This window comes from Juglans microcarpa x Juglans regia, chromosome 5S (assembly GCF_004785595.1).
Source record: "Juglans microcarpa x Juglans regia isolate MS1-56 chromosome 5S, Jm3101_v1.0, whole genome shotgun sequence".
In the NCBI taxonomy this organism is placed as follows: Eukaryota; Viridiplantae; Streptophyta; class Magnoliopsida; order Fagales; family Juglandaceae; genus Juglans; species Juglans microcarpa x Juglans regia.
The window spans coordinates 5,663,027-5,733,201 of NC_054603.1; the positions used below are offsets into that span (position 1 = coordinate 5,663,027).

At 36.0% G+C, this 70,175-nt stretch overlaps 4 protein-coding genes and 1 non-coding gene across 6 annotated transcripts; 2 read left to right on the forward strand and 3 right to left on the reverse strand.

Annotated features, from left to right (window-relative positions):
• Window positions 1-11,670: 11,670 nt before the first annotated feature.
• Window positions 11,671-13,270, forward strand: LOC121268045 (probable WRKY transcription factor 65). 2 transcript variants are annotated; one of them, XM_041172153.1, is made up of 3 exons: window positions 11,671-12,072; window positions 12,291-12,440; window positions 12,605-13,270. In XM_041172153.1, exons 1-3 carry the CDS (start codon window positions 11,915-11,917, stop codon window positions 13,065-13,067), a joined length of 771 nt encoding a protein of 256 aa, XP_041028087.1. In that variant the 5' UTR covers window positions 11,671-11,914; the 3' UTR covers window positions 13,068-13,270. The 2 variants fall into 2 exon arrangements, with proteins under 2 accessions (XP_041028087.1, XP_041028088.1); XM_041172154.1 differs by having other exon boundaries at window positions 12,294-12,440.
• Window positions 13,271-16,622: 3,352 nt separating this feature from the next.
• Window positions 16,623-20,415, reverse strand: LOC121268021 (ras-related protein RABA1d-like). Its single transcript, XM_041172121.1, has 2 exons — window positions 19,945-20,415; window positions 16,623-17,274 (listed from the first exon to the last, which is right to left on the reverse strand). Exons 1-2 carry the CDS (start codon window positions 20,163-20,165, stop codon window positions 16,839-16,841), a joined length of 657 nt encoding a protein of 218 aa, XP_041028055.1. The 5' UTR covers window positions 20,166-20,415; the 3' UTR covers window positions 16,623-16,838.
• Window positions 20,416-29,790: 9,375 nt separating this feature from the next.
• Window positions 29,791-31,959, forward strand: LOC121268625 (protein GRAVITROPIC IN THE LIGHT 1). Its single transcript, XM_041172956.1, has one exon. It carries the CDS (start codon window positions 30,292-30,294, stop codon window positions 31,717-31,719), a length of 1,428 nt encoding a protein of 475 aa, XP_041028890.1. The 5' UTR covers window positions 29,791-30,291; the 3' UTR covers window positions 31,720-31,959.
• Window positions 31,960-34,753: 2,794 nt separating this feature from the next.
• Window positions 34,754-39,334, reverse strand: LOC121267686 (probable alpha,alpha-trehalose-phosphate synthase [UDP-forming] 7). The gene is made up of 4 exons (XM_041171681.1): window positions 39,165-39,334; window positions 36,758-38,857; window positions 36,411-36,684; window positions 34,754-35,720 (listed from the first exon to the last, which is right to left on the reverse strand). Exons 2-4 carry the CDS (start codon window positions 38,737-38,739, stop codon window positions 35,397-35,399), a joined length of 2,580 nt encoding a protein of 859 aa, XP_041027615.1. The 5' UTR covers window positions 38,740-38,857; window positions 39,165-39,334; the 3' UTR covers window positions 34,754-35,396.
• Window positions 39,335-44,136: 4,802 nt separating this feature from the next.
• On the reverse strand, window positions 44,137-44,210 carry TRNAI-AAU. The gene has a single exon. It is a non-coding gene; the product is annotated as a tRNA-Ile (tRNA).
• Window positions 44,211-70,175: the final 25,965 nt, after the last annotated feature.

Consider the following 70,175-nt stretch of genomic DNA (forward strand, 5'->3'; position numbering starts at 1 on the left):
CATTGTGCTAATGTATCCTACTTTCTGTCTTCTCCAGGACATTCTAACGAAGGAGATCATTGGGCGTGGTACTAAGAGAGGGGGACTCTACTATATGGATGACTTGAGCTTGGGCCGAGCACATCATACACAACATATTCTTGGTGTCAAAGAGAAGGAACTCTAGCTTTGGCATCGTCGATTAGGACATCCGTCCTTTACCTATATGAAACATTTGTTTCAGGATTTATTTTCTCAATTGAAAACTTATGATTTTCAATGTGAAACTTGCATCTTGGCAAAAAGTCATAGAGCTTCTTTTCCATTACGTTTGTATAAAAAAGATACTCCATTTACTTTGATCCACTCAGATGTGTGGGGACCTTCCCCAATTACTACTGTCTCCGGCTTCAAATGGTTTGTGTTGTTTGTTGATGATTGTACTCGCATGACTTGGCTTTATTTGCTCAAACATAAAGACGAAGTACTAAGCGTATTTAAATCATTTCATGCAATGGTGCAAACACAATTTTTCGCTAAGGTTCAGGTCCTTCGATCGGATAATGGTGGTGAATATGTAAATCACCAATTTTGTGAGTATTTTCAACAACATGGCATTATTCATGAAACTTCAGGCTCCCAAACGCCTCAACAAAATGGCATCATTGAGTGAAAAAACCGAAATGTTCTTGAAACCGCTCGCGCTCTCTTAGTTGGTGCCCATGCTCCTAATCGTTTTTGGGCTGACGCCGTTACCACTGCAGTTCATCTGCTCAACATAATGCCTTCTAAGGTGTTGGACTTCCGAACTCCATTACAAGCCCTCTCGGGCTATTCTCATGTGCCTGCAGGTTTTGATGCTTCCCCCACGTGTATTTGGGTGTGTCGCGTATGTCCATCTCCATAAAAACCAGCGCACTAAGCTAGACCCCTGTGCTCGTCGGTGCTTATTTCTGGGCTATGCTATTCATCAAAAAGGATATAGATGCTATGATCCCACTTCTGGTCACACCTATATCACTATGGATGTCACCTTCATGGAAACCGAAACATATTTCCCACCCACTTCTCCTCCTCAGGGGGAGACTAGACAGGAAGAGCAGAAGTGGATGGAATTAAATTGGCCGAATGTATCTGAAACACATGTGGAACCGAGGCAACCAGAAAATGTCTCTCTAGCAACTGAACACCATGAAGATGCGTATGAAAACAGGCACGCAGAACATGTCTCTCTGTCAACTGAACTCTAGGAAAATGAACAGGAAGCGCAGGTTACGTCCCCCTCTGCAGTACCCGAAGACCCAACTCCTGAGAATGCTCTTGAGGTAAGCTCCTTTAACACAAATATCTTAGCACCTCGAGTTGGTTATGTGCTACCTAACAAGCACAATCGTGGCAAGCCTCCGAGCTGCTACTCACCAGACATTGAGGAAAGAAGATCAAGATATCCTATTGCTAATTATGTGTCTACAAAGGAGCTGAATGAACCTCTCAAGACATTCGTGCATAACATTTCCGTGTGTCATGTTCCAATAAGGGTGGAGGAAGCCTTGGAAGACCCGAAGTGGACTCAGGCAATCAAAGATGAAATGGAGGCATTAATGAAGAACAAGATATGGAATCTAGTGTTATTACCGGAAGGAAAAAAAACAGTGGGGTGCAAATGGGTGTTTTCCATTAAACACAAAGTTGATGGATCTATAGAAAGATACAAGGCGAGACTAGTGGCAAAAGGGTATACTCAAACATATGGTATAGACTATCAAGATACTTTCTCACCAGTAGCTAAATTAAATAATGTTAGAGTGTTGATATCTCTTGTAGCAAATTTAAATTGGCCACTACATCAGTTTGACGTGAAAAACACATTTCTTCATAGCGAGCTTGAAGAAGAAGTTTATATGGACATTCCTCAAGGCTACTCAGTGACCACGGGAACTAATGAGGTGTGTAAGTTGCAACGAGCCTTGTATGGGTTAAAACAATCGCCGCAGGTATGGTTCGGACGATTCAGCTTGGCAATGAAGAAGTATGGCTTCCAACAGAGCAATGCAGACCACACTTTGTTTCTAAAAAAATAGCAAGGAAAAGTCACGGCTCTAATTGTCTATATCGATGATATGATCATTACAGGAGATGATGTTGAAGAGATCTCACGGCTCCAAGGGCAGTTGGCTAGCGAATTTGAAATGAAGAATCTAGATGGGCTCAAGTATTTCCTTGGGATAGAGGTCACCAGATCAACCCAAGGCATATTTTTATCTCAAAGAAAATATGTCCTAGATTTTCTATCTGAAGTTGGATTGTTGGAGTGCAAACCACTGGATACCCCAATTGTCCAAAATCACAAACTTGGGGTATATCCGAACCAGAAACCAATTAACAAAGGCAGATATCAACAGTTAGTTGGAAAACTGATTTATCTCTCTCATACTCGTCCAGATATTGCGTATGTTGTGAGTGTAGTGAGTCAATTTATGCATTGTCCAAGTGAAAAACACATGGACTCTGTAATTCGGATACTTAAGTACTTGAAGTCTTCTCCAGGAAAAGGGCTCATGTTTTCTAAAAATGATCATGTAAGGGTCGATAGCTATACAGACGCAGACTGGGCTGGGAACATCTCTGATTGGAAGTCGACGTCAGGGTATTTCACATTTGTAGGTGGAAACCTTGTGACATGAAGAAGTAAGAAACAAAAAGTGGTAGCACTCTCTAGTGCAGAGGCAGAATTTCGTGGAATGGCCAAGGGGTTGTGTGAGCTTCTTTGGCTGAAATGACTACTAGCTGAGATCGGTTTTGCTCCTGAGTCTGAAATGAACCTCTTCTATGACAATAAAGCAGCTATAGATATTTCACACAATCCGGTTCAACATGATCGAACCAAGCACGTAGAGGTTGATCGACACTTCATCAAGCATAATCTAGAGACTAATACAATCTGGTTCCCATTTGTCAAATTTGAGGACCAGCTTGCAGATATACTTGCCAAAGCCGTGTCAAACAAAGACTTCCACAACTCACTGATCAAGTTGCGCATGAAGGATCCGTATGCATCAACTTGAGGGGGAGTGTTGGCGTGAGTTATATATTAAAACGGAAAATGGAGTAATTTTAGAGAGTGGGATGGAAAGAAATTCTTTCCTTCACACATTAGCTTAATTATTAGAGAAAAATCTGTACAGCTTAGAATAGAAAATATATTCTGATATGTACTCGTATAGGAGAGAGTAACAGAGGAAGTATCGTTGAATATCCAGAAAGAATTTTTTGACATGTAAACCAACCCAACTGATTGACTGTATTGGGGTACTTAGTGGTTCGAATTAACCATGGTTTGTGATGTGGGTTGTCTTGTCAATGTGCTAGCTAGAATAGCAGCATCATACTAACATCAATATGGACGTCTTTTCGAACAAAATCCTAACAGATAAGTATTCTAAGCATATCGACTTTCTTTAGTCAATCCATGATTAGAAAACTCTCGGTTCCTTGTATATAACTATTGTGTCCCAACCTCAACTTCAAAGGTCACACAAAAGTACTGTAATTTTCAGAAGCAGCATCGACTTGAAGATATGGTTTCACATTATAAACATGTCTCATGATCAACATGATCAGGACGCGATGGCCCAGTGCTTAATTCCATGGAAGATCCAAGCGCATGTTCTTGATTTCTTTATCTTATACATGTGAATTTCCTTTCTTTATTGCTGTCAAGCACCATTAAATGGGCCCAAAATATATTTTGTAAGCAGATCGAAACTCGAGACAGCATTTATGTACAGGGTTCTATGCTTGTTTTTTTATTCTTGTGGTATATATATGACAGTATTCTTGAAATGTAACACTACAAAATATATATATATATATATATATATATAAGTTTAAGGATTGCAAATCTTTTGTAGTTCTTTTAGGAAAAGAAAAAAATAGAATCTACTATAAAAATATAGAATTTTCAAATGAATCTTGCCTTTTTTTCTTTAGAAAAAAGATATATATATATATATATATCGCGTAAATTTCTATCATTGCTCTCGTCCATTGCTTCATGGTCAGTACGGCCTTTGTCCATATTATAATATCGAATTCCACTTAGAATAATAATTAAAAAAATCTCTATTCTTCAGTGTGTTGGGTGTATAATTTGTTTCCTAAGCTAATCTTGCAAGTGCAAGCACTAGCTCAAAGGCATGTATATGAATCTAGCTGAACGTGATTCGAGCAAGTGGAACTCTTCGAGGGGCAAGTTCCTTTTAATAGCTCAATATAATGTCCAATTTTTTTTCTCAAAAAGGAAAAAATGTCCAATTTGAGTGGCTGCATGGTGTGTGTATATTATATATATATATATATATATATATATATATATATAAAGATAGCAATATTACTTTTGAGACAAAAAAAAAGCCAAAGGAAAGACTAAGTGTTGTAATTAAGCAGATTGATTTTTTTAAATTAGTAATCTAATTTCATTATGTAAATTTTTAAGGATTGCTCTTCGAACTCGAGAATGTCTGTCTTTTTTTTTTTTTTTTAAACAAGTCAAAGAATAACTTGCATTTTGTAAAAAAATTACGTAGACGCAATAGTTCTCTATTCAAAGAGGGTCCTTTCTTCAAAGTTCCTTTCAGTAGTATTGGCTATTTGTCCCACATTTTTTTTTTAATTTCAATGAAACCAGGACGCAGGACCTCCTTTTTTATTACACGATCGAAACTTTGTTAACAAAGGACTCCGTGGAAAGAAAAAACAACATCAAGAAAACAAAATTCGACTCCAGCTCAACAATCCCAAGCAATAAACAACAAACTAATGATCATTCCTTATATAAGGAAGTCCCAACTTATCTGTCCGAATCAAGCCCCGAAGAATGAGTGGGACAGAAGCCACTGAATACCACAAAGCATCGATCACACTCCTCTGATCCCAATCTCGCTCGCAAGATAATCTGCAGTAGAGTTTCCTTGTCTATACACATGCATGCCGAATATATAGTAAAAGTCATATCCCTTCGCATATGTATAAGTTCATCCCAGTAGTCTTCAAGATACCATATAGGACATGAGGACCTTTTAATCCAATTAACAACGGTGCTTGAATCCATGCCATTTCCATTTCCACTTTTGAGTATCCCAAATTACATAGATGTCTCACACCATGAACAAGTGCCATGAACTCAGCAGAGTTGCTTGAGCCGTGGCCAATGGAAGCTGAAAACGCAACACCGCGCAATCTGTGTCGGCCTGCATGACCTTCTAACCTTGCTGGTCAAATTCAAAGCAGCCAAAATTTGTTCATCATGCCAGGCCAATGTCTTCTTGGCAGTGATTTTCTCACTTAGCTTAATAATCCAGAATTTGACACACTGCCACACCTCCTCTGTCGTCTCATACCTGTCCTCCATCCGAGCTTTGCACCACCGGATCCAAAGCCTCCAAGTTACATTCGAGAATGTCTGGCTGATCTGCCTCGACTCTCCCATCCTTCTTTCCTAGGAAGTTGCTACTTTTGTACACTAACTTAAATTAATTATAATTATTGTTCTAAGTATCAGATAGATTGTTTAGGAGTATCGTATACTCAGTATTCGCGGTACCCATCCAGCTTCTTTCTTCTGCACCTATGAGATTAAGATTTTTTTTTAATTTTTAATTTAAATATTTTTAAAATTCGAAGAGAGAAATAGAGAACATAAATCTTACTTTATTTAATATGGATCTACGTTATTCACAAACAGAATTTAATATAATAGGGTACACAATACTATGTTGGTGTCAAACAATTAATTTGTACGATATCTATAGCCTCTATAAAATGGGTCGGGCACAGTAGCATTTTCTGGTTAATTTGATGATCAAGCTGTAATGAGTCATGACCAGCCAATTCGTCCATTTTTTATTCGCAACTGCAGCAAATTAAGCAAAATATTCAATTCCTCGTGAAGATTGAATATCATGCATGGTATTAATCATGACATATATGCAACATATATAATAAGCTTTTTCAATTTTGGTGCTTTAAATGGAATTAACTATAATCGAAAGCCATGCATGCATGCACAATCTTAAAACATACAGAAAACATGCACATTAATCTTTCTTCGTGAATATATAATTAGAAATAGCACATGCATACCTTGCGTTGAAACTGATGAGATCACAGGAATTTGCTTGAAAGTGCTTACCCTAATATTCGTGGCAGCATGAGGAACTCATCACTCTTAATCTACGGTACTTCCAATAATCTGAAACAAAAAATGCATTAAATTTCAACTTTTTTGAATGTGTGCCTTGACAATTGCCATATATATATGCATACATCTCTTTGGCCAGAGACAACAATGGAGCTGAAAAAAGGCAATAGAATTGCTGGGCAATTCTCCTTTGGCAGAGAGCGCACGACAAGAATGCAAAGGGCTAGCTAGCTGAGCCACATGATGTCTTGGTAGCTATCTGCCAATGGTGAATCTGCCCTGTAATGCAATTGCACTGGTACTTGCATGCTATGCTTGGAGACTTATGTCCTAGAGATCCATTATTTATAACAATCTTGAAGAAGCATATCCTGTGGCACAATGCCTCATGAGTTGTGCAAATGAAAACCATATATCACTTTATTCTATGGAGCATATGTCCACTTTAAGGTGCACAATCAGATGTGAAGGGTCAAAAAAAAGGAAAAAATATATATACATACATATTCAATTGTGAAGAGCTACTGTTAGAGTATTAATTTGATTCTTGTAAGCACCATTAATGTTCTAAAATCAAAACTTTTCAGCATGGGAGATATCATGTTACCTAGAATTAGTATAAATTTAAAAGAAGCTGGGATGGAGAATCCAGGAATTACCCATAAAAATCCATACAATATTTTAGAAGAAGATTACTGGGGTTATGAATTAGGAAATCAATATTCTCTGTTTTTTATTAGAAATGTTCTAATGGAAATTACCACTTCATCATCAATATAATGAGGATATATACATGATTTTTTAAAATGCTGTGCTAGTTTCACTATAAGATCAAATTAAGAAAATCATATTCGTCATAAAAGAAAAAAAGATAAAGAAAATAATGTAAAAATAAAATGTGCAGAAATATAATATGATCAGATAAAAAAAATAAAATATATAGTATAGCTTCATTGAAGATAGAAGATCCAAAAGCATGTTCTTACTGGAGGTATATATAGTAAGCTTTGTTTCTGTGGCAGTCAGGACCAGCTAGCCAAATGGGCCTAAGAGGTTTTGAACGCAAAAACTCGAGGCTGCAATGTCTTTTCTAGTGGTCCAATATGCTTCTATTATCCAGTTGAGGCATATTATATCATGATTTAATTCCATTTTTTCAATTTCACTTAGAGGAAAGTACAGATGAGTTGAGAAAAGCTTAAGGGAGAATAAAGGAAATGAATAAAAAAAAAATGATATTATTGGATGGGTTAAAGATGGAATATCCATGAGCATGTTCCCAAAATGTCTTCTTTTTTTCACTTTCATGGCTGTCGGCACCAGCTCAAAAGTTTATAATGCATGCCAGAACTCGGGGCTGCATTTTCTTAATGGTCCAATATATACGTCCATCCGATGTATAATATTCCTTATTCTATGTTTTTTCTTCGAACACGACACCTCTAAATTTGACACGATCAAATTCATCATATATATATATATATATATATATATATATATATACACACACACACACACACACCACAATATATATTGTTGTATGTCAACATAGCATGCATCATCAGATCATACGTACCAATTAACTGTGACGAATTAGCAAGCTGGGGTACTGCATGATGATCTGCTAACATGGAAACTGCACTAATTAAACAACCATGCATGAATTGTTCATCTGACAAAAAATATAGTACTTGTACTAATGGTTTGAAATCCACTTTATATATATGTCTATTTCTCTTCCACATTAATTAGATCTTAGACTAGTTCATTTGAATTATTAGTATTGTTTGAATATCCTTTCTCAACATCAAGTCATGACAATTCATAATTACATATTTCCGTCTCTTCCACACCATTATTCTTTGTTGCATTAACTAGTAAGCTGTAGTACACAATCTATCCATTTTTTGGAACATTGGGCTTGTCCTAAGACATTGACATCAAACACGTACAAAATATGGGTCTAGGGAAGACAATTTGGCAAGGCCGGGGTTTTAATATGCCGCCATGACTGAAGTACTTGCTCATAATTTGATTCTTCATTCTTCGATCTAAATATGGCCTTTAATTCTTTTGCACTCCAAAATATTAAAGAAAAAAAAATATCAAACATGAAGTACTGTGCAAAGATTATGTGCCAGCGGATAACCGGCCGGAGCACATGATGTGAATCACACTTCATTGGTTACCGGTGGATCGAGGTTGAGATCAGACGAGATCAGCTCTTTAATGCTAGTCAGTATGTCTATATATATATATATATATATATATATATACACACATACCAAACATGATATAATAAAGCTGGGAGTACTGTATGTGAAATAATATATATTAATATAATTCATCAAGCATGCAGGCCAGCGTAGAGAAAAAGTAAATGTGGGTACTAAGGAAAGAGTTCCAAGAGATAATAGAAATGTGAAGAGGAAGCCATGATGAGGAAGTTTCTGTTCCTTGGAAAAGTTGAGAGAGTTTGAAGGTGATTTGACAAAAGAGTAAACAAAAAAGAAAAACAATTACAGACAGGACGCAAGAACGTACATTAACAAAACCGAAACAGAGGAATACTAATGGAGTGTTAGGTACTTAGGACATTAAAAGATGCCGCGGGTTAAGGAAGTAAGAGATGGTCAACAATAAATAATCTAACAGCAAATCAAGCTATTCATAAAAAGATAACTCCAAATTATAGAAAATTAAAATTAAAGTATTTCAATTTCGAGGACTATCATCTAATTGCAAATTATTGAGACACCAATGCAAGCATGCTAGCTAGCGCTGCATATAGCTGGTCATGAGGAAGCATGCATGGCATATTTAAGTTAATATAAAATATTATTTATATTTTAATATTTTTATAAATATAATGAATCCGGCCCACGTAAAAAATAGTATATATGTTTAAGTACTGACTATTATAAATAAATTAAAAATAATAAAATCATGTTAATGTACTGGAACACCACATCATGCATGACCAAGCCGGCGCCCATTCTGATCAAGATTAACGCCTAGATCATTTCACCAATATTATTATATGTATAGTCATTAGCTAGAGTAGACACTCGATCTAGATATTGATCATAGCTAGGAGTTAATTAATGTTCCCATTTTGCTGATCGAGGATCCTTTAATTTACCTTTTAATTTGGTCCTATATATATTTTCCTCCCAATTTACTGACCTGATCTTCTAAGGGAAGACATGATATACCATACCGATCGAATTCTGTTTTGAAAAACTTCGCCTGAGTTGTGAATGCAAATATACATGAGTTCGAGATCCAAAAAAAAAAAAAGATTTTCCAGAATTTCTGGCAAAATTTTCATAATAATGAAATGAGATCATAGATAAATTGAACAGATAATACTAAATCTTTAAAAATATTATAAATATATTTATCGTGTGATCTGTCTCTCATTCAACTTAGGTTATACATTAGACAATAATATTTTTCAAACATCTTCGTGAAATAATAATAATAACTTACACGATAAGTATACTAATTAGAGAAGATTCGTTTGACTTTTCTTAATAATAAAGAAAAGATAGGGTAAGTTGGGAGGTTAAGTGCAATTGGACGAAGTAAACAATAGAGACGAAGTTGATGGCAATATCATCAGGTAATATAAAAATGCCATTAAAAAATAGCGCCATCATGTGAACCCGCGATCAAAGTGGCTGTTCATGCACCCGGCCCGCAGCTTATTGAAGTGAGAGAGAACAGCTTCAATTTATTATTATTATTATTATTAGTTTATTCATTTCTTTTATTAGATAATATTTATTAAGGGGTTTTGAATTTGGTTTTGGTTTGGGAACAGATTATTTGGGCCGCTTCCATTTTATCTAAGGCATATGGCCCTATATATAATAGGCTGAAATACTAAATAAATAAAGAAAAGTACTACTAGCTAGCTACTCGTTGTTTAACCAAATTTTATGCAGTAATCTCATGAATTAATTCATAATCTGCTTATTTAACAAGAAAAAGCTTTTTTTTTCTTTTTTCCTTTTTTTGTAAGGGCTAGCGTATAACGTACGTATTTTCCCTTTGTTTCCTACATACATCTTTGTTCTATATATCTAACGGAGGCTAGCTGCTAGGGCTTTATATTTTAGGTTTAGTACTTTTGGAAGGATATATATAACTAATTAACTTCTATTTGTCTGAGTGTATATATAGATAGTGTAATTCGATTTATTAGAGATGACATATAGATAGATATATATATATATATATATATATAATTACTTCTGGTAAAAATCTGGCTTATGTTTTTTAAAAAATTGTGTCGGTGATACAAGCTAGCTAGAGATGAGGAGATCAAGTGGATATATAAACGTGTATTTTGCAGTTTAAAAATTTTATATATAATTTAGCATAACCCAAAAAAAAGATTGTCAACTAATATTGTATTGTATGTAGACAAAAGATGTATTACGTACTTTGATCTGAATCCTTTCCTTCATCCCAATTACAACCATTTAATTAATTTGTTGCTAATAATTGCATGCATGAAACTGAGAGAATAAAAAATACGCACGCGTTTTCCATGCCGATTAATATTATTCTTCTGCCATTAACACATGCATGGATATATAATACATGACTACTGTACTCTCAAATGGTGTACTTGTGTCATGTGTATATAGACGTACGTGAAAGTTAAAATTAATACGTTAGTTACTACAAGAAAACTACTTATTTGCATCTAGTTAATTCTAACGAAATGACTATTTACAATTAAAATGAATCTGTTTTAATCACAAATAATCTTTTCGTCGCAAACAAATAGCCAAAATATCATTTTTTCTTGTAGTGAGTGTTTTGAGATCATAATTCTATTGAATATATATTTCATTCTTTACTTCCTTGAACAGATCATCAAAGTTGATACAGTTTTTGGAAGACTTAACTGATCAGGTTTATCCAAAACCCATTAAAGGTTGCATTCGAATTGCGATACGACTATCATATGTGTTGATTTAGTGCTTGTTTGGATAGAGGAACAATATCATCTCATCTCCTCATTACAAATTTTTTAAATTCTTATACAAAATATAATAAACAATTCAATTTTTTCAAATTATAAAACAATAATAATATTAAAAAAATAATATTTTATTCAACTCATCTAAAACTATATTATCTCATCTCATCTCTCTCATCTCATTTCACTATCTCAACCAGCCTTAAAAAGTGGTTTAGATTCAAAGATGAGTTGAGATGGGTTGAAATGGTTTGTGAATAGTAGAATAAAAATTGAATTATGTATTATATTTTGTATGGGAATTAGAGAAAATTTTTTTGAGATTTGAAAAAATTGAATTTTATATTTTATGTAAAAATTTGATAAAGTTGTAATGATAAGATGAGATAAATTGAAATGAATTAAGATGGATTTTGAATACAAACGAGTATATATATATATATATATATGAGATCACATTTGTTTGCACTTCGAGACCTGCAATAAACTAATAACATGCAAAGCCAACATGCCGGCCCAATTTTAAGATGCACCCTTTCTTTCACAGCCTTCCCTAGCGTATTCTCTTCCTTGCCGTCTCTCGCCTCTCTCTCTCTCTCTCTCTCTTTCTCTCTCCGTCAGCAACTTTGTGTATGTCCTGAAACTATCGCCAGCAATACTCAAACGGTAAAATTAACGCAGAGCTGCCAGAGCTATTAATCCAGTTTATTATATCGTAAAACTCGTATATATATATATATATGGACGGTCGGTTCGTCAACAACCAGTTTATGATCAGTACTTCCACCGAGGAGGTAGAAGAGAATATTGACACCATCCCAGAAAATGGTGACGCGTCCCCTCCTTCCACCATCTTTAACGACATGAAGAACACTTCCGCCTCGTCCCCAAGAAAAAGGTCAGCCTTATTCGACATCCCCAATCATCTGTTTCGTGATTCACGTGATCTGAATCATCACATGCACCAGATGAAATCTTCGTTTCTTCCTGATCACACTGCATAATTCGCAAGCATACAAAACAAATGGCGGAAAAAAAGGGTCTAATATTTTGTTTGGGGAGGTTTATATTTTTTAGCCTAACAGATCAGAACGTAATGGCCGGATTTTGTTGCAGCAGGCGAGACATACATAAACGAGTGGTGTCGGTGCCGATCAAGGATGTAGAAGGGTCCCGGCTCAAGGGCGAGAGTAGTACTCCGCCCTATGATTCTTGGGCTTGGAGGAAGTATGGTCAGAAACCCATCAAAGGATCTCCCTATCCCAGGTAACCGCAGTACTGAATCTGATGTTTTCTTCTTCGTTCGTGTGTGTATATATATATATATACATATACACGTATATATGTATGGACACAGTTAGACACACACTGCATGGTTTGCTGCGGAAGAACTAGAGATTAATCGAACTTGGTATGGTTCGGTTTGGCAGAGGTTACTACAGGTGCAGCAGCTCAAAGGGCTGCCCGGCGAGAAAACAAGTAGAGAGGAGCCGGTTGGACCCGACGATGCTAGTTGTCACCTACTCCTGTGAGCACAACCATCCCTGGCCGGCTTCGAGGAACCACCACTCAGCTTCGTCCAAACCCGAGAAGCCCCAAACCGTAACGATGAAGCCCGAACAGGAAGCCGCGCCGGAGGAGAAGTTCGCGGATCTAGGCGACGAGTCACTGATGGCGAGCGACGAGTTCAGGTGGTTTGGTGACATGGAGACAACGACGTCAACGGTGCTGGAGAGCCCCATTTTTGCGGAGAGGAGTAGTGGTGGAGACTCCGACGTGGCGATGCTATTAACGATGCGGGAGGAGGACGAGTCTCTCTACGCCGACCTGGGGGAGTTGCCAGAATGCTCCGTCGTGTTCCGGGGAGTGGGACCAGGAGTGGAGATCTTCTGACACGTGTGTGGGCCAGCTCTCTCCCTCCCTCCCTCCCCAGGCCAGTTTGTCAACTGCGTGCGTATCGTGCGGCATAAGACACCAATTATTATTTAGTTTTCGTTTTGCATTATTGATTTCAGCATCGTAAAAGAGCAAAAAATAAAATAAATGAAATTGATAGAGACACACTTTTATGTAATTAATTAATTAAGGAATTAGTCAAATGATCCTGTCATATAATTTTAAAATAACAGTTTTAGATCTGTACCCGAATTATTTTATCATTATATGACAGGCTCATATAGATTAATTAATAAAAGTTTCTATTTATATCATTATTCCGCATATTAAAAATTCGTTTTCAAATAGCTGGTTGAACATAATTTTGTCATATTCAGTTTTTTTAATTTCCAATCTAAATTACAGATAGTTGGAATCGCCTGCAATTTAGATCAAAATATTTGCATTCATTTTGTCATCAAAATTATATTCTTAAATCAATGTGTATAATAAATTAATAAAATATTTACATGACATAATTTGATTTAAAATTTAAATTTTACAAATTAAATTTTACTATATAATTAATGTAGATGGTATCTATATATATTTGTTTCAAAATAGAATAACTTTTTTTTGTCATAATTAAACTTAAATTACATCCCATCACAAGTGGAATTAATATCTATTGGACGAGAAATATGTATGTTTAATGTCTTGGATCGTCGTCAGAACTCTCAAGATATTTTGATCCCATAGATACTTCTTGTCGTCTGTCATAAACATTAAAAAAAAATGTTAAGTGATTTGGTACATGCTTACATGGTTTTTTTTTATTGAAAAAAAAATAAAATAAAAAAAATTTTAAGACAAGAAAAGGTCATTCATATCATAAAAGATTATTTTCATCTTCAATTCGCACTGTTTTATTAAATAAATTTCTTATATGTCAGTATTGATGCGCGATTTGGCGAGCGAATTCGCTTCTAAGAAGATTTCCCCAAAAAAAAAAAAAATATATCTTTATATAAATGTTTTAGTTTCAAATAAATTTTATAAAAATAAATTTATAAATTAACGTAACTTAATATGGTAAGTCAAATTATAAAATTATTTTTATCATAAAATATATATAATATATGATATAAAATCATATAAAGTACATCTAACGTATGACAAAAACACACGTTAATTTATAAATTTACTTTTATAAAATCTTTTTACAACTATATCGCTTATCTCTTTTTGTTTTTGTTAGTTGTAAATACAATGCAAAAAAATGGAAATCTCAAAAGCTCATTGTCTTGAATGATTATGATGCAGTGACTGTTGAATGCCAAGAAAGTGGCTTGATATTTGGCATCAATGCCCAACATGTGTACAGAACCAATCAACTGGGCAAGTCAGAGAACCTCACACACATATGTCTATCTTAAGTTACTTACTCGAAAACAATATAAAAAACATGTGGTAGCCGCCCATATAATAAATACATAAACATGTTTTGTTCAAAAAAATAAAATAAAATAGCTTAGCTTATCTGGAAGTTAAATTATATGTATAGGAGGAGGGGAGTGGTTGAGAGCACAAGGGATTCATCACCTGGTGGGTATATTATATTTCAATACCCCCAAAATTATATGAACTTATTTGTTTTGTTTCGTAAATGACAAGTAGTCAGACAAAGCATGCTTTAATTAATTCATAAGCCCTACTAATTTTATGCAATAATTTGAGTTTCAGAGTATTTAATGACTTTTGCTTGACTTGCATCCTCATATTTTACGCAAACTGACACATGAAGTAATGGTCAAGACAACGTCACCCTAGATTTGTTTGGGGATGGTTTGGATTCTGAGAAGAGGTAGTTTTAAATAAAATATGATAGTTGAAAAAAATATTATTAAAATATTATTTTTTAATATTATTATTATTTTGAGATTTAAAAAAATTGAATTGAGATTTGAAAAAAGTTGAATTGTTTACTATATTTTATATAAAAATTTTAAAAAATTATAATAATGAAATAAAATAAAACACTTTTTGAATTCAAACACACCTTAATGATCTTCTTTCTCGTCCATTTTGGCCCTAAAATGGCATAACAAATGCTGGCTTAATCATGGACTGAGATTTCCTTGAATTACTAAGTAAGTTCTATATCATTTATCTCGCTTCCATCATGGGTTCCAAGATTCTTCGGGATCATGATACCTTAACCATAAGGGTTTACAGTTAACCAAAGTGAAGTACAAAGAGTCACGTGCAGAATACTTGGATTCATCATTTCATTTTGGATTGAATCTCAACAAATATTTGGTGCGAATTTGAGCCCATCTAGTTCAGCCTAGGCCTGTGCAACAAACCGCTCAACCCGTCCTGTCCAATTGACCCGACCTAACCCAAACTGAAACCCGATTTGTATTGATGCTCGGATTCGACCCGTCCAACCCGCTAAATCTCAACAACCCGATTAATGTCACTGTCAAAACCAACTTCCAAGGTCTTCCGCTACTTCTTCTGCAAAAACAATTCGAAAAAACTCAGATCCACCACTGAAGATCGATACGCGATTGTAGAGGAAGAATAAATTACAGTGATAAGCTGAAGCAGCACGAGATGGTCATGGATGCGGCATTGAAGAACGGGGACTCAAGCTTGGACCTACAAACTAGACATTGTGGCTCCTTCTTGAAATTCTTTACATACCATAAGAGACAGATGCAGAGTAGGTACACCACGTTGGTGCCGGGGCATGGTAGAAAGAGGGCCAAGAAAACCCAAACGATCATTGTTTAGGATGGCCGATAGAGAAGTGACTGTGATGAGTAAAGTGGGTAGATCTCTGCAACTAAGGGGGTTCGGTTCTGATCTCCACTCTTCAACATGCCGTTATAATTTGGAGATCAAATGAGTCATGGCAAGGAAAATTTCAAGTACGTGATACTTTCTACTGCGTACAAAGTGGGATGGGCCCGATATTGAAACAAGAAGAACCCCATTAAACTATAGAGAAATTACTATAATATAATGAATTATTAAAGGATAAATCCAGTACTACCTTGGCATTCTCGTACCAAGGTTGAAGATAAGGTGAAGAAAAAGAGGAGGAATATGAAGAAGGATGAGAACCCCAATCTCTAGCTCCAACCGTTGCTCTTCCAATAGGGTTTTCACGGGAACCTAACAATCGTTACAAACCCTCCCTCCTCTTCATCTTCCTCTTCTTCATTTTGATTTTGGATTTCTTCGTCTTTACTCTCTGACTTGATGTTCTTCACCTGATACTGTATTTTTTCCCTTTCAATAGCTTCTGACCTGTTTGCTCCTTGTTGGAGCGTACATTTGTTGCAACCTTTTTCTTGCAAACATTAAGAACAGGTTGGCCCGATATCGGGTCGGGTCGGGCTGCGTCCCCGCAACAAAGTATGCGGGTCGGGTCGGGCCCATATATGAAACGGTTTGGTCAGGTTGCAGCCCTAGTTCAGTCCTTTGTCTTTTTGTTTGTTTGTTTGCTTTTTTTTTTTTTTTTGTTTTTCTTTCTTGGTTTGCATCGGTCAGTTCAGTGCCCAGTTGAAAGCAATAAAGGTAATAATACCCAGTTCCTACACAAGTTCTTAGCTTAAAGAATTTCAGTCTTCACCAAGGAAAAAAAAATTGAAAGTCAAATGAAAACATATCGGGCCTATCTCCTACTGCAGGCATCTCTAAAAAAATTTTACACGACCAAAGTACACGTAGAAGAAGATGCAGCAAAACAAACCAGCCACATCCATACAAATTAAAACTCTAGGTGGAACAGCAGCCACCTTTCTTCACAGCAGAAACATCTCTACTGACATCAATTTTCTCTCCTTTGGAAGGAACGGCTGAATTTGTTGCATCATCTCCAGTCTCTATGGCCTTCTTGCTTACGGTATGGTATATCTGAGTAAGAACTTCAGCAAATGCTTGGTCCACGTTGGTTGCTTCCAGAGCAGAAGTTTCCATAAAAAAGAGGGCCTCCCTTTCGGCAAAAGATTTCCCATCCTCAGTTGAGACTGCCACAAGGTGACGAAGATCCGATTTGTTACCAATGAGCATGACCACAATGTTTGGATCTGTGTGATCTCTCAACTCCCTCAACCATCTCTCAACATTTTCAAATGTGGAATGCCTAGTGACATCATAAACAAGCAGCGCGCCAACTGCTCCACGGTAGTAAGCACTGGTTATGGCCCGGTACCTAAAACTCAATATAAAACAAGGTCAGACAATTTAAAGGATTTGGGCAGACAAAGGCAATTGCAATAAAAAACTTCAAAGCTGGGAATATAAAAACCCGATCACAATTTTTTTTTTTTTTTTTTTTTTTATAGGTAAAAATCATTACCATGCTCCTAAAAGATCAACTAAGACATACAAAGGACATTTCAAATCATGGGTTCAAGCAAAGAGAAAATGAGCACTCCATCAGTGGCATTTCAGGATGTAAGGCGAAAATACCATTTTTACCGTGAAGCTTTAGTACAAGTGCTGAAATAACGTATATCATGATCCAAAAATAGCAACTAAGCCATAAAAAGTACATTACAAAATCATGGGTTCTATTGAATATAAAACAAGGGAACTAGACCCACTCCAGTGGTATTTCAGGCCATATACCTGAAACTATAGTATTTTGTTGAAATAACGTATAGAACACTTGCATAGTCTTGCACAACTGCAATTGGTGCATCTCTTCAAGCTCAAGATACAGACATTGAGAAAAAGATGCATGGATATGCACAAATAAGGAACATATACTTTTCTAAAAAGGGAGCATTGAACTTAGGTGAAACTTTCTTTCCAATAGTGCCTATACCCAAAATTAGACGGTATCAAACTAAATCTAATAATTTTAACCAATATATGGATTTTCGCTAGAAAAATTAACAAAATCTAATATACATTATAAATCATCGATCACTGCCATTCCATAAGTGTCTGGTGAAGTAACTGTTTACCTACTATTATCTGATTATCACAACTCTGTTACTAAAAACAAATGTGTATTAAAGGAAAAACAACACCACCAATACCCTACCATTATCCAACTATATTATATTACAAATGCAGAAAAACCAAGATGACAATGAACTAACACATATGCCCGGGCATGAGAGAGAGAGAGAGAGAGAGAGCTAAGAAATTGCTTTCCAAATTCTGGGTTCATGTAAAGTAATTTTTTTTTTTTTTTTTAATGTCGGGGAACCTCCAAGGCAGGGTTCTTCGGACCCACCCCTGCAGAGTAAACCCCGGTCCCGTGCACCGCACCCTCGGAATAAAGTAAAATTAAACTGAAATGCCACACAAATAGCTCATTACAGGAAAGATGGGGATAAATAGAGGAACTTGAAAAGGATACAAGTAACCTGATCAAGTACATTTCTAATACTTGGAGAAGGAATATACATGGGAGATTCAACTTTCCAACAAATGGAGAGGAAAAAGATACAAACCGATTCCAGCACCCCAAAATTCAAGGGCAATGACGCATGGATACATATAAAGGCGATGAGAGTATTGGAAACAAAAGTGTTACCATATGTCACAAAGAACATACATTTTTGAAGTACAATAGAAGGAATCGGTCCAAACCAATGGACATGAGGAAACTGGACTATTAATATCATCAACCAAAGTCTGAGGACACACATGCAGGTATGCGTGTTCATACCCAGAGAGAGAGAGAGAGAGCAAGTGGACCAAAAAATAAGGCCAAAAAGATCTAAAGAAGTGCTTCAAGAGTACCATGCCATTGATAAATGGTGATAATATATATGTGTGTGTGTGTGTATACACGAAGATTATCAAGAAAATATAAGCCTAGTCATGGTTTTTTTTTAATAGATGGTAAATCAGGACCATGCCCACACAAAAAGCATTCAAAGGGTGAATGCCTTTAACATAAATAGCTACAAACCACCCAACCTATTAATGATAGGGTAAAAGAAAACGAAGAAGTTCATGATAAATTAGAAGTAACTTCATAGAGACAGGATGAGTAAAGTTAACGTACACTAGTAACAATGCACAGCATCAGGTAAATTGACGAAAACAAGAAGGCAAGGGAAAGAACAAACACTAGAACAGAAAAGATTATGAATCAAGAGAAAAGATATTATAAACATTCGTGGTTTTATTACATTTGAAAAAACATTTATAGTTTTCTAAATGGATAGATAAATTATACACTACTATAAATTACGAATATCGAAGAACAGTCTTCAGCATTTTTCACACAAAAACAGCCCCCAAAATGAAGAGTGCAACACCTCCAAACAGTGAAATCTAGCATTGTTGTTTACAAGGAAATCCGCGTCCAATAGGAAGCAAACTCGCACTAGCCCACATTACAAGTTCGAACATTACACATCATTTCTGTCTCATTTTCAGGTTTTTTTCATAGAAATTGTATAAGTTACACATACTGTTATATAACAAGGTTCAGGATACCAGGATCTACTGTTGCACACGACAAATCTAAGTTTGATCTACCATGCTACTCGATTATTTGCCAGCAAAGTGAATCTACTAAACAAATCTCCAACGTCAAATCCCCAACAAAGTACTCGTTTGGGAACAAGTTAGCCAATTCAAACCCAGTGAGATCTAGTAAACGTATCCCCATTACTCAACCAGTGAGATCTAGAACCCAAAGAAACTAAACCCATTACTCAACCAACCGATACTGTTGTTTTCTGATTAGCATGCGATTTTCATTTAAAACAATAGAGCCGAAAACATATAAAACTAATTTTTCCCTTTAGTTTCCCAGTTTTTCCAGCACCCAAAACGCACAAAAAACTCCAAATGAAAAAGTAAGAAAGACCCAGATCGTAAAAACCAGAATGATAGACAAAGAGACCCGCACCTTTCTTGGCCAGCGGTGTCCCAAATTTGGGCCTTGATAACTTTTCCATCCACATTTAAGCTCCGAGTGGCGAACTCGACCCCGATGGTGGACTTGGACTCGAGGCTGAACTCGTTACGAGTGAACCTGGAAAGCAAGTTGGACTTGCCCACACCCGAGTCCCCGATCAGCACCACCTTGAAGAGGTAGTCATAGTCGTCTTCAGCTCTGTACCCAGCCATCCCCCTCCAATCCAAACAACACTACTTTGGCTTCAGGAAAAGAAGGGAGAAAGATCTCTGTTTTAGATCTCTCCCTATCTCTCTCTCGCTCTAACTTTTCTCCCTAAAAGATCTGGCTCAGCCTCTTCTTTGGCACTTCCTTTTTGTTCTGTCTTATGGGGTTCGAAACGTGCGACTGCGGGAGACCGATGTCCTCCCTGCTGGGCTGGACTCCAACTGGCAACTCCAAAGTGGAACTGTGGGAGAGAGGAATTTGCGTCCTTTTGGAAGTATGAATCCTATGGGTATTTTATTTCGATTGTCCATTAAAAAAAAAATTAACGATAATATCATGTCAAAATATTAGCGTAAAAATGTAAATCTACGAATTTAAAGCTTATGTCAATAATATATATGCATTTAACCTCATAATCCAATCGATTCGACCAACTCAACCCGAAATTTCTTTTATTTTCCTTCTTTTTTTTCGAAGCTCCAAAACCAAGCCAACCCAATTAAAAAGATGAAAAAACTCGCTACAATCTATTCTACCGCTAAAATAGCATAAAAAATAAGAAAATAGCTATTAAAAACACTTAAGCTTGAGTAGATTTTTTGTGCCGACCAGTGATTGTTAAGAGAGGAGGAGTTGGGGCAAGCGTTAGGATAAAAAAAAATAATGTTACGTGTTAGTCACTATTTTCTCTTATACTCCATATTTATAATTTTTTTATAAGGTGTGAATATATTTTTCATAAAATGTAGGGTATGCAATAATGAATAGTGACTGATGAAAATAATTTTTCATAAAAAAATGGTATAAATACAATTGTTGCATAATTTTTATACAATTATCGAGTAAATGTTAAACTTTATTTAAATTCATTTTAATTTTATTTGTCTTTGATGTTTTAGATTTGAAAAAAAAAAATAATGTTTTAATAATAATATATACAAAATTTATGTTATAGTTATAGGTTGGGAAATAGCAGGGGAAGGAGAGAGATTATAAATTTGTAAATTTTATTTTGTAAATTACTTTTATAAATCAAGCATTTTTTTCATATAAAACTAAACACCTCAAAAACATTAAAAAGTAATTACTAGATATATAAATCTTTACAAATAATTACTAGCAGATATATAAATGCCCAATACTCATCTTATCATTCAAAATTAATTTTTCTGTAAGTGACTTTAATTATAAGGCACTAAGTAATAAGATGATGCATTTTTATTTTGCTCGCAATTACACTTTTTATTTTACCTTATTCCACCCTCGAATCAATTTAACCAATTTTACAACGTTTTTTTTTTTTCAAAACTAACATGCTTAGGATCTTAGAGTACTAGTAGTGGACTCAACCTAATTAGGATGTACAAAAATTTACTATAAGGGACTCAATAAATGAACAGTAATTTTAGCACAATATTTATTCATTAGCCAAAGGGGCTAGCTAAGTATTATTTTCTGCATAAACAATTCTCTTCTCGTTTCCTATTGTTCCTCCCTTGCAAAAATACTGTAAAAAATATATATTTTTTGTGAATATATGACTATTGAAAAAATATGACAATTGAAAAAATATATTCGTAGAAATAATATGATTATTGTAAAAAAAAAAAACCGTTAGAGAATTAAATCCATTAAGAATAATATGAACGTTAAAAAATTAATGTATATTTTTTTAATAACGAATAAATATTTAAATTACAATTAGAATTAAAATATATAAAAATATTAAAATTAATATTTTAATAAAATAATAATAGATTTAAAGAATTTATTATTTGAAATCGTTAAAAAATGACTCACTAAATTTATAAAAGTGAATTATTCAGCCAAAGTTTGTTTAAGTCAACTGCTAATGTCAAGTATGTTACAACGTCACCAATTCAATCACACTTGTGCAGTAACCATTGGCTCTACATCATTGCAGTAGACCTAAACCGTGCGCCATGACTCAACTAAAAACTCCCAAGTGTATGACTAGGGGTGCTAACTGCACCTACCAGGCATGTAGCCCTTAGCCCTGTCCCTGTATGGGTGGCAAGTTGGGCCCTCGGACCCTTGCTCCACTCTCATAGACAAGTGCCCCCGTTCGGATGTTAGGGGGCAGATTGACTCCCAAGGTTGTCCGCCCACCTCCCACGGCGAGAGAAAGAGCTTCTAGAGAGAGATATATATACATGAGGCTAGGGGCGACAACGAGAGGGAGAGAGATTGCAACGATGACCGAACGGGATGAAACAAATGTGAGAGAGAGAGAGGCAACGGGAGATGGGTGTTTTAAAACAAAATACTGTACAAAACAACTTTGTTTTGGAGATAATTTATTTTTTAAATATATAAATTCGGTCAGGTGGACAGGTAAAAACTTAGATTGGTCTTGGCCCAACTCGAGCCCCGTCTCCCAAATGTGAAGGCCACCACCCAGCTTTTTGTATGACGAAGAGGTTCGCTTCTTCTTATTTGTGTAGTTTGGATTTTTGTTTGAAGTCACGTCTCTCTCTCTCTCTCTCTCTCTCTCTAATACCTGCTACCAATTTCAAGTCTGAAAGCTCTTGTTTGTTTTTAAAGATGAAATGAAATAAAATTAAAGTTAAAATGTTAAATAAAATATTATTAGAATATATTTTTTAATATTATTTTTATTTTAGAATTTGAAAAAGTTGAATTGTTTATTTTATTGTGTGGAGATTTGAAAAGTTATAATAATGAAATGAGAGATTTTCAAAATTTTTGGGTTCTCAGCGTATGTCTCTCTTACTTTATAACGTTTTCATTTCTTATTGAGGTCTCGTCTACCCCTTTTGTTGTCCGTTTGAATAATTTGATGTATTTTCAGATGTTGATGACTTCTAGAGCCTCAACCTTCTATGGTAATTGAGGATAATGTGCAAAATGTCTTGAGTTTTTGTGGGCCCAATAATTAGGCCCATTTTCCTATGGCGGTAGCCTGTAGAATACGTAAGAGTGACCCCTTATCTGGCCTTTCTTCGGTGCGTTGGAGTCTTGTCTTGGGCTTGTCATTATTTTAGTGGAAGCCTCATCTGAGTCTGAATCATTATTTATAGAGATTCTTTCTAATTCTCATCTCTTTTATGCATGTTTGACAGATTGGTTTGCATTATGAATGAAAATTAGACACAAGCATGGATTATGCTGCAACGAATGGAATTAGTAGGCATTTGATAAAGATCCCAGCGATCAATGATTTCGTCTCATACTCCATGAAAACTCTATTAAGTTTCACGATGAACTTGCATCGTACTTGTTTCTTTGCAATTTTCCTGCCACGTATTTTGAAGATCTCTTGATGGTTATGAAATCACCACGTGGACTATTTAATAAATAAGATAGAATATAGCATCAGAGTTTGAATTCAGGACCCTTGATCTAATATTACGTAAAATCACCACGTTCTTGAATGCTTAATTATTTATATTGAAATGTGTAAATTTTGAAGTAGGTGTTTGGTTTAGTTCTTTCTCACTGTTCAAGATGGGAGGAGGTTTTAGAATGTTGCACCTGGTCTGGACATTCTCTCATTTCTACCATTGGTTGATCAGAGTGCTGACAAGAAGATCCTCTTAAGAGCATTAATATTAGATTATGCATCTACATATTTGCATAATAGGATTTTAAATTAGATTGCATTAGATTATACATATCCAAAAATTTGTATAGCTATGAACATTATTTTTATAAATTTAAATATGCACTGATCACTCTCCAAATCTTATTTTATTACTTTTTTCTCTCTCCACCAACGGATAGAATTTTAGGAAAAAAAATTCTATTGAATACTAAATGATAGAGAGGAGCTAATTGCAAAATAAAAATTAAAAAAAAAAAGAAAAAAAAATAATAATATTTTTTTATTATTTAACTTAAAGATGCATAATCTAATGTGAGAGTTTTTCTTAATATGCAAAATCAATCTTTAAAAAATATAATTTTACATATGCACAAGAGAAACTAATACTAGTGGAGAAGGACATATACACAGTCATTTCTCTTTACATCTTTCTGGTTTGCAGTCAGCTTCCTCTTTTATGGAAGAGTAGTGTTATATAGCATCTACTGTAGTGGTGTACACAATATACACACTACAATTCACTAATTTAATCTCTCCAGATGAATGGTTGAGATGATGCCACATAGGGTGTGCAAAGTGGCTGCTCCCAAACAGTGACTTCTCCCAAAAGTATTTCTTTATGGAATACATTCGACAATAGGTGCCGATCCATTTTATTGTATGCGTGTTATTCTTGCCTTGTTCAAAGATCGTTGAAGTGGACAACAGTGTCCGTACTGAGGACCCTGCCCTCTTGTAATTTTTTTTTTTCAATAAAGTCTCAGTTGTATTCCTTTATTATCCTTTGCGTTTTGCTATGTACAAGCAAATTTGAGTACCAATCGGCGTACTAATATTGGTACCTTCATATTCTAAATTTAAATTAGTACTATTTTCAATAAAATCTACTTTCTGACCAATCATATTGAATAAATGCATGTATTAGTATTAATATTGGTGCCTTCATATTCTAAATTCAAATTAGTACTATTTTTAATAAAATCTATTTTTTGACTAATCATATTAATACACAGAATCGCTTACAATTAAATTTTACCTTATCCATTTCAACTCCACTTCAAAAGTTGTTTCAATTCGGTTTGCAGAAAACTTGCGACTCTGGAGGCCGGGCTTAACTCTCTTTCAAAGCATGAAGGATCCAATTAAAACTTGGGCTTCGTTTCCTCCATGTCGTAAGAAAACAAAAGGGTACACGACCTTACCTTGGTATCAGTCCTCATTGCCATCTTTTGGTTTATGCTGTGTTTAGTAAGTAAACTATTTACAACAGCTTGGACTTGGGTTGTGCCAGGGCAATAGGGTAGGATTCTTGGGGGTGGATAGTCGTAAACTGACTAGTAATTTGAATTTAGAGATAAGTTAAGATAGTTTGTAAATAATAGAATAAGTTAAATTATTTATTATATTTTGTGTGATAATTTGATAAAATTATTTTGAGATTTGAAAAAGTTAAATCATTTATTATATTTTGAGTAGAAATTTGAGAAAGTTGTAATTATGAAATAAGATGAGTTGAGTTAGATTTTGAATTCAAACAAGACCTGAAGGGGGTGAGTTGAGTTGAGGAATGGTTATTGGTATTGTACCATATTTGGCCAAGGACAACCATTTGGCTCAATCTCAAAGCTTATCCCTTGCAAAACTTCGCAAATATTATTCCACACTTTTGCTGACAATCTCAGTTTGGCTATCTAATTGTGGATGATAAGCCGAACTGAGCTGCAAGGAAGTTCATTGAAGCCTGAACAACAAATTCCAAAAAGTGCTAGTGAACATAGGATCAATTGAGGATGGCATGACATGGAGTTTGAATACATTATTCATAAAAATATGGGTAATTTTAGAGGTTGTGTATGGATGAGTGAGGGAGATAAAATGAATGTTGGGGCATCCCATCCTGTTGACTGTTAAATCTTGTAATCGTTAAATATATATAGAGTAATGTTACACAACTTCTCCAACTTTTATGCACTATATTTTTAAATTTTTAATATTTTTTTTGAGTTTATTCTTTTTAAACTAATTCAATTCTTTTATTCATTATTCATATATTAAATATTTGATAAAAGATAAAAAAAATTAAAAATTAAAAAAAATGTGGTGTGTGAAAATTATATAAATAGTAAAAGGTTACCTAGATTGTTTCATATATATATATATATATATATATATATATATATATATATATAATATGCTTGCTTAAAAAGAAAAAGAAAAAAAGAAAACTTAGTAAAAGTTTGTGTCGCAGGTACAGCAGAAGTACGTGGATTTACAGAGCATTTCTGCCACTTGAGAGACACCAGAAAAAGCTCATGGTGCCACCAAATTTACTGCTATTTGGTCCTCTTCAGCCTTGATTGCAACTTTCTTCAGGGCAAGACATTTGACAGCCGGTGCCTTTGTGGAGGTAACTCAACTACAAGCTTTTTCCTCGTGGCCCACTTCTGCCTTTGGATACTCTTATATAAAAAAAATGGCGCCAAAACCTGGTCCCAATTTTGTTTAGCATTTGACCAAGATCGCAAAGACTAGCTTTGATTCAATTTAGGAAATTAACTTTTGTGTACGTATGGGCAGAAACCGATCTGAAGTGATCATCGTCGTCGAGATGATCAATTTCATAATATTCCACACGTCGATGAAGGGTATGGAGCTGCTGCAGCTAGCAAAATAGTCTTTGTGACTGCATTAACGATACGTGTGGCGTCTCACATGCTCATGATCATCATGTACGTACTAGAGCGTGCGTTGTGTTTTAGGTGGTGCAGCTGCGCATGCATGCATGCATGGCATGCGTGGACATCAATGGGACTGGTAACATCTACCAGTCATGTTGACTGTTGAGCATGGTTTTGCCTTGTATATAACGTTTACAACTTATACAATCAAGCAGAAAGGATTCAAAATAATTATTTGTGATGAAAATATATTCATTTTGACAGAAAATAATTATATTTGTAAGAAATAACTGACAACAAATAAATAATTTTCTTATAATAATATTAATATATACGCCAAAAATCAACACTTTAGTATCAAGCATCACAAACTCGTATTTGGTTAGGACAATGATGTTAATTAATAGGAAAGCATAGTTTATATAATTCTATACTAATTTCTAATCTGCTTAATGTACATCACCAAAATTAGTAGCCACGGAAAATAATTAATTTCCATATACCTAATTCCTTTCCTTCCTACCTACAATTCCTTCATGTAAACGCCACTTACATACAGCTATGAAATTGTCTTCATTATCTCTGCATGGAAGGAAGCTTATTCGATGCTCTTCTGATCTTATAAATGAAGCTTATTATTGCACACCACTTGTCTTAGCAAATGATTTTTCCTTACTTCCTTCAACAAGAAATTAAAGGGATTTAATTATTTTGTGGTCATGATCATTGTTTAGGATAAAACATTCAATATTATTGCTTATACCATAAGGTGTGACTGTTTAACATAATACACAAACTGTGATCAAAACCTATAATGGTGTTCAACAAACAGTCTACAGCTTTGCATCCAAAGTTGCATGGCAAAAAGGGGAAAAAATGTAATATATATATATATATATATATATATAATATAATTCATTCTATTCACAAGTCGGTATGAAAAATACATCATTCATATTATTGATATTGTGACATGATTTGATTTATAAGATTTAAATATACATATATTTTATAAATTAAATCTTGGCACATTAGTATTATGCAGTGAGTATATTCCACACCGACTTAAGTACTCAAGCTTTTCATAATATATAGATTTAGAATAAAGATTTAGGGCTAGCCTGGTTTGTTTTCACAAACCATCTCATCTTATTTCATTTCATCTAATTATTACTATTTTTTCAAACTTTCAAACGTACAAAATACAAAAAAAAAAAAAAATCAATTTTTTTTAAATCTCAAAATAAAAATTATATTAAAAAATTATATTCTAACAATAATTTTTTCAACTTTCATCTCATTTCATTTGTGTAACCAAATGAGACCAAGTTGCTTGCTACTAATTAAGAAGAAATATTAACTAATATTGGTATTAAATTTGCTCCCATTTACGCTGGGGATTTGGAGTAGATGTGTGCATGGGGTCCCAAATGATGAAATAAGTAGTGGACATGAGGGACATTAATGAAGGCCTATAAGTACACTAATTTAAATACATGCAACATAGCCATTCATGCTAATACATTGTCATAATTTTGTATTTGGATTGTCGGACGTGACCAAGAGTCCCTAATCCACCAACACTTAAAAAAGTAACATATATATATATATATATATAAGTATATATATATAAGTATATTAAATAGATAAGAGCTAGCCCAATAAATCATTATAAGAACCTTGCATGCCTGCCCTACCTGGGTGATCCTAAAAACAAAGTTACAGGGATTGTCTAACAATTACAATATCCTTGAATACATGATTGTATATATTGAAAGTTCATGTTTAAGACCACATCTTCTGATTTCAACAATTAAACTACTTTTAGGCTTGGGATGGCCGGCCTGTATTTAATAAACATTAATTATTAACTTTTGTTTGTGTCTTATTGTCTGCTAATGATTGCCACGACATTTTATGGTCCATAATTGGGCTACCTTGAGATTTCAGATGGATTAAGATCATCATATATATATATATATTAGATCAGCGTTTGTGGGGGGGTGGGCATGGGCAAAAGCTTAAGTACCCCAACTAAATTGGACCCCATAATTAAAGGGATTATTTTGTTTCACAAGTTGAAACCAAGCTTGTGAATTGGCTCCTCTTAATTTCTAGTCATGATCAGGAGACGAATCATGCAATGCTGATCAATTAATTCAAAGAAACTTCTAATAATGATTTTTTTTTTTTTTCTTACATCAACTTCTAATAATGAATTGTAGCTCATACAAATTTATTGTTTTATAAGAAGTGTTATAGTCACAAAAAAATCTTATAAAAGTAAATCTACAAATTGATATGACTTTATAATGATACGTTATATCTATTTTATAATAAAAGTAACTTTACAACAAACGTATTATATTAAATCACGTCAGTTTGTAAGTTTGATTTTGTATAATATCTTTATGGCAATCATTTTTCTTGTTTCATGGACTTCTCTTGTTATAGTTGTTACAATAAATTTGGATTGAGAAACATTCTTAACCCATCTCATCTTATTATTACAATTTTAACAAATTTTTATATAAAATATAATAAATAATTTAATTTTTTTAAATTTTAAAATAATAATAATATTAAAAAATAATATTTTATTTAACTTTCAACGCATTTCATCTCAACTCATGGTTGTCCGAACGGAACCTAAATATGTTATCTCGCGTGGGCATTTGTTGAAATATTGCAAAAGCATGTTATAAATTATGAATATGTTCAATGTTTTCAAATATTTGGGCCAGTAATTAGGCTGCTGCTAATTAATTCGTTGTGATGACCCCACACCAGAATCGTGTTTCCGTCAACATCTTCTTTCGGTTGTGTCCTTTTTCTAATTTTTCTCCAAGGTCCCATCTTTTATTCCCAAAGTCCAGTTATTTTCGCAATACAGATGTTTTTGGATAAAACAACAAAAATCAGAACCATTTTACTATCTTAGTTCCAGAAAGTCTATGCGACGGGTTAGAACAAATTATTAGATTTATATATTTCTATAATTAGCTTTATTTTTTTTAGATAAATAGTGATTTTAATAAATATTTTAATAAGAATCCTAAGTTCTAATTATAAATTCACATTTCTACCTTAATAGTGAGCCATACAAGGGACAGCATAAAAATAAATAAATACTCTAATCATTACATAAAAATAATCTTACAAATTAATGTGGTATGATGTAGTTCGTTAGATTATAAAATTATTTTTATTATAAAATAAATTTAAAAAATTATATAAAATTATGTCAGATTGTAAAATTATTTTTATATAATCTCTTTATAATCGAAAGTAGATGAAAAAATGAGATCTCTGGAAAAAAAGAAAAAAATTATTGAAGAACTTTTTTCTATGCAGTTGGTCCAACAGTCCAAACACAGTCGAACTCATCTCTCTGGCATCCCCAAGCTGTTGATCAAGGCATGGTCCACGACTAGATAGCCATCAATCACCTTACAGAGAGCAGGACCCACTGTCATCCTCCTCTGTATAGCAATGAGCCTCGCCTACAGAAGAAACCTTAAACGTCCAAATCCGCCATGGCTACGAGTTTCATCTCCTTTTCTACTGCTACTACTTAGACAAAAACTTACAAACAGTTAAGTTGTTCGTCTTTAATCGTTTTCACTTTCTTTATTAGCCCTTCCCGCGCTTTTATATACTGCTTTTCCCTACATCTCCGGCTTCAATCTGATATTCATCATATAGTCAAAGATTTCTGCCCCCTTTTCAACTTGAAATCTTTAGCCATCTTTTTCATGACTTCCCTTGTCATCGAAGTTCCCTATATTCTTTACCTTATTTTCTCCAGATTTTCATGCCCCAAGTAAAAGTATACTGCTACTCTGTTTATTTTCTGCTAATTAAGATATGGATACCATGAAACCCAAATCAGCCTTAAACAGCAAGAGCAAGTTAGCACGTACTTTCCAAAAGGTTATCAACCTTCGGACCGCAACAAGAATTGCTTCTAACAATGGTATTTGCATGCTCGCGTCTCAACCCAAAGTCAAGGAGGATTTTTTCACCGATAAAAAGTCTCAGCAGTTTGACAAGAATGGCGTCGATACGAGAGACCGGCGGAGAGCAGTGCTGGAAGCTTTGGTGGCGAAGCTTTTTGCGGAGATTACTTCTATCAAAGCTGCTTATGCTGAGCTCCAAATGGCTCAGAATCCTTACAACAATGACGCCATTCAGGTCGCGGACCAGGCCGTCGTGGACGAGCTCCAAGCTATTTCCGAGCTCAAGCGCAGCTTCTTGAGAAAAGAACTCCGTCTTTCACCCCAGGTTACTCTCATGCTCGCGGAAATTCAAGAGCAGCAGGGCTTGATGAAGACCTACGAGATCACCATCAAGAAACTCGAGGCAGAGGTTGACCTCAAAGAATCCGACATCATTTCGCTCAAGAACCAGCTCGACGACTGCATTGCATTCAACAAATCATTAGAAAAGAAGCTAAATTCAAGCGGGTCTCTGTCAATGTTCGATTCTCTTCGGCTTACGAAGCTCAATGTGACTCATTTTATCCAATTTCTCCACCACACCCTAAGATCCATTCGTAGTTTCGTGAAATTAATGATTCGTGACATGGAGTCGGCACACTGGGATATTGACGCGGCTGTCAAATTCATCGAGCCCGACGCAGTTTTCACCAAACAAAGCCATCGGTTCTTCGCTTTCGAATCTTTTGTTTGCATAACTATGTTTGAGGGATTCAATTTCTCTCACTTTTCACCAAGTGATCACCCTCAACAACAGCAACAAGAGCCAGTACCTCTTGAAAAACAGCGCAATCGCCTCTTCTTCGACAAGTTCAAAAAGCTCACGAACGCTAATCCGAGGCATTTTCTTTCCCACAATCCAAACTCTTCATTTGCAATGTTCACTAGGTCCAAGTACCTCCAGCTCGTACATGCAAAGATGGAATGCTCTCTCTTCGGTAACTTGAATCAGCGAAAGCTCGTGAACTCCGGCGGTGTGCCGGACTCCGCGTTCTTTTTAGCGTTTTCCGAGATGGCGAAGCGCGTGTGGCTTCTGCATTGCCTGGCATTCTCGCTTGACGAAGAGGTAACCATATTTCAGGTAAGAAAGAAGGGTAGGTTCTCCGAGGTATACATGGAATGCGTGACCGAGGAAGCGTTGTTATTCTCCGGTGAAATCAGCAGTGGCATCGACGTCTGTGCCAGTAGCGAGCTTCGCGTGGGTTTTACGGTGGTGCCAGGGTTCAAGATTGGAGAAACCGTGATACAAAGCCAGGTTTATATGTCTCCGGCCACCGTTACTTCGGCAAGTGGCTAAATCGATGCTTGTATACTGCATGTCGAGACTCGAGATTACATTCCCGACGCGCTTTTACGCACGCTCCGGTGTCATTCGGTAAAGTTAGTCTGGCAGCGGAGTTTTAAATGCATGTTTTATGGTTGATTAGTAGCTAATGTCGTAATAGAATTGAGTTGATATTAGTAAATTTTTTTATATAATTATTGAATTTTAATAATATGAATTTTGTAATTAAGGAAAAATATTTGTATGTGTATTTTGAAGTTATAAAAAATAACTCTATATTCTATAATATTGATGTATAAATTATTATAAAATGTATTAATGTTTATTTTTTTTTATTTAAATAAGTATAATAGATTTTATGATATATTTAGCCACCAATTTGTAATTAACAATACTTTTATAATCTCTATAATGCTAGGTACAAGTGCAAATCTCACGGAGACCTTTTGTAAAATGGTGAGATTCACAATATTTACATTATTTTTTATGGTGAGGCTTTCACGGAACTTGCGTATTTGAGATTTATACAAATCATTACTCATTCTCAAATATTACTTTAGGCCAAAGCGTTCTTTCAACACAAATCAAATAATCTTGATATAAACCCAACTCTTAACTCCAAAGTCATGTAATTATTACAATATAGCCAAGATTTAAATCTTAGGAATCCTGTTAATGGAATTGCGTATGCTAGGGAAGGGATAAAAAAAAAATATATATTCTAATCACAAAAAAATTACATAAAAAAAATTATATAAATTGATGTGATTTAATGTGATTTGTCAAATTATAAAATTATTTTAATTTTAGAATAGATCTATTAAATTATATAAAATCACATTAATTTATAAAATTATTATTTTTATATAATTTATTTGTAGATGTAGTATTACTTTAATTAAAAAAAAAAATAGAGCCCTTCATTTGGGGTTGGAAATTTCCATGAAGTTCTGCGGTTGGTTTGTAGACGTGCCAGAGTAAGTAATAGCAGTCTGTCAATTTCGTTGATCGAGGAAGTGTACTAGTAGTGGGGAATTCTGAGTCTGCTTCACGGGCTGTGTCGCATTCGTGAACCAGTTTAACCTTTAACTAATGTCAAGATCCCACCTGCACAATTGCAAGAGATTCTCCTCAAGCTAAGATTTACCTGTATATCAAGTATTCATCTTAAAAAGATCTTTCACTTTAAGATTAATCAAGTAAACCTATAGAGGTGAACGGTATCTGCATGATAGATTGCCAATGAGAGAAGTAAATGAGACCATCTGGACACTTGTATTCACTTACAGTCCATGAGATTGAGAGTTAAATGCTGCAACTTAGCTGTCAGATGACAAGGGATATATAGCGCAAACCCTGAAACTACTTCGGCACTCAACAAACGGCCAGCCCCCACTGTTTGTTGTTTGTTGGTGGGCCAGTTTTCTATCTTCTCTATCCCTTCCTCTCTCAAATGTATGGTGTAGTGACACAGTTTTGACACCGAACAGAATAAAGATTATTCTATAAATTAGTTTCAACAAAATTCATAGAAAAAAAAAATAAGAGAATTGCCCAAAAAATATAGAGAAAACGTTCTTGATGTTCAATTCAATTATCAATATTCAAGTGTCACCAAATCACCACAAGCCGAACTGTAATAGCTGAAAATCGACTGTATTGGAATTTTACCAAAAAATAGCAAAATCTCACTAATCATGCCAAAATTAAATACGTAAATAAAGAAGTAATATGTCAAAAATCTGACCTAAATCGAGTTTAGAATCACTTCTAAAACCGTAAATGAAATATTACCATAAAAGGAAACAAATAACTAAAAAAGGAAATCGGAGGGGAAAACAGTAGAATTTGGCTTTGAAAATGATGCACAACGAGCATGGCTAGTGCCCACAACGTGCGCGCCGAGAAGAGTTTTCTGAATTTGGGTCATATGTGCAATTCTGATATCCGTAGATAAAGTTATGGCCAAAATACCAAAATGTACCCAAAACTATCCCAATTAAAGAAATAACACGATTTTCTGCCCTCTTTGTGCTGACCTGCCACCTCTAGGTATTTCAGCGCAATCAACGTATAGTCTGACAACTCAACATCATCTGACTCAGATCCTCTGCATCAAATTTACTAACCCATTACATTTAAAAAATGAGTTAAAAGTAGCAATAATTTTTATTTATTTTTTATATAAGTTAATGTGATAGATTTTTGCGTCTGCAATGTGGTTGGTGTTTCGATAAAGAGCATTTCTAAATAAATTTATTTAATAATAAATATTATAAGATTCATCACAATATATCCCAAAGGTCGGTTTAGTTTTTTCTTTTTTTTTTTTAGACCAAATATGCCAAAAGATGGTGAATAACAACTCTCTTTTAATTTGATTCTCATATTATTTTGTCTTTGATGTGGGCTAGGCCTACCATCTTGGGCCTAACAATCCTTAATTGACCACTTCACCCTATTTTCAGGCTCCACAGTCCACAAAGTGGTATTTGGCCCATGACCTAAACAGCCCAATTTCACTTTTATAGTCTGGATCTGCAGATTTTGACCCATCCAAAACGAGTAATATTAGATAGAGTAGTGTTATATATATACTTAAAATTTTATTTACAATTTTACTTACAAGACTCATTTTGTTAATTTTTTTTTTAAATTCAAATATATTTTAATTTTAAATTTCATAATTTTTAACATATTAATAACTGAAATACAGATAATTAAATTTTTCTTAACTACATTTAACAATTTCCTATTAGAGATAGTCATGAATCAATCATTTAAAAAAAAAAAAAAATCTACTACTAAAAGATTAATTTTTTTTACGTAGATATTAAATTTACTTAATTTTTTTTTGGAGTACGCCAACTTTCGTTTCTCATTGGCAATGAGGCAATGTTTTTTGCCCCTAAATATTGACGAAAGACGGTAAAGAAAACAAACAAAACCTATTGATTGAGAAGCTTGACATCCGGCAGACAGACGTTATGTTCAACATTAGGGAAGCCAAGCACACGATGCTTCCAATAGAGCATAGAAAACTAAATTGCAAAAATTTGCTATAGGATTTACAGATTTAATACGCCAAAAAAATTCAGTGTAACAATGGTAAAAGAAATTCACTCAAGGAGGGGGGAGAAAAAAAAATAAGTAGAAGAAGAAGAAGAAGACACCAGTGTACAGTTTCATCTAATGGGGCTTCTACTTTACCTGTTTGTGTTACCCCCCATGAACATCCTTTTTCACAACAATACAAATGAGTACTCAGTATTCAAGTGAGATGCACATGGGTGAGGAATGGTCAGTATGATAATAGCATTAGGTCTGGCTAGGCAGCCTTAGTGTGTTTGATGTAACCATTATCTAGACATTTCTTCCATTTCCAGTCAGTTCTTCATGAGTAGTTATGGTAGGTCCGTCCACCCTTCAGATGCCTTGGCTTGATACAAAAAAGAATTCTAACCCACGCGAGACCCACGCTGCTGCTGCAATTTTTACTTCACAGAAAAAAAAATCCAAGTTGTTTATCATTTCCCCCACGCCCACCAAACAAAGTTTCTCCCACCAAGTTACTTCAAACAGAGATGGCAGCCATCACCTTTAGTCATTAGGATAGTGGGTTATTCTTCACTATTGGCTTTAAAGCAGAAGACAGTGAAATTAGGAAGCCATGTATGAGGATTTCAAGGTCAACTTCCAGCCTCATCCGTTAGGGAGAATAATGTAGTCTCTGAAGGTGGTGAGTCTGACGCCTCTGCAAGAGCATCAAGCATGTTTATGACGTCTGATGTGTCATCCAAATAGTATTTAGCTTTACTTGGCTTCTGTCCAACAGTGCATGCAAAAACCGATGTATTAGAAGAGAGGACACCACTATTCATTGCATTGCCAATGATCTCAAACATGTCCTCATCCGATCGGTCATCACCGATACACAGAATAAAATCAGCCTGCTTGCCATTGTCCGCCATTGCTGACAAGATCTTTTCTGCAACCACACCTTTACTGACTCCCTAAAAGCCAAACTTTAAGTTAGATTCAAATATCATGTCTTATAAGCACTATAAGTTCCAATATTTGACCACAAAGGAGCTTTACAATCTGACAATCAGATTAACCCAATATTTGGCTACATAGAAGAGTTTTACATTTGAGCATCACACCAGTTTCGACAAGTATCAATCTCCTAATACATATTACATGTTCTTAGAATTTTAGTCTTACTGGGTCAGTTTACGATTAGATAGATTGTCTTGATAGAAGGAACAAAGTTTTCTAATCTTTAGAATCATAGGCTCTAAAATAAAACCATGGATGAGATGACATAAATCACTGAATCTTCCTGGCGGATCCCACTTCAATAATAATCTAATGTTTCATTTGCCCAATTAGCAATGAGATCCAATTGTTTTTAGCTTTTGTCCGGCATTTTTTCCTTTTTTTTATTTTTTAATCCGGAAGAACATGGTTTTCAGTGTATTCTTCCAGCAATCAGAAAATTGGGATAGGCATTGAAATACACAGCAAACTAGTAAAATTAGTTTACATAAACTTCTAGCAATTTGGTCTGTTTGAAGGTGGGGAAACCATTTCAAGCTGATCGTAAGATATGATGATTGGAACACGCATCCTTTTTTAGCAAGAAACAGGAACACATACTTCACAAGTCCAAAACAAATCAAATGAAGAGTCACGACGCCCACCTGTGGTTTTACTTCAACAATGAACTGACCGCTTTTGACAGCAACAGGTTCATTTGCCAACACACTTTCTAGATGATCTAACATCTCCTTAGCCTGGCTGGATCCAAAACCGGGGTCTGCATCCCGATGGTGCCAAACCAAGGCACTTTCCTTGTGTTCGATATAAGAACCGTCAGTGGATTCGGTATACAATTTCATAACAGGCTCAGCTATCTGTATCCACCCAGAATCGTTACTCTGTCCGCATGTTTCCCAAGCCTCTTCAGCAGGCCACCTAAAATGTCATGCAATTTAGACACAAGGCAATAAACAGGTGCTAACGTAAAAGAGAGTAGAAAAAACCATACCTCATGAAGTAACCATGTTCAGCAGCAATTCCAAGTTGCTGGCAAGGAGAAAACCACTTGCCTAAACTTTCCCTGCCTCTTCCACTGACAACAAACACAACGTTTTTAATATCACCACAGAGCATGTTTATAATTGATAAAACCTCTTGACTTGGGGTCTTGTTGATGGAAGTTTGGGGCATTACAGTGCCATCATAATCCAGGAGTATAGCCCTATTTCTGGACCTTGAATATGCAGATACAATGGCATCAATAGACAACTTTCTGAAATTAGGATCCAGTGCCACAACCCTGAAACCAAAGCTCAAACCGATTCCCCAACAGCGTCTTCTGAAATGGTCCTTACAAGTCCTTTCCATATCTTGGAAAAAGCTCCTGGACCAGTATGCCACATCATGTGTGCTAACATACCTATAATGCTTCTCATGGCGCAATTGCTTCTCGGAATCAGCCATTGAAATTGCCTCATGCATTGCCTCAGCAGTTGCTTCAATGTTCCATGGGTTTACCCGAATTGCACCACTCAGTGAAGGTGAACATCCAATGAATTCTGATACTACTAGCATGCTCTTCTTGGGCCCATTAAATTCCGAACTTGACTCTGACCCAGAAACGCCTTGCCTGCAAACAATGTACTCATAAGGTGTAAGATTCATCCCATCTCTCACAGCTGTGACCACAACACACTCAGCAATGGTGTAGTATGCTGCTCGTTCACTGACGGTAACTGGTCTATCTACAAAGACAATCGGTTCATAACCAGGTTGGCTAAAATTTTCATTAATCCTCCTGCAGCTAGTGTGTATTTCATCCTGTATTTCCTCGATATCTTTCCCTCTTCCCCTGGCAGGGTTTGCAATCTGTACCAAAACTGCCTTTCCTCGCCACTTCGGGTGCTGCATCAACATCTGTTCCATAGCCAACAATTTCAAATTGACACCTTTGAAGACGTCCATATCATCAACCCCTAGTAGCACAGTTTTACCTTCAAACTGTTGTTTTAGCTCCCCCACTCTCCACTCCTTATCTGCAAGTCCCAAAATAGATTCAATTTGCCCCATGTGAATCCCAACTGGCATGATTTTTATCCCCACAGTCCTTCCATAGTATTCCATTCCAATATAACCTCTTTTCGACTGATACTCCAAACCCAACATTCGACTACAACAAGACAGGAAATGCCGAGCATAATCAAAAGTGTGGAAGCCAATTAGATCTGAATTCAAAAGTGCCTTAAGGATCTCCTCCCTCACTGGCAGAGTCCTATATATCTCTGATGAAGGAAATGGACTGTGGAGAAAAAACCCCATTCTCAGTCTATTAAATCTCCTCCTCAAGAAGGTAGGCAGCACCATCAAATGGTAGTCATGAATCCAAACGTAGTCATCCTCTGGGTTCAGAATCTCGATCACCCTCTGTGAGAAAATCTTATTTGCTGCCACATATGCCTCCCATAGAGACCGATCAAATCGTCCACCATGACTTGCCGAGAAGGGAAGCATGTAATGAAAGAGCGGCCACAAATGCAGTTTACAAAACCCATGATAAAACTTCGACAAAATATCAGGAGGTAAAAAAGCAGGGACGCACTTGAACCTATCCAACAAAAGCTGCGAGACATCATCTTGTTCACTGGAATCCACATCCACCCTCAATGATCCTACATACAAAACCTCCATATCTTCAGGCAAGCCATCCTTGAGCTGTAATAACAAAGAGTCGTCATCCCAACTAAAACTCCACCCTTTATTATCAGGTCTACGCTTAGCTTTCACTGGGAGCTGATTAGCAACGATAATGATCCGGTCCTGAACGACAGAGGATGGAACGTCTGATGTCACACTATTGGCCTGATCATCATCAAGCTCAGAAATGACCCCCGGAACGGTCATTACACGTGGAAGACGCTTTTTTTCACGACCCATGACGGGAAAGTTTCCGGAGGCCAGATCTAAAAGATTGGTATACGATCTCGACATCATTTTTTACGGCTTCTATGGTGTAGTACACTCTCAATCCGAAAGCTTTCGCAAGATCTCAAGATTACAAACCAAACCCCCCAATTGCTTTCGTCCCGAAATGGCTATAACTGAGCACGATCTGTAATGGGCATCACATGAATAACATCGTTAAGAAGACAAAAAATCGTATTTACCGAAAAAAAGAGAGAAAAGAAAGAAAGCAGGTTCTTTATAATCGAGCATTTAAAAGGCATAAGAAAATGACATACAAATAAAGAAAAAGATCCATGTACACAATTCCTACAAACCAAAATCCGCGTACTCACAATTAAAACGATGAAATTCAAACAAAACAGTAGCAATAGAACCAAGATTAATCGCAAATCACCCGATCAAACACACACACACACAAGAAAGCACAAGTAAACGAAACTTTTTATACTTACCACACAGCTCCGAAATAAGAAAATTTCTATCCTGGCAATCTTTGCTCTTCGAGCAGCAAATAAATCTAGGGTTTCTTTTCGGTTTTTTTGTTGGGCCGTCTCTCTATGCCAAGGAGTCGCCTTCCAATCTCTCTGTCTCTCTCTTTCTCTGTACAATATACAATGCTTCTTCCTTTTGGACGAAAAAGATACATTTTTATATTTTATTTTTATATTTAGAAAAAGAAAGAGGATAAGGTCGGCCAGTCGACTACGGAGTGATGCCAACTGGCATTGAAGAGTCTTTCCCTCACGCGCCCTTACTCCCTCTTACCAAGGCATTCTCTGACATGTCGCTCCTACATCCTGCCACGTATCTAAGTTTCCAAGACGTTTGAAGGGAAACTTGTCCTTCTGCCCTGCCTCTACCTCCCCCCACCCTTGGCCCCACACGCCTACCGCATATTATATCCATCTAAATAGCACCAACACGTTCCTTCTCTCCAACTTACCAATCACCTTCTTCCACGTAACCATAAAATTAATTCAAGCTATTTCCCCACGTGCCCATCAACAAGACGTGGCACCCCATGTTTAATTTCCTTCTTTGTTTTTTAGTAAATTATATAATATTTTTTTATATATAAATAATAAAATAGTCATAGTGTATGGAAAAAAATAAATAAAATAAAAGATAATAAATTCAAAATTCTATACATAAAAAACTAAAATTATCATGAGACATTCTAAAATAACAATCCAAACTTTTATAAGAACGACAGAAACGCAATTCACCGCTTTTATTTATTTATATTTTTTTTTACAGAGGATGCTTGAGATAATGTAACTTAGATTTTTTATATAAATTATTTTATTTTTAAATCAAGTACATTATTTAAATAATAAGATTTAATTTATAAGATTTAAAATTTAAAATTTATCTTAAAAATAAAATTATATCATATAAATATTTTATTAAATATGTTTTATGTGTGTACCAACGAACTTTTCATTCTATAATTTGTTTATATATTTTTTATAGTTTGAATAAAAATAGATATAATATAGACCTAAGGCTATTTATAAGCAACATTTAATACGCGGGTTGGGTTCCTCCGGAATAATCAGTAATGACATTTATAGCGTATAAATTGAATTAAACAGAAGTAGAGTTGGAGTTAGAACTTATATGGCATGCACGCGTTTTTTCTCTTACTCTATTAATACATGATATAGGCACGTGTACTATATTTTCACCGAATTTATCTTGAAGGGGACCGTGTTGGTGAGCCCTTCGTGAGGACGCATTAATTAATTAATTAATTAATTGATGTGGCAACTATATTAGGAAGAATTATCAAAATTATATAATGTTTGTTTGGTGGTTGTATGCTCTATTTGTCATCCAAACTCATGCATGCTTTGTTCCTTAAGAATCTAAACCCCATCTTTTAGTCCAACCTCATTCTAAGTAAAACGCACATAGTACTTCTGTTTTAATATACTAAACACATGTTAGAAGTTTTGTTTCAATTATTTTAATTTCACAAGTTTAACATCCATAAAATTATATCCTCGTCCATGGAAGGGAAGGTCCAGTACCTGCACTTACGAGTGGCAATATATGATACGAATTATGAATTCGATACGAACATGATACGAAATAAGCAAGTTTCAGTTTGGTTTAAATGAGTTTGAGTCAAAACAAATTGATCCGATAAGATACAATTAATAAACGAATCAATTGTGGACCAATCCACAATCAACATGTATAACATGACAAATACATTCTATTTTCAGATTTTATAAATTCTTAATCTTATATCCATGTCTCTTTTTGTTGTTGAGAAAATGTAATATTAATATTAGTATTTGACTATTTAATATCACAAACTATTAAACATTTTTTGTTAATATGTAATTTTATTTTAATAAATTATTAGTTTGAATATTGATAATAAAATAGTTTATCACGAATCCAATTATAATTGTGAATGATTTATAATGTTATCATTATATTATGTATAAAATTACTTTAATTTAGTTAAAAAATAAATATATTGGTCAATTTAACCCATTTATATGAAATGAGTTGAAGTGGGTTAAATAGTTTAAATAGGTTGAAACGAGTTAAATGAGTCGTGTTCAGGTTAACCAATAAAAGCTAATTATTAAATAAGTTAAACAGGTCATGTCGTATCACCTATTATTTATATGTATCGTATTAGGACTTTAGAGTATAATCTTTCAAGTAAACAGGTTTGCTTCACATTGACAAATTGGGTCTGCCTTATTTGAGGGTCTCCTAAGACTTGTGCTTGGTAAGTTTTATTTTGGTTTGATTAATCTCATTTTTCTTGTTTTGCTTTTCCTTGTAGGTTACCATAGGTTGTTTATTTTTAGGTTATTTGTCTTTCTTTTGGAAATGTATTTGGATGATTTGGTTATAAAGGTTTTTTAATGTCTGGGTTTTGATTTTAATTATATGTATCTCCCAGGAGTCGGATTGTAACCACGGTTTTCCTCCATCACAAGTGAGGGTAATCAATAAAATTGGAGTACTATCATCTTCTTAAAAAAAAAAAAAGTCATGTTCAAATTGGCATATATAGTGATCGAATATTTATGATTTGACTTGACACAAACACAAACCACAAAGACAAACTAGCTACCACCCCTACCTCCACTTGTCATGGTGGCTTGTGACGACTTCACGGAGGGAAATGGATTATGTTTGTCGAAGCGATTGCAAGAGAGAAAAATGATGCACTTAAATCGATCCATTAAAGTAGCTCGATCGTGGCCGCCCTATAAAAGAATAAGGGAGTACTTAATTTTTGCGTAAGATGGTCATGCACCACCTAAAGATAACCATGGTAGATATATATAAGGACATAAAGTCGTATTGTCTGCAGGTGGAAACATATGATGGTAAAGGATTTTTTAAGTCCGTGATTTATTAATTAATTCATATATAACCACAGACTGGTCAAAACCACGTGCATGGCATGCTGTCCTATAAGATATATAAAACCGACCTTTTTATCTAGATATTCCAGTAATAAAGCAAGCTTACTTTGGCTAATTACCACCATCAGTACTAAATTTTTTCCCTCGATTTTAATAAATAAAATTAAGCAAGCATCCTCCGGCTCCCATATATAATTCCTGGATATATTAATTATGTGGATTCCCGCTGCTGCTTGGAGTTGGAATTTTGTACTTTTCATTTAAGACTACTTGTAAAAAAGCAGGATCTTATTACTGGTTACGACCCCCAAACTCCATGAGATGAAGATCGATGGATTCATCCTCTTATAAATTATATATTCTGAATCCCTCTTATAAATTATATATTCAAGGTTTACGCTTGGCCAAAGACCAATGTGTTAATGTCGTATTTTGTATGTTTTTGGATCAAATTTGGATCTTTAAAATTAGGCCAGCAAAAACGAAGAAGAAAGAAGTTAGAAAAGGGCGGTCTTGAGGTCGGAAAGTCTCCGATACTAAAGTCAGTAGAGTATTTTAAAAGTTTATAAATAATGAGAGTCTAGAGCCACTTTCTCGTACCTGGAAACTACTATTTATACCAGGAGTCTGGGAAACAAATCGTGTCAGTCCCGTGGAGCCTATGTTATTTTTATTGTCCCTTTTGTCAGAGTCTTTTAAATGTGACGTGCCTCTGTGACGGCTCCATTAATGCAGCATGACTTTCTAATTGTTTTATTTTACAGGCTTTGTTAGCTATTCGTCGATGTTTCCTTATTAGAAAATCAAAAGTTCTTCGTTTTTTTCTATTCTGTCTTGTATGAGTCTCCATAAGCGAGATGCAATCGAGCGGCATCAGGCCTATCCATCCCATCAATCATCGTTGATTACTTTTCCTTACAGATGAGTTGCATCGTGAGCAAGTTTAGGCCTTGAGGCCGAAATTCATTACTCTCGACCGTGCACCTAGTAAGCTTATGAGTGGGAAAGAAATCCGCTTGCACAATGATACAGATCAAGTTGGTAAAACATTTACATTGTGGCAATATCACGCTAATTACATGTACCTATCTTTCTTTACGAGCTGACAACTAATTTATACTGGTTATGTTCCAGCTTGTTCTCGATCTCAAGATTATGAATTACAACTACACCCATCATATATAATTCTTCGATGTAATTAGACTACCAAAACTGAGGTATGTCCTTCTCCACGTACGTTGGATGACTAATCTCCACGTACGTTGGATGACTAACCTTGCGACCAGATCAGAGCATGCATGCAGAAGGCCAGAGATCAGATGCAGGCCGGCAATATTAAAAAAAAAAAAAATTTATTCAAGCTATTTGATGAGGTAGTCTGTCGACGATCATGATGATCAGTACTACTACTGCTAGCTATATTTGTACGATGAGAAAAAACATCAATTAATTTTCAACAAGTTCGATCCCATGTTTTGTGTCGCACATGAACTCACTATATAATATTTAAATTTATTATTTACAGAAATGCTTTGAATTCCGAATTAAAGTATCCCGAATGAGAATTTTTTTTAGTGATTAATTTTTTAATAATATTGTGAATTTTTTATTTTTTTTTAAAAATATTTATGATAATTAAAAAATACATAAAAAAAAATAAAAAAATAAAATACAATATTCGGTAAACTCATTCGAGCCACTACAAGGCTCACTTACTTATACCTATATTTCTTTATGAAACTGACATTTGATTACTGGCGCTGTTTTTGTTCTTAATTTGTTCCTTCATCAGTTATGAATATTACTGCACCGCCCTGCATCATCATTGTTTTTCTCTGTACCTTGTAAATATGTCATATATATATATATATATATATATATACGTTTTATTATTCGCTTCTTCAAGTTCCAATTACGTACCAGGGAGCAACAGGAGAGATGAGGCAATTCAAAAGCTTTGTTCAGGTTATTGAATGAGGCTAGCTGTCGATGATCAGCAATTACATTTGTAATAAAAATAGAATGGCCCATGCAGGTCTCGAACCTGCGACCTTCGCGTTATTAGCACGACGCTCTAACCAACTGAGCTAATAGGCCAGTTAGGTGAACTGTAGTTTTATACCAAAATATAAGTTTAATTTTAATTAATTTCTTCATTAACCAAATGATCCTGGCCAGGAAAACCTCCAGTACTCTTGCCGATCGAGCTCATATTTCCTTGAGCCAACCTGGGATCTTCGCATGCTAATTAACATGCCTGCCAAGCCAAAGTACTCAAGGTGATGCTCATGAATGGGTTTCCTCATCTATATCTAGCTACTCATGTCTACGATAAGTTCATCCCATGGCGCACAAGCCTGGGTTCAACTTGAGACCAACACTTTTTTTTTTTAACGAAACCTTTCATCTTAAAAGTTTTTACAGCAAAATATATTAACGTTTTTGAGACAAAAAATCTCTTAAAAGAACTAAACATGCATATATGTTATAGTGCAATTCCAACATGTTGTATTAATGAATGCGGTTGATCTAGAGCAGATCAACCTGCACATGATTATCAGAAAGTAATACAAACATGATTATAGGGATCAAACTAGTAGCCTAAAAGTTAACTTTCAGATAAAGCCGAAAGTCAAGCTAATAGATAAGGTTAAGAATAGATCATAAGGATCGAAACACACTAAGCTGTATTTGATTCCTTGACCGAACTGAACTCAGCTGAATTCGGTTTTAGATTTAGACATTTTCTAACATCCAAACACTCAACTCTCAAATTACCAAACTCATCTCAACTCAAACCTCTTTATATGTGGAACCCACAACTTTTTTCAACTCAACACCTCTTTACACCTGAGACTTATAATTTTTTTCAACTTTCTATAAATACATTTAAACTCATCTTAAAGTTCAAACACATCTAGACTCATTTTAGGTGGGTCCCACATAACTCATTTCACCATCTTAACTCACTACTATTCATAGAAAACTCAACTCAGCTCAATATCCAAACGCAGCCTAGACTCTTAAAAGGAAAGACCATGAAACTCCTAAAAAGAAAGAGACTCAGACTCCTAAAATGAAAAGGTTTCACAAGACAAGTTGGATCAATCATTATAAGGAAATAGACCTCTATATAAGGTAGATCTCTCCACACAAAATTTCTCTACAGAAACTCTCTACGTCCAAACTCCACCACACATAATGACTCTAAATGATTTTTCCTAAATTCTTAATTCATTGTATTGTGAGGTATGTGATATTATGAAAGATTGTAAAATCACTCATTATAAGAAATTTTGCCCTCCAAATAACGTATGTATTATATCAAATCATATAAATCTTGTATCACAATTTATTTATTTTTATTTATTTATTTATTATTACCCAAATAACCATCGGCATCCTTAATTGGGACCCGTCGTGCATGGATGACAGAATTAAATTTGGTTGTACGTTTATCGAATAGAAGCAAAAAACCCCATCATACCTCAGAGAAACGCGGTTTGGTTGGTGTGCATTCAAACAGTTTTGACACGATCTTGCAAGTAAAACGGCGATCTTGCCTAGAGAAATGAGAGTAAAACGTGCATGCCACGATTACGAATAAAATAGTAATATATTCCCTGATTTGATAGACACGCTTTGACTAAAATTTTCAAATCACAACCTTTTTGAGCTTTCCTAAAGTTAGGCTTAACATTGCATTGTCAAGGTCATGAAAATCCCAATCGTGGAGATAGCTTCATGTCAAAGTCAAAGATAATGGTGGGAATATTCATATGAACAAGCAGGCGTATAAAAAAAATCATACCTGAAAATATTATGGGAGAACACTAATATTGAATTATACATTTACATATTTATATAATATAATCTTAAATTAGACTGCATTGGATTATACATATTCAAAAATTTATATAATTATAAACAATATTTTTATAAATTTGAAGATGTACTATTCACTTTCCAAATCTTATTTTACTATTTTTTTTCTCTCCTCCCCCTTTCTCTCTCTCGACACCAACGGAAACAAACTCTCTCTCAAAACATTTCTTTCTCTTTGCTCTCTCTCGACACCAATGGATATAAATCCGAAAGAAAAAATAATTTTAAGAAAAAAAAAATAATTATTTAGCTCAAAGATACATATATAATCTAATGTGTGATTTTTTCTTGGTATGCAAAATTAAATTTTAAAAGATGTAGTTTTACATATGCATATAGAGAAACTAATATTAGTGCTTTGAGCAGCAAAAAGAACGAGTCGCAAAAACTCGTCTATAAAAGTGAATCCTATAATTTTTATTACTATATATCTATATATATATATATTTTTTTTGTTTAATTAGATAACCTAATGAATATTTTAAGCGTCTGATAATAGTAATTTCAGACGAATTCATATTCAAATCTGAAATTAATATAGAGACAATCCAAGTACCACCATTCATAGTGATATTTCGCAGTAGTCATTATATTCTTTTGGGTACCAATTTGAAAAGAATGATTCGAAAAATCCAAGCAGTGTATTGCGCTGAAACAAGCCCTTTGGAGTGCGGATTTGTGGGTGGAAAAGAGACGCCCGAAAAGTAGGTAGGCAATATTATATATGAGCCATATTCAATGTTAAGAGGCCTTAGTTGACAAGTACAATCACTTTTCGTTCACCTAACCAATGATGCACATGATTGACAATGTGATCGCCGACTAATTCCCACATCTCCCTGCATCATCATCATCATCGATGATCTTCTCTTCCACTTTCCAGGGTTTCATCATTTCCTCAACCCTAATCAGTCAGAACTACTTATAATACGCAAATCAATCATATCAGCTCGGCCACGACTCTAGCTAGCTTCCCAGAATCCTTCAGACTTGTCATAATCCAAGCGAGAGTGCTTTTTTTATTTTGGCACTATTAGTAGCCAATCTTGAAAGTTAAAAGCACAGTGAAACGACCACATGATGTTCATTAGATTATAAGTACAAAATTATTTTTGGTTAATGGCGGTACGATTGCACTTACGCCATTTATATATATGCAGTTGTAATCCAATCGAGTTAAATTAATTATTGAAATATTTAAATTTTATTTATATAATTTTTATCCGATCGAATTCAACTGATCAATTCCGTCAAGATTCATGTAATTATATATATGATTGGTTCGAGTATTTTTTTTAAAATTATTTTTGAAGGAATTCGGACTTATTCACCAAAATCTCATAACTAATAATTAAATAATCATGTTAAGATTATATCGTCCAAAAGTTTCTTGATCTGATCATTACTATCGTTGAACTGGAAGATGAACTAAAAACGGTACGTACGTGGGCCATCTCCAATATGTAGTTCATGATCATGTCGTGCTCTTTTCAGTGCTTACCTAGAAATTGTGCATTCTCCAGAAGCAAGCTGCGTGCATGCGTGATCTAGCAGATCAAAGCTTTTCCTGCCAGTATATATAAAACCCATCACCATACCTTGCATTCAGGTCCTCATTCCCAAAGGCCAATATATCCATAATATAAATATATATATATATATATATATATATATATATATATATATATATATATACCATAAAGATGGCCAAATACTTCATCAATCGCAAGCCATCTTTGATCCTAACGCTCGCAATTTTGGTCATATTAAGTATGTCAGCCAGAATATCAGCAACTACAGGCACCAACCTGCAGCCATCGGAAAGATCAGAGAGTGAAGGCGCAAGAGCAGCTCGTAAATGGCAGACGCTAGAATTGCATGAACAGGTTGTTTCTCATGTCCTTGGCAGGCGTCGTGCTCGTGTCCCGCCCTCGGGTCCAAGCCATAGGGGCCACCAAGCTCCTCTTTCCACCAGGCATCTCTTCTAATAATAGCCAACAAACTTTTCCAGCATTACTTTCGATCCATGATCTCATGTGTCAATCCCTAGACTTGGCTTAATCAACCATTTTATGAGTAGTTTTTGCTTTTTGGAAAGGGAAAGGAAAAAAAAATTGTCAATGTTATATAACCTAAGCTTTGTTCTTGTTTTTATACATTGAAAGAGTGAGACATATTGCCAAAGAGGACAATGATCCTTTTTGTTTAGCATTACATTCCTCAGTAGTGATTAGTAGAACTTAGGGGGATCTTTTCCACTATGAAAATTCAGCAGTGATGGTGGGATGGTGGAAAGGGGCAAGTTTTCAAATTGATTATTGGAAGCAGCCCATTGCGCTATTTCGTGCGCACATCGATTTTGAGATCGATGAATTTTTCTTACAAACCAGTCTTCAAATGATTGAAGTAGGTATCTTGTATCTGATGAAATACCTTGAATTTCCCAATCAGATTTGGAGTGGTGGTTTGATATTGCATCAATCACCTGTTGGGAGTCCCCTTCAATTTGTAGCTTGTTCATGTTCCTATGAAGCGCCTCTTGGATGCCTTCTAACGCTGTTGTTGCTTCTCCCACATTTGGATTGGTATTGTTGATGAAGCTTGTGGTTACAAAAATAGGGGTGCCATCACTTAATCTGCAAATGGATGTTGTGGTGCTTCCGTTTGTTCTAATTGCCACATCAAATTGCAGTAGGTTGAAGCCTTCCTTGATTGTGAGATCTCTAACTATGAGATGATCTAACTTTTAAGCCCAAGCAATGTTGTGATCCAAGAGGAGGGAGGCTACAGTTGAGACATGCAAACTCGGGGATGGTTTGATGGCATTGCGGATGACCTTGTTTCTAAGGAGCCAAATGTTGTCCATAGCTAAAGAAGTAAAGAGTTGGAACCTTTGGGATTCTTCTTCAGGGATTGAGAGAGAGGTGGATGGATTTATGATGTTGTTAATCCAGACTGTGATAAGAAACTCATTGAATTTTGAGATGTCAATGGGCCAACTTGAGTGCCTCCATAGAATTCTGGCAAAGGGGCAATTGAAGAACGAATGGTGGGGTGCTTCCTCTTGTGATTCACAAAGGGGGCAAAGTGTTTGATCTGAATTGAGGTTGGTGACTGTTTTCGAAAGTGATTTTGTGGGAATGATGTTATGAGCAATTTTCTAGATTAAGAGCTTGAGGCAGTCTTGGATTTTGAGTTTCCAATAGTTTTTTCCAAGAGATGTCCAGGACCATTGAATGAGAGGTGTTTGCCAAAGATGTATAACAAGACTTCACATAGAAATTTCTAGAATAATGATGGGTGCATTTTATTTTATCCTTCACTTGGGAAAAGTTTTGTCTTAATAGAGGAATTTTGAGAATTTCATGGACAGATTCTGGTGTGAAAAGAGTGTGGAGAAGGAGAATGTTCCATCTCCTTAGTTCCTCAAGGGTAAGCTCAACAACTTTGAGATTCAGGTCAATAATGTGATTTTCTAGGTTTGGTTCAGGGATATGAGTAAGAATTGTTGGGATCCAAGGGTCTAACCAAACATGGGTTGAGGTCCCACTGTTTATATGGAAACAAGTGCTCTTTTTGAAAAATGTTCTATGTTTTAAGAGGCTTTTCCAGAAGTAGGAGTTAGAAGGTTTTTGATGAGTCTCGAAAAGGCTGGAATTTTTCAGATATTCTCTTGTTAAGAAATCTTTCCAGAGGTTGTGTGAATCATTGATGAGAGACCAAAGGAATTTCATGTTAAGAGCATTGTTAAAAAGTTGGCAGCTTTTGAGACTGAGACCTCCAAAAGACTTTGGGGTACAGATTGATTTCCAGGATTTTGGGGTGAAGCCTTTTATTGATTTCTGATCCAAACCCCACCAGAATTTTCTGAGCATGCTATCAATGTGAGTGGCAACGGTTTTTGGCATTCTGAGGGTAGTCATAGTGTATGAAGGGATTAAAGCTACAACATATCTGATGAGGGTTGTTCTGCTAGCTTGGGATAAGACTTTTGTTTTCTAACCCTGGAGTTTATTCTCGATTTTTTCAATGGTTTCCTTGAAGATTTTTTTTTTTTTTTTTTTTAAGGACCCAATGAAGAGTGGAAGGCCTAAGTATCTGAGTTTTGAGGGGCAAGTCTTGTAATCCAGAAAGTTTTTTGCTTCCCTTTTGGAGCAAATTGGAGTGTTACTGCTAAAATGGATAGTGGACTTGTTGTGATTGATCTTTTGACCAGACCAAGAGGTGTATGCATCTATACAGTGAGCAAAAGCAGCAGCTGTGGAATGAGTCACTTTCCCAAATAAAATTAGGTCATCTGCAAAAAGAAGGCGAGTGATAGAAGGACCTCCTCTTGATATTTTGATGCCTTCTAGGTGGTTTAGATTTTCTTCTCTAAAGATGAGTCGGGAGATGACCTCACTTCCCAGAATGAAAAGGAAATGGGAGAGTGGGTCTCATTGTCTGAGTCCTCTTTAATGGTTGAAAGTGGCCTGAAGGTGAGTCATTTATGAGAATGGTATATGAGACCGTAGACAAGCATTCTTTTATCCAACCAATCAATTTTTGGCTAAAGTCTTGAATTTCAAAGATTTTAAGAATGAAAGACCACTCCATATAGTCAAAAGTTTTCTCCATATCAATCTTAATGGGCATAAGACCAGTGCTTTTTTTCTTCTTGAGAAAGTGAAACACCTCTTGGGCCAAGATAGTATTATCTTGTATAAGGCGGCCTGGGACGAAAACTATTTGATTTGGGGAAATGATTGATGGAAGAATTGCTCTGAGTCTGTTTGCTAGAATTTTTGCAATGACTTTGTAACAGACATTTACCATACTGATAGGACGGAAGTGATGAACTTGATTTGGAGAGTTTACTTTTGGAATAAGGGCAATGTTCGCGTGATTTATTACCTTGAGTAGCTTCTCATGGGTAAATAAGTTGATGATGGAAGCTATGAGGTCAGATATAACCACTTCCAGTATGCCTTATAGAAGAAACCAGTGAAACCATCTGGTCCTGGAGCTTTTGAGGAGGGAGTTTGTTTCAAAGTGTTCAGGATTTCTTCCTTTGATGGGATTTTGCAAAGAGACTCATTTTCAGCTACAAATATTTTTTCAGGGAAAAAATTTTCAAGATCCTCTGAGAGTTCTGGGCTCGAAGTAGTGAAGATATTTTTAAAGTGTTCTTGAAACTTTGATGAGATCACCTGGGGGTCAGAAGTCCATGTTTTATCCTCTAGTTTTAGACAATTTATTGAGTTCCTTTTGCATCTTATGGTAGTGGAAGCATGAAAGAATTTCGTATTTAAATCAGTTGTGGTAAGCCAGGTATTCCTTGATTTTTGTCTCCACAATATTTTTTCTCTACGAAGTTGTTCATTCAGATTAGTCTTAGTTTGTTCCTCCATGTGAGTTGAGTTAGGGGTCAGATCTTTTGTTTGAATGTCCTTGAGAGAATGTGTCAGAAGTTTGATGTTTGTTTGAATGTTGCCAAAACTATTTTTGTTCCAGATTCTGAGTGCATTTTTGGTTGTTTGCATTTTTTTACCAGAATGAAAGCAGAGGTGCCTTCAAAGTGAGTGTTCCAGACCCTTTTTATTGTATCAAAGCAAGAGGAGTCTCTATTCCAAAATTCTTCAGATTTAAAAGATTTTTTTTTGAAGCCTAGTTTTGTTGTTTCTAGAATGATGGGAGAGTGATCCGAAGCACTTTTGGGCAGATTTGTTATCGAGGCATTTGAGAAGAGAGTGTTCCAATGAACATTTATAATGGCTTTGTCTAATTTTTCTCTAATGTGATGAACTCCACGCCTATTGTTAGACTAGGTATAAGGGATACCAAATGCCCTTAAATCAATGAACCCAGTTTTTTCAAGAAAAAGTTTGAGATCCTTTGGTTTAGAAGTGCTGGCATGAGGTTTACCCCTAACTTTTTCACTTTGGCTAAGGATTGAGTTAAAGTCACCAATGACTATGGAAGGGCCAAGAAAATATGCAGTGATAGAGGTTAGATCATCCCAAAATTTCAATTTTTCAGAGTATTTTGCAGGACAATAAACCATATTTAGCATCCATGGGCAGTGAGTAGGATCCAAGTAGATTAATACATATATTATATTATTACCAGTATTCACAATTTCTAAATCAAGTCCCATAAGCTATAAAAACAAAAGACATCTCCACTCCCCAGATGGGGGCATATAAACATGGTGACAATAACCTAGTCTATTTACAAAAGTAATAGTCTTAAAAATAGAAAGTAGAGTCTCAAACAGAAATAAAGTTTCAGGATTGTGAGTCTTGATGATTGCCCTAAGGGATCGGATTGCTCGAGGATGGGCAAATCCTCTACAATTCCATGATATTAGCTTCATGGGTCCTTTGGTGGCAGAATTGACCCTGTCACAACAGTTGTTGGATTAAGGGGGAAGCGGGCCATCTTTTGAGTAGAAAAAGGTGTACTCGATGCTAGAATCTGAAGGAGCTTGTATAGGGAGAAACGACCTCTTCTGCTACGAGATGAACTTTTCTTCTTTCTTGTTGACTGGTTCCTTCGAGGGTTTCCATCTGCAACGAGATTTGCTATTGTTGAAGGATTTTCAAATGGAGTGAAAGAAGTGCTAGATTCTTTTGTTTGACCTTCAGTGTTGTGCAAATCTACAGGGGTAAGGATGCATTTTTTCTGCGACTGGGGTTTGTTCTCGCAAGAAGGAGTTTTCCTGTTACCTAAGATTTGGGGATCATATTCGAAGGAATGGGAAATGTTTGTGTTTTCAAAAGCAGAGTCTTGGGTTTGGGCTTGATGGGTGCTTGCGTTGGCTTTGAAGAGATCTTGTGAAGTTTCTTGATGGACTGGGCTGAAGGAAAAGCATGCTCGACCCGAAGGACTGACTAGCAATGAGATTTTTGTGTTGTTGGATTGATAAGAGATTTGGCTTCGGTTTGCTTGAAACTGCGCAACTATCTATTTTAAAATTGAGGGTTCGGGGGTTTGAACTAGTAGCTACATCTTGTTTGTTTGGTTTTGTGGAAGATAGAATGTGGGGGCTCAGTGGCGTGATGGGTTAGATATTTGTTGAGAGAAGTTTTGTCTTTAAGGAGAAAGTGGCTGCGGGTTATCAAGCAAGAAAGGCACGTGTTGATTTTGGGTGATGTTGATATGATTGAAAAGCGTACTATTTGCTTGACTGGGGGTATCAGAGGCTGAGAGAGGCAACTATCAATAACTCCCATTAAAGGATCATCCTGACTTGCTATGGCTTTGCCACGTGGATGAGTTGAGCTAGTTGGGAGTGGTGCTTCCATGCAATGCAGGCTAGAGTTTTTTTGGAGATTTGTCTTAAGGGACATATTGTTTCTGGAGGTTTGAACTGGTAGGTACATGTTGTTTATTTGGTTTTGTGGAAGGCAGAACGTGGGGGCTCAATGGCATGATGGGTCATATATTCATTAAGGGAAGTTTTGTCTTGAGGGAGAAAGTGGTTGCGGGTTATCAAGCAAGAAATGCACGTGTTGATTTTGGGTGATGTTGATATGATTGAAAAGCGTACTATCTGCTTGACTGGGGGTATCAGAGGCTGAGAGAGGCGACTATCAATAACTCCCATTAAAGGATCATCCTGACTTGCTATGGCTTTGCCACGTGGATGAGTTGGGCTAGTTGGGAGTGGTGCTTCCATGCAATGCAGGCTAGAGTTTTTCTGGAGATTTGTCTTAAGGGACATCTTGTTTCTGGAGGTTTGAACTGGTAGGTACATCTTGTTTATTTGGTTTTGTGGAAGGCAGAACGTGGGGGCTCAGTGGCGTGATGGGTCAGATATTCGTTAAGAGAAGTTTTGTCTTGAGGGAGAAAGTGGTTGCAGGTTATCAGGCAAGAAAGGCATGTGTTGATTTTGGGTGATGTTGATATGATTGAAAAGCGTACTATATGCTTGACTGGGGGGTATCAGAGGCTGAGAGAGGCGGCTATCAATAACTCCCATTAAAGGATTATCCTGACTTGTTATGGCTTTGCCACATTGTGGCGCCCCCAATCCCCCTTATATAAATACACAGGGATTGAGGCACCAGGATGGTGACAACACGGTCACACATCCCAACGAAGTGCCAGTGTGTGTACATGCAACAGTGTACAAATAAAATAATGCAGCGGATAGTCAACTAAGTACCAAAATTTATTTACAATCATACATCAGTAAAAATTTAAATAGCAGTTATACAGTCATCCATAAAAAAATATATTACAATAGTTTTCAAATAAACAAACGAGTGATCCCAGATCACTCCTCGGGCGGAGCCGTCTCCTCAGGCTCGCCCTCCTCCTCCTCATCTGCATCAAAATCTGCGTTACCACAAAATGGTATCGCAGGTAAGTATGACCCAAAATAACAACGTAATATAAAATGCATTAAATGTAATTAACATGCATGCACATGATGAAATATGCATTTTTCCACAAGACATCATTTTCCCCAAAAATGATAATTTTCCAACACACGCCAAAATCCCATTTTGGCCCAAAATATCCGTAAAACATTTTCCCAGAAAATGATTTACCCAGAAATCTAACTCGCACTATTTTCCCAGAAAATAGTGCATTAATTCCATATGCACAATGCATTAATTTCATATGCATCATGGCCTCCCCTATGGACCATCCGCACGTCCTGGCTTCGTAGTGGTGCTCAGTTCCGCGCCCGGCGCGTACATGGCCAAGCACCCACACTACGCAACGAGCGATGCCCAGTTCTGCGCCCAGCGCGTACGTGGCCAGACATCCTCTAGTCCCCGCCAGCAGAAGGACCACGGAGTCGGCACGAGACCATCTCGTCCGATCCCATTGTCGCCTGGCGACAATCCAGGGGACGTTACTCAGTATATTCCACTCCCGAGTAACCAGAGGAGCTCCACTGAGATAATACCCCATCTCGGCTTGGGGTCGTGATACACACGCACCCAAAATCCATTCTCACATGAAAACCCAGTTTTCATAAACACATGAACATGAATGCAATACATGAAAACTCAGTTTTCTTTACAAACATGATCATGCATGAAATAATGATATGAACATGCACCAACACTGATCCAACATCCATCCAGAACCAATCCCAACAAATCCAATCAAAACAACTCATCAACAACCAAACCAAATAAACCAAACCAACCAAACAACTCCAATCACAAATCCCTCTGACCCCCGAACTCCTCGGACTCAGTCAGACATGTCAAAAATACAGTGAAATGGGTTAGTGCAAAAATACATTTAAATTACGAAAGTTCTTTGGAAAATACTTACAATGCTATATAATAATTTTTCGAGGATCACGGGTGCACTCAAAGTGGAAAAATAGTTGTCGAACAGTGTAAAATACATTGTGGCCGTGGGTCACAGATACCCACTTTTCAACGGTGACAAACGAAGACTCAAATTTGATAGAGTAGGGCCTAGGGAGGTCGGTGAAGCTAGTGGTGGTGGTGGTTTGCCGTGGGTGGCGGCGCAATGGGCGGTAGAAGACCAAAATATCCAAATCGAAAATGTAGATGGTGGAGCTTCACCGGTGGCAGATCGGAGCTGGGGTTAGATCCAATGGGTTGCCAAGAGGTCGAGGATGAAGTGGTAGGAAGATGGTGGCCAATGGTGATGCGACGGCGGCGCTGGAACGAAAGTGACGCCGCGGCTTTGAAGGGCTACTGGTGGTTAACGGCGGCACGAATGGAGGTGAGGTTGGAGGAGTGAGGTCGCCGGCGGCAGGGGAACACAATGGGGTGGGTGGTGAAGGCCACCGCTGGCTCACGGCGGCGCTGGCGTTGAAGGCGACGGACGCACGGGGAGAGAGAGGGAGGGGCTAGGCTTCGCGCGCGGGAGAGAGGAAACCGAAGGAGAAATAAGGAAGAAAAGAAAAGAAAGGGAAAAGAAAAGGAGGAAAGAAAAATAGAGGGAAAAGAAATGAGGTCCAATCCTCATAACTTGGGTCACAAAAATGATCCAACGGAAACGATTTCAAAACCTCAAGTTAAATAAAATAATTTAAACGTAATGGTAAAGTCAAATTGAAATAATTAAATCCCACAGTAATTAATTAAATATGAAAAAAAATTTAAATGCACAACAATAAATAAATATTAAGAAAGCACATAAAAATTAATTTTCACCAATTAAAAATCCTAAAAATAATCCAATTAAAATCCAATAATTTTAAAACAAGAGAATAATTTTTGAATAAAATAAAAATAATACTTCAATAAAAATACACTAAAATACGGGGTGTTACACACGTGGATGAGTTGGGCGAGTTGGGAGTGGTGCTTCCATGCAATGTAGGCTAGAGTCTTTCTAGAGCTGAGTTGATTTACCTTGTCCAAGTTGAATTTTACCAGATTTTGGATTGGCCTCTTCATCTTCAACGAGTTGCTCAATAACTAGTTTTCCTTTTCCTTTGGATAATAATCTCGATGATGAATCTTGTGGCTTAAAGAATGATGGGTTGGAGGTAGGTTCAACAATGCCGATGGGAGGCAAGATTTGAGGATTTCCAAATTATTTTTTCACTTTGGACTGGTTGGTGAGATTTTTCCTCCTCTTTTTGAAAGCGACTACCTTCTTGGCTTTCTGCTCTAAGATCTTGGGTATAAAGAGGGGTATTTTTATTACCAAAGTTAAGGGGACATAGCTATAGGACGTGGCCTAGATTTCCACAATATAACAGTATTATGAAAGCCTCTCGTACTTGAAAGTGATATTTGCAGGAGGCATATGAAGCCTGGGAAGAATGAAGCCGTCTATCAGAGGTCGATTTGTGTCAACTTCGAATTTGATTCTGATGAATCTCTTGATAGTTGTAGTGATTGTTGTATTTTGGTCGATCTCCAGAAGAGTGCCCAAAGCCTTTCCTATCTTGATGGCATTATCCAGTGTCATCATCTCCATAGGGAGACCATGAACCTGTATCTAGAAGGCCATATGAGTTAAGCCTACTTCTTGTAAGCTTTGACTCGTTTGCCATTCTTTTAAGACCATATGCAAACCTTTGAAGTTCCATGGCTTTTGAGAGTAGACTGTTTCTTTTTCTTGTGGACTTGGGAAAGTGAATAGAAAGGAATTTGCTTCCAAGTCTTCTATGGTGAGCCCATTTATGAAATTCCAAACAACCCTTATAATGGTGTGGAAATGTCGGGTTGTGCTGTTGTCTTTGTTTTTTCTATTGTGAAAGTGGGTTTTGGTTGTCTATACTCTGGAGAATAAAGAGAATGGTGGTTGGGATGAAAAAGAAAGAGTTGAAAAAGAAGAAAGTTGGAAAGTGATAGGCTTGGAAAGAAAAGTTGGTTTGGGTGGGTAGGTAGTTTTGTCATTGGTTGGAGGGATGGATGGAAGCTTTAGGGTTATTATACGGGGAGTATAAGGAACATGTGGGTGGGTGTGGAGATTAGGGTTATTCTACGGGGAGAGGAACATAACTCATCTTAAGAGAGCGATTGTTGGAATTGATTTTTATGTTTGTTTATTTTTACCTTAAAACTCTAATATTACAGTTTCTTGAGTAGATTTTTTTTAAAATAATATTAAATATTGAATAAATAATATAAGATCTCTGTCTACTACATTTTAGAACTTAGAATTCAAATAAAATTTTCGAAAGATTTGAATTAAGGAGCTGGAACGAACATATATATGTACGAGATCATTGACCATGATCAATGATATACACATGATATATCTTGTAACGATCGACTGCGCAGCTTCCTAACGATTCTTGTAAAAAAAGTTCAAGATAATATTATATGATCACTGGATCCTTTAAACACTTCATAGCTATATATTATGATCATCTTCTTGATCTAGTTTATGGCCCCGTTTGGATAGTGAGAAGATATGGTTTTAGATGAAAATTGAAAAAAATATTATTAGAATATTATTTTTTAATATTATTATTGTTTTGTGATTTGAAAAAGTTGAATTGTTTATTATATTTTATGTAAAAATTTAAAATAGTTATAATGATGAGATGAAATAAAATGAAACCGTATCCAAATGGGGCCTATATCTTTCTCTAGATGGAGCCAGCCCTTTTTGAGCTTTCCAAAATGCGGGTTTCATAAAATAAAAACCCTTCTATCAGTGCTTAGCATTTTTTTTTTTATGGAAATCGTGGATCGAGTAAGTATTTTGAAGTCAAATTTTGGCCACATTCTTTTCAGTATAAATATATTTATTTATAAAAAAAAATCTTTAAAAAAATCATAAACGTCACATTGTCTTAGCTAACCATATTGCAAGCATTACAAGAATATTATTTGTAATGAGTTATTTGCGATTAAATAATTATTTGTGATGAGCATTGACTCATTTTGATAATAAATGGTCATTTTTGTTACAAATAACTAGTCAAATATATATAAACATTTCTCTTATAGTGAGGGTTTTGAAATGAAGGTTAACTCGTAATAAAAACATGGGTACTTCTCTGGATTTTAGGGTGTAGTATAGAGAGGTATTAATTTTTTGTAAATATTAGGAACACAGAGTGTATCATGCAGGATAAAATTCTTTTTAGGTGAGTGTAAGACTAAAGAACCAATACGTGAGATAGTCAAACCTGTATTATCATCAAGAAAAATTTCATCAGTACCATCATATTTAGAATGAATAGATAAATTTGTGTGATCACCAGTGATGTTATGAGAGGCTGAAGAATCAATGAGCCATTTGTTTTCTTTGGCATTAGAAGTGGGGCACAATTACAGTAACATCGTTTGATTGTAACTGAGGGCATAACTTTGCTGTGTGACCCAACTGGTCACAGAACTGGCACTTGGGTTGATAACGCCTCTGATTGGAATTGGGCTAGCCTGAATAATTATTGGATCGGCAGACATCTTTATTGGCTTCAGTAGACATCCGATTTGGGCCCTGAGTTCACTGAGGCCCATTTGGCCTGTTAAAGCCTTTTGGCTGTTGGCCTCCATTCGTACCAGGTTTTCTAGTTGCATCGTTTGCAACAACAACAAGGTACTGGGTAGCAGCCTCCATCCGGCAGAGATAGATTTTGTGTTTGACAAGAAGATCATGAAGCTTTTCAAAATTCAAGGATTTCTCCCTTGCCTGAATGGGTGCAGCAATCTCTCTAAAGTCGTGACCTAATCCATTGAGAACATAGAGGGTTAGGTCATCATCGAAGATGGCGTGATCGATGAGGGTGATTTCATCAGCCAAAGCTTTGACTAACATGTAAATAATTTGGGATTGACCGATTTTGTGGCGCCCCCAATCCCCCTTATAAAAATACACAGGGATCGAGATGCCAGGATGGTGACAACACGGTCACACATCCCAACGAAGTGCCAGTGTGTGTAAATGCAACAGTGTTCAAATAAAATAACGCAGCGGATAGTCAACTAAGTACCAGAATTTAATTACAATCAAACATCAGTAAAGATTTAAATAGCAGTTATACAGTCATCCATAAAATAATTTACAATAGTTTAAAGCTACAAACGAGTGATCCCAGATCACTCCTCAGGCGGAGCCGTCTCCTCAGGCTCGCCCTCCTCCTCCTCATCAGCATCAAAATCTGCGACACCACAAAATGATCTCGCAGGTAAGTATAACCCAAACAACAACGTAATACAAAATGCATTAAATGCAACTAACATGCATGCACATGAAAACATGCATTTTTCCACAAAACATCATTTTTCCGAAAATGATAAATTTTCCAACACACACCAAAATCTCATTTTGGTCCAAATTATCCGTAAAACATTTTCCCAGAAAATGATTTACCCAAAAAATCAACTCGCACTATTTTCCCAGAAAATAGTGCATTAATCCCAAATGCACCATGCATTATTTCCATATGCACCATGGTCTCCCCTATGGACCATCCGCACGTCCTGGCTTCGCAGCGGTGCTCAGTTCCGCGCCCAGCGCGTACGTGGCCAAGCACTCACACTACGCAACGAGCGATGCCCAGTTCCGCGCCCAGCGCGTACGTGGCCAGACATCCTCTAGTCCCCGCCAGCAGAAGGACCACGGAGTCGGCACGAGACCATCTCGTCCGATCCCATTGTCGCCCGGCGACAATCCAGGGGACGTTACTCAGTATATTCCGCTCCCGAGTAACCAGAGGAGCTCCACCGAGTTAATGCCCCATCTCGGCTTGGGGTCGTGATACACACGCACCAAAAATATTAACACATAAAATCATAGCTTTTCAAAGCACATGAACATGAATGCAATACACGAAAACCCAGTTCTCTTTTACAAACATGATCATGCATGAAATAATGAAATGCACATGTACCAACACAATGTCCAAACCAACAGATACCAATCCAATCAAATCCAACCAAACAACTCCAATCACAAATCCATCCGACCCCCGAACTCCTCGGACTCAGTCCGGCATGCCAAAAAATACAGTGAAATGGGTTAGTGCAAAAATACATTTAAATTACGAAAATTCTTTGAAGAAATACTTACAGTGCAATATAATAATTTTCCGAGGATCGCGAAGTTGAAAAAGGCGACGTTTGAGCAACACCACAGTGTAAAATACACTGTGGCCGTGGGTCACAGATACCCACTTTTCAACGAGGACAAACGAAGACCCAAGATTGATAGGGTAGGGCCTAGGGAGGTCGGTGAAGCTAGTGGTGGTGGTGGTTTGCCGTGGGTGGCGGCGCAAGGGGTGGTTTTAGGCCAAAAAAGTGCAAATCGGAGATGGACTTGGTGGGGCTTCACCGGTGACGGATCGGAGCTGGGGTTGGGTCCAATGGGTTGCCAAGAGGCCGGGGATGAAGTGGTAGGAAGATGGTGGCCGGAGGTGGCGCGACGGCGGCGCAATGGAGGAAAATGTGCCGCGGCGTCGTGGGTTTCGTGGGCTTTGTGGAGGCTAACGGCGGCACGAACGGCGGTGATATTGGTGGGGTAGGACGGCCGGCGGCTGGGGAGTCTAATGGGCTGGGCGGTGACGACCACCGCCGGCGGACGGCGGCGCTGGGAGTGGACGATGGAACGGGCGGAGGAGAGGAGAGGAGAGAGAGAGATCGCGCGGGAGAATGAAGCCAGCAGGAGAAAAAAAAAAGAAAAGAAAAAAAAAGAAAAGAAGAAAAGGAAAAGAAAAGGAAAAGAAAAATAGAGGGAAAAGAAATGAGGTCCAATCCTCATAACTTGGGTCACAAAAATGATCCAACGGAAACGATTTTAAAACCACAAGTTAAATAAAATAATTTAAACGTAATGGTAAAGTCAAATTGAAATAATTAAATCTCACGGTAATTAATTTAAATATTAAAAGCAATTTAAATGCATAATAATAAATAAATATTTGGAAAGCACATAAAAATAATTTTCACCAAATAAAAATCATAGAAATAAACTCACTAAAAATCCAACCAATTTAAAATAAGAAAAATTATTTTAATTACATAAAAATAATTCCTTCAGTAAAAATACACTAAAATACGGGGTGTTACATCCTCCCCCCCTTAAAAAAAATTTCGTCCTCGAAATTGGCAAGGTCAACATTAAGACTAAGACAGGGATAAGATTCAACTAAGAGCACATACCGCCAAAATAGACCAGCAAGGCCACTCTATAAGCAACAAGCGCAACCTTCTCTACGATCTGAAAATGGCCAACACATCTTGGACATCAACAATCGCCCAAATTGAGTTCTTCCCACTAGGAGTCCTTGGCAACCCTACCACAAAATCCATAGAAATATCATCCCACTTCCACTCTGGAATAGGGAGAGGTTGAAGTCTACCTTGATGCTCAACCTTAACTAGACGGCACGTGGCACATTCCTCAATGAGCATGGCAATATCCAATATACTCGTTTTAGTCCCCCAATGACACATCACGACCAGTATTCCTAGAGTGACTGCTATCCAAAAATCTCATTTCCTCGAGAACCTTAATACAACATCCAATAAATTCCAATGATCAAAAGCCCTTACAATAATATGTGCCAACTGCAATCAACTCCTATGCTCCAACTTCTAAACCTTTATTGAATTCTACTATTGGAAACCTAATAGCCACTTCCAATGTTAACCATCAATAACAAATTGCACAACCAAATGATTAATCTCTAATTACAAATATCTTCTCAAAATTCAAGTCACCGTTAATTCTTCAAATCAGCACAATTTGAACTCTTGACTACAACAAAAATACCACGCTTCTGCTGCGCACTCTGATATTCGCCACATGCATAAAACATTTACGTTCTCATGAAACTAACACCATCGAGTACAAGGTGGCTCCATTCCTACTAACCAAAACTCTTATCACAATTTGGTAGAAAAACACTCTCTCTCCCAAAACCACGAGTTATAACTCAAATTCCTCAATTAACTTATGCTGCCTTGATCAAAATCAAATTCTATAAAATACAACCATGATCAAAGACAGAAACCCAATATCAAACAACCTCAGCATCCCAAATTGAAAATAAACAACCTCAACCCAAAATACACTCATCTCCTCTAAGATAAGAAACATCCTTTAAAAGACTCAATTCCAACCTAGCGAATCAAAAAGAGTGCCTAGAGACTTCTACCTAACAACCTAAACCCGAAAGCTCACCATCTACATTCTAAACATCATCTAATCTAACGGTGACTAAACTCACAGCAAACCACCATTGACTTCACCAAAACATTAACAAAACTTCCTTGGTAACTCGCCCACCTATTTCTACTCCAATAAGCTAGTATTAACACAACTAGTTCCTTCAATAGCACATCACTATTAAACCTCAGGGCAAACCATACTGATCAAATCTTCAATCTACCAAAAGCCATTACAAAGCACCCAAGGATCCTAATGCTTTATTACCCCCACATACTTGATCATATCATTCATCGCTAACGTCTAAACTTCAACTTCCAAGATCTTATCATATACCATACGTGACATCCTATCAATCTCTCTTCAAGTTAAATAACAATGTCCTTCATTCAACCAACTAGATGCTCAAACTCCAAAAGAAAGTATAACCTTAAAATTTAAATTCCTAGGTAACCTCAAGTCACAATTAATTCCTGAAGATAATCACAACAACTATTCCCAACCATGATTCATTGAGTAACCCATTTCAATTGCACACTTCGATCGACTCACCAAAAACTCCAAGCCAAGGTCTCTTGAATTACTACTATTGTGTCGACTCCTCTTCCACACCTACCAAAACCACTTCTTTCAAACCAAAATGAGACTAGGACCTATACTCTCCGAAATCCATAACCACTCACCACTACTATACATCAATCTTACGCACCCTTAGCCAAAACCAATAATCCTCCAAACGTGCAGGTGGTCATCATTACCATTTCCATCACTAAACCTATATGCTCGAAATCAATAAGAATCATTTCTTAAATCGTCACCATCTATTATCCTTAAAATTGATATAAATTAAATCCTCAACCTGACACTGTAACCTCATGCTAAAAATAATTATTAACCGAACTAGATCAATATCTTCCATCTCCAAAGAAATTCTCCTCTAAAAATTCTCATATCAATAACTCAACTCAGATCAATCCTATTTTAATTCAGCCATTCAACTCTGCAATTCTAAAACCTTAACCCAGATATAAATCATTTCCTGAAATCCTCAAGATCGATGAACTCAAATCTAAAACATTCGCCTTATAAAACTTGTAAATTCTAAAACCCCAAATGTTATCAAATTGCTTATCGAGGTCGGCAAGATCAAAAACGTCTAGTCTAAGTAATCTCTTAATTGCTTGTTGAACCTACCAGCTTAAATCCCATTAACTTATTTTCTAAAAAAAAAAACTATGGGGCCACAAACCTTAGATGAACATCTCATAAATCTAACATTGACATTCGTTGAACTTACAACCCCCTACCTCAAAGACTCATTACCTAAATTCTACGGAACCTAAATCCTCAATTATCCTAAGCAATTAAAAACTATTCCCCTCCTTAGCAGCAACTTGAGTACCTAATCCAAAGAGTTCTCCCAGACCCTGATGTTCGAGCCTTGATATTAAAACAACCAAACACCAAGAGTTCAGGCCTACTATACCAATGTTTAAGCCTAACAATGGCCTTCTCAGTCGTACCATCTTCCTGTCATAACATAACCCTTAACCCGCCTTTCAATTTCGAACAAAACAAAATAAAATAAAATTTCATAAATAAAATAACATACGACAAAATGCATAAAACCAATGAAGTAGATCACCATAAAATAAATATAACAATAAAATAATCCGCCATAAGATAAAACAATTAAATTAAAATGACATACAAATAAATAAATAAACAACAAAATTATTATACAATAAAATAAATAAACAACAGAATTATTATACAATAAAATAAACAAAGCCAATAAAACCATACTCAACCAAAGGTAAACACTAATTAAAACAATAAAAACAAATAACGTCAATTAACATCAATTAACATAAAATAAAATAGTAATAAACTCATAATATAAAATAAATAACTTAACTTACACCACTTAAACAAAAATTTTATTATTTTAAAATAATAATAAAAATAATTTTCTGGTACTATCCTAAGGGACATGTGGTTTTACCCAGAGCCGAACTGCTCTGATACCACCTGTGGCGCCCCCAATCCCCCTTATAAAAATACACAGGGATCGAGACGCCAGGATGGTGACAACACGGTCACACATCCCAACGAAGTGCCAGTGTGTGTAAATGCAACAGTGTTCAAATAAAATAACGCAGCGGATAGTCAACTAAGTACCAGAATTTAATTACAATCAAACATCAGTAAAGATTTAAATAGCAGTTATACAGTCATCCATAAAATAATTTACAATAGTTTAAAGCTACAAACGAGTGATCCCAGATCACTCCTCAGGCGGAGCCGTCTCCTCAGGCTCGCCCTCCTCCTCCTCATCAGCATCAAAATCTGCGACACCACAAAATGGTCTCGCAGGTAAGTATAACCTAAACAACAACGTAATACAAAATGCATTAAATGCAACTAACATGCATGCACATGAAAACATGCATTTTTCCACAAAACATCATTTTTCCGAAAATGATAAATTTTCCAACACACACCAAAATCTCATTTTGGTCCAAATTATCCGTAAAACATTTTCCCAGAAAATGATTTACCCAAAAAATCAACTCGCACTATTTTCCCAGAAAATAGTGCATTAATCCCAAATGCACCATGCATTATTTCCATATGCACCATGGTCTCCCCTATGGACCATCCGCACGTCCTGGCTTCGCAGCGGTGCTCAGTTCCGCGCCCAGCGCGTACGTGGCCAAGCACTCACACTACGCAACGAGCGATGCCCAGTTCCGCGCCCAGCGCGTACGTGGCCAGACATCCTCTAGTCCCCGCCAGCAGAAGGACCACGGAGTCGGCACGAGACCATCTCGTCCGATCCCATTGTCGCCCGGCGACAATCCAGGGGACGTTACTCAGTATATTCCGCTCCCGAGTAATCAGAGGAGCTCCACCGAGTTAATGCCCCATCTCGGCTTGGGGTCGTGATACACACGCACCAAAAATATTAACACATAAAATCATAGCTTTTCAAAGCACATGAACATGAATGCAATACACGAAAACCCAGTTCTCTTTTACAAACATGATCATGCATGAAATAATGAAATGCACATGTACCAACACAATGTCCAAACCAACAGATACCAATCCAATCAAATCCAACCAAACAACTCCAATCACAAATCCATCCGACCCCCGAACTCCTCGGACTCAGTCCGGCATGCCAAAAAATACAGTGAAATGGGTTAGTGCAAAAATACATTTAAATTACGAAAATTCTTTGAAGAAATACTTACAGTGCAATATAATAATTTTCCGAGGATCGCGAAGTTGAAAAAGGCGACGTTTGAGCAACACCACAGTGTAAAATACACTGTGGCCGTGGGTCACAGATACCCACTTTTCAACGAGGACAAACGAAGACCCAAGATTGATAGGGTAGGGCCTAGGGAGGTCGGTGAAGCTAGTGGTGGTGGTGGTTTGCCGTGGGTGGCGGCGCAAGGGGTGGTTTTAGGCCAAAAAAGTGCAAATCGGAGATGGACTTGGTGGGGCTTCACCGGTGACGGATCGGAGCTGGGGTTGGGTCCAATGGGTTGCCAAGAGGCCGGGGATGAAGTGGTAGGAAGATGGTGGCCGGAGGTGGCGCGACGGCGGCGCAATGGAGGAAAATGTGCCGCGGCGTCGTGGGTTTCGTGGGCTTTGTGGAGGCTAACGGCGGCACGAACGGCGGTGATATTGGTGGGGTAGGACGGCCGGCGGCTGGGGAGTCTAATGGGCTGGGCGGTGACGACCACCGCCGGCGGACGGCGGCGCTGGGAGTGGACGATGGAACGGGCGGAGGAGAGGAGAGGAGAGAGAGAGATCGCGCGGGAGAATGAAGCCAGCAGGAGAAAAAAAAAAGAAAGAAAAAAAAAGAAAAGAAGAAAAGAAAAAGAAAAGGAAAAGAAAAATAGAGGGAAAAGAAATGAGGTCCAATCCTCATAACTTGGGTCACAAAAATGATCCAACGGAAACGATTTTAAAACCACAAGTTAAATAAAATAATTTAAACGTAATGGTAAAGTCAAATTGAAATAATTAAATCTCACGGTAATTAATTTAAATATTAAAAGCAATTTAAATGCATAATAATAAATAAATATTTGGAAAGCACATAAAAATAATTTTCACCAAATAAAAATCATAGAAATAAACTCACTAAAAATCCAACCAATTTAAAATAAGAAAAATTATTTTAATTACATAAAAATAATTCCTTCAGTAAAAATACACTAAAATACGGGGTGTTACAGATTTCCATGCTGGATCAGGGTGAGTTCTTCCTTGAGTTGCATAGCCCATGTGTGTGATTTGCTATCATCATAGTATTAAGCTTCTTCCATGCCTTACGAGAGGTTTTAGCGGTGGTGATTAGGGGGTAATGGTGGAAGAGGTGGATGCTAGAATGACACTAAGGATGAGTTTGTCCTGCTGAACCCAGTAAGTTTTTTTTAAGGCAGAAGATGAAGTGTCATCGAAGGGAAGGCACACCGAAACACCATTGGCATAATGCAAGAGATCATAGCCAATTAGAAGGGTTTCAAATTGGGCACGCAATTGTAAAATGTGGATGGTGTTAATTTTTCATTGATTTGAGCAGTGATGTTACGAGCAATGAGTAGTGTTTCGATGGAGGAGAAGGGTTGGGTATTTGGATTTGTGGAGGAAGACATGTCAGAAAACAGGATCGTGGTCTCATTAGAGACTTGATCTCCTGATACCATATAGAGAGGAACATTGCTTGTATTTTCAAATAAGAAATTTTCTACACTTTTATTTGATCCTTCATAAGAGATTATATACAGTTTAATTCTATTTTAAGCAATATACAAAATAGGATACTGAATTTACAACAGTTACCAAGAATAAAAAATGACAAGAATTATGGACAGGATTTAAGGCTAGGAATCCGCCTCTGTTACTTGTGTAATCTTCCCCAATATGTAGCACATTAATTTTACTGGTATAAAAATAAAGATGAAGAAAAGACTATTAAAAGATGGTGGAACAAAATAGAAAAATTCTACTCATCATCCCTACACCATATGATTTTTTTTTTCCTTTAGCAAGCATGTAGTGTATGGATGATGAGTAGAATTAAAAACTCAATTAATTTAGTAAGAATAAAACCATAAACAATAAAAATAGATGTGTGTGAGATGTTAAGTAGCAAAATTCTAATTAATATGGCTTCCACGCACTGTGCTCAAATTTTTTGTTTTGATTTCTAACAGGTCATATTGTACCAACAAGCACACATTAATCTTATGGAAAGTGGCATGAAATTAACTTCTTCCCTAGTTATATTTGATAACAGGATCAAATTTTACCTCTTTGGTTCGAGCCGAGCCACTAGGCCATCATGTATGCTCGATCTTCATAGAATAATGTTGAATACAGTTTTATGATGTGTAAGTTAGTTATATATTTATTCCCATTAAAAAAAGTAAGAGAAATTTAAGATTCACATGAAAAAATTAATTTTTTTTATACTAAATTCTATTTTTTTTTCAAAAGAAGTATATGAATTTTGCACACCTTCAAGACTATTTAACATTATTCATATAAGAGTGATGAAATTCCACCATCTGGATCTTGTTTTCAAGTGTCAAGAAAAGTCGACTTCTTTAAGAGAGTGATAAATTAAATTGATAGAAAAGTGGGTCAATAAAATTAAACCCTCATGACTTCGCCACTTTCCGCTGAACCTAGCCTTCATCATGTAATACTTTACTTTGTATCCATCTAATTGCCGAAGTTTCAACAAAAGATATACATGATTTGATTTAATGGTCAAACCATAACATAACATGCTACGCATTTCAATGGGAAACAAAGTGATCGAACAAACCAAACCTCGAAAATCAAACCAGGACTTGAATAAATTAAATTAGTTAGGCCTGAAGGGATTGGACCTTGGGGGTGTGAAAAGACCTGCAGGCCCACCACCACATATGAAATCGCAACCATGAATCTGGAAATTAATTAACCACACATGCATGTGAAATCGTTTGCGCGCGCGCAGATCTTGACTGTCACTTATTAACCCCGTGTAGGCGGAGTGCAAGACAACAAAGTAACGCCGTGTCAACCTTGTTTTCGATATTCAAAAAGATAGTTTCCTGCTGGATACTCGTATCAAATCAGAAAATGCATGTCATTGCATGCTCCTACTTTACCGTCTGACCGAGTGACTCATGTCCTCACGTTTTTTTTTTTCTTTGGATCTTCTTTTTCAATGCATAATAATTAATTATTTATCATATTAAAATATTTATGACCGTTTTGTTGCGATAAAAAAGATTATTTTGCGTAGAAAATATATTTATTTTAGTTAAAAATAATTTTTTTATTAAAAATAATTGACGGCAAATAATTTTTTTGTTTTTTTTATAGAGTTGATTCTGTAGATTCCATAGAATTCTAGGTACGAAAAGGACACGTGCGGTACTGATCTACCATGAGATGTCAAACTCATGTCGTGAGTTGACGATGTTTGAAGTAGCTAGCTAGCTAGCTAGGCTTCCCCAAGTCATTACGGGCGGTTTGTGGAGCCCTAGCCTTTTGTATTGGTTGGTAGAAGGTAAAATTGCTTTTGAAACTCAGATCAATCGCAGTCATGTAGCCACTAATCCTTCTCATTATATTTTTATTAATATATATACATATATATATATATATAATCAATTAATGGAGTGAATTAGTGTAGAGATTTAGATCCCGTTTATTTTTATAATTTTTTTAAATTTATTCCATCTACAACTCTTTTAAATTTTTATGTAAAATAAAATAAACAATAATTTTTTTAAATCCTAAAGTAAAAATAATATTAAAAAATAAATTTTAATAATATTTTATTCAACTTTTACCTTTAATCTCAACTCATATTATTTTACCTATAAAAACAAACGAGATAGAGCACTTCAAATTTATAAGGACTTTTACGTATTCTGGTACCATATAAAATTACCACTTATTCTAAAAGTTTAAATTGATGATAAGATTTGTTTTCTTAATTATTTGTATTAGATATATGATTAATATATTCTCACCAATATTTTAGTCAAACTAGCACGAGGAAATTAAAGGGAAATGTGCCCGACCATGATAAGAGTCACAATTTTTATCCATTCGTGAATGAAGTTGATTGTTTGTGCCTGCGTATATTACGTGACTTGTTTGCACGATGATCTCATGTTTCTCACAATTTTGAATAGTACTACTGAATGCAAGTGATCAATTAATTTTCACATACCACATTTTTTTTTAATTTTTTAAAAAAATTTTGAACATTTTTTTTGTTTTATTTTTTATAAATTAATTGAGTTCTTCTACTCATTATTTATACACTACATATTTAATAAAAAAAATTATAAATTATAAAATTATGTATGGTGTGAGAATGAAGAATATAATTTTTCTTTAATAAATGAGGACCACTCGACGATGTCACACCGCATATTGATCACATTTAAAAAACATTAAAGGTGACATGCAGTACTTCCGAATGAATTTAAAGTGATCGAGTACTTCACGGATCAGTTTGTATGCTAATTCTAAAAATATCAATTAATATTATATATAAGATATAATTTTAGGATCTATAAATTTTCG

Excerpts from the sequence above, each read along its gene's own strand:
- LOC121268045 (XM_041172153.1), top strand. The coding sequence starts at position 11,915 with ATGGACGGTCGGTTCGTCAACAACCAGTTTATGATCAGTACTTCCACC. Across the intron at positions 12,073-12,290 it reads GCCTCGTCCCCAAGAAAAAG|CAGGCGAGACATACATAAAC; the intron begins GTCAGCCTTATT and ends ATTTTGTTGCAG. Across the intron at positions 12,441-12,604 it reads AAAGGATCTCCCTATCCCAG|AGGTTACTACAGGTGCAGCA; the intron begins GTAACCGCAGTA and ends TCGGTTTGGCAG.
- LOC121268021 (XM_041172121.1), bottom strand. The coding sequence starts at position 20,165 with ATGGCTGGGTACAGAGCTGAAGACGACTATGACTACCTCTTCAAGGTG. Across the intron at positions 17,275-19,944 it reads GACACCGCTGGCCAAGAAAG|GTACCGGGCCATAACCAGTG; the intron begins GTGCGGGTCTCT and ends ATTGAGTTTTAG.
- LOC121268625 (XM_041172956.1), top strand. The coding sequence starts at position 30,292 with ATGGATACCATGAAACCCAAATCAGCCTTAAACAGCAAGAGCAAGTTA.
- LOC121267686 (XM_041171681.1), bottom strand. The coding sequence starts at position 38,739 with ATGATGTCGAGATCGTATACCAATCTTTTAGATCTGGCCTCCGGAAAC. Across the intron at positions 36,685-36,757 it reads GAACATGGTTACTTCATGAG|GTGGCCTGCTGAAGAGGCTT; the intron begins GTATGGTTTTTT and ends ATGACATTTTAG. Across the intron at positions 35,721-36,410 it reads TTGTTGAAGTAAAACCACAG|GGAGTCAGTAAAGGTGTGGT; the intron begins GTGGGCGTCGTG and ends TTTGGCTTTTAG.